The sequence below is a fragment of the Impatiens glandulifera genome, chromosome 1, assembly GCF_907164915.1.
Source record: "Impatiens glandulifera chromosome 1, dImpGla2.1, whole genome shotgun sequence".
Lineage (NCBI taxonomy): Eukaryota > Viridiplantae > Streptophyta > Magnoliopsida > Ericales > Balsaminaceae > Impatiens > Impatiens glandulifera.
In genome coordinates, this window is record NC_061862.1 from 61,591,960 (window position 1) to 61,664,048 (window position 72,089).

A 72,089-nucleotide genomic window follows, 5' to 3' on the forward strand; every position below is an offset into this window, starting at 1 on the left:
ATCTTATTCCATATTTTTATCCACCTTAATTGACCTCTAATCTTGTGACCTTACACTTTCACTTCGGTCAAATCAATAAAGAACAAACCATCTCCTTCCACATTGTGAATGTCATTTACCCAACCATCAATTTCATTGCATATTTTAATCATCTATCCCAATCGACCTCTAATTTTGTGAATGTTATTTACCCACCGACCAATTTCATCGTAAATTTTAACCAATATCATTGGCATCCAACCATCTCCTCATTTCGATAAATCAATGTTTCTATTTCACATATTAACCATCAATGTTTTTTAATAGTTTAAAAATTATGCCTACCAAAATTTGAACAATGATCTTCATTATCTAGCATTAACACTTCAACCACTAGACTTATTCTTTAACATTGTCATGTTCAAGAAGATTTATTCTCGAACATGGTCATCTTCTCCAAACATAATTCAGCTAAACTTTCAATTTCTGAATTCCCATTACTATAAGTATTTACTGTTGGAGAAATCGAATAATAGCACCTGTTTAGTAATTCAGAAATAAACAAGCCACAACAAGGCCTAACAATTCTTTTTCCCTTTTGTGTAATCAAATAGGCAGCCAAAACAATTGAGCATCAAACAATCAAAAACAGAGAGCAGGACACCAAAATTTTACGTGGAAAACCCAAATTAGGTAAAAACCACGGGATACTTCGGCCAATTAAATCATCCACTATATCAAATGGGTATACAATGTAGTTCAATACAAGCCTAGAGGTAATCTAACAAAAGTTATCAATTGACCTCATCCTAACTTGTCATTCACATACATTATCATCATCATTAAAGATGGCTAACCAAATGGAGAAGAGATAAAGGAAATCAGAAGAAGAACCCGCTGCTTTAATGGAGGAATTGCTGCTTCAATGGAGGAAGAACTGCTGGAAGAGAGAGAGAGAAAAACCAATCTAAAAACTGCTGTGTTTTTTTTTCCTTAATTAAATATGCCCTAATGGGCTTTATTAATTTCTTAGGCCCATATGCCAAATGAGCTGACCCAACAAATCTCCCCCGTCAGCGCAACTTCGCGGGCTCCAATAAACCCGCTCTCTCCCGACAATCTTCAAACTTGTCCTTAGGCAAGGATTTCGTAAACATATCGGCACCATTCTCACTTGTATGAATCTTCTCCAAGTTCAGCTCTTTTGCCTCAAGCACATCACGTATCCAATGATATCTCACGTCGATGTGTTTGGATCTCGAATGAAAAGCTGAATTCTTTGAGAGATGAATGGCACTTTGACTGTCGCAAAACAAAGTAAACTTCTCTTGCTTTTGGCCCAACTCTTGTAGGAACTTCTTCATCCATAACACCTCTTTACATGCCTCAGTAGCTGCAATATACTCAGCTTCTGTAGTAGACAAAGCAACACACTTTTGTAACCTTGACTGCCACGAAACAGCACCGCCTGCAAAGGTAACCAAAAAACCTGATACAAATTTTCTTGAATCAACATCACCCGCCATATCAGAATCTGTAAAGCCTTCCAAAATAGGAGTATCACTTTCGAAACATAAACGTGCTTTCGAAGAGCCTCGAAGATATCTGAGAATCCACTTAACAGCCAACCAATGTTCTTCTCCCGGGTTGGAGAGATACCGACTAACAACACCAACTGCGTGTGCTATGTCCGGTCTTGTACATACCATGGCATACATAAGACTACCAACTGCAGAGGCATAAGGTACATTCTTCATTTCATCTTTCTCTTTCTCACTTGTAGGACATTGTTTAGAACTCAACCTTAAATGACCTGCAAGTGGAACTGAAACCGGTTTTGCATTTTTCATTGCAAACCTCTCAAGTACCTTCTCAATGTACTTCTCCTGTGATAGCCAACGTGTTCTGTTCTTTGTCTCTTGTGATTTCCATGCCTAGGATCTGCTTCACTGAACCCAAATCCTTCATCGCAAAAGACTTGTTCAACTCCCTTTTGAGCTTCTCAATTTTCGCAATATCTTGCCCAACAATCAGCATATCATCAACATAGAGCAGAAGAATAACATAATCATCAACACCGTATCTTTTGATGAAAACACAATGATCAGAAGTAGTCTTACTGTACCCATTTGCTTCCATGAAGGAGTCAAATTTCCTGTACCATTGTCTAGGCGCTTGCTTGAGCCCATACAAGCTTTTCCTCAACCTGCAGACAAGATATTCTTTACCTTTAACTTTGAACCCCTCGGGTTGTTCCATATAGATCTCTTCCTCCAAGTCACCATGGAGAAATGCAGTCTTTACATCCAGTTGTTCAATTTCCAAATCTTGACTAGCAGCCAATGCTAACACAACTCTGATGGATGACCTCTTCACAACCGGTGAGAAGATCTCTTCAAAATCAATTCCCTTTTTCTGTCCAAAGCCCTTCACAACCAGTCTTGCTTTGTATCGAGGTTGTGAGCTATTCTCTTGGTGCTTCAACTTGAATACCCACTTGTTCTTCAAAGTCTTCTTTCCTTTTGGAAGTTTCACCAAGTCATAAGTTTCGTTCTCTTGCAAGTAATTTATCTCTTCTTGCATTGCCACCAACCACTTGTTCTTGTTTTCATGAGACAATGTTTCTTGATAGGTTTCTGGTTCTCCCCCGTCAGTCAACATCACATACTCATTGGGAGGATACCTACTAGAAGGTTGTCTCTGCCTACTAGATCTTCTAATATGCTGATCATCAGGTGGCTCTAGAGAATTATCATCATCTTGTTCAGCTTCCTCTGTTGGCTCAACATCAACTAAAGGAGTCTCATCAACCTCAACTTGGGCATTCTCCACATCATTGGGCTGTGATTGTGGTGTACGAATCCTACCATTGTCAGACAATTCATTCTCCGTAGACTTCGGCTTTTCCTTTTTCTCAAAGTCTTCAATGGTCTGATCTTCAAAGAATACCACATCTCTACTTCTAATGAGTTTCTTGTTAACCGAATCCCAACATCGGTACCCAAATTCTCCGTGGCCATACCCAATAAAGATACACTGTCTCGTCTTACTATCAAGCTTAGCTTTCTCATCTCGAGGAACATGAACAAACACTTTACAACTAAAAACTCTCAAGTGATCATAAGAGACGTCTTTACCTCTCTAAACTCTTTCTGGAATGTCGCCATCTAAAGGAGTTGAGGGTGAAAGGTTTATCAGATCAACCGCTGTCTTCATTACCTCTCCCCAAAAGGAATTTGGCAACTTAGAATGAGACAACATACACAAAGTTCTCTCATTGATAGACCTGTTCATCCTCTCTGCAACTCCATTCTGTTGAGGTGTTTTTGGCACAATCTTCAAAAGCTTGATCCCATGACTTTTACAGTATTCCACAAATGGCCCTCTATATTCGCCACCATTATCCGAACGAACACATTTCAACTTCTTCCCAGTTTCTCTCTCCACTTCAGCATGAAACAACTTGAAGTAATTCAATGCTTGATCTTTAGACTTCAAGCAATATGCCCACACCTTCCTTGAGCAATCATCGATAAAAGTAATGTAATAATGAGCACCACCTAAAGTCAAGGAATCCATAAAACATATGTCTGTGTGAACCATATCTAGGATATTGGGCTTCCTAGATGGAGAGAAACTTTTGAAGGAAACTCTATGTTGCTTACCAACTAAGCAATCTGTGCATGTCTTCAAATCTGTGGACTTTAAGCCCTGGAGATCGATTGTCTTGGAGAGAACTTGCATGCCATTATGACTTAAGTGACCAAGTCTCTTATGCCAAAACTGTGCTGAACAATCATTAACTGCATTTGCTTCTCCCCCATAAGACTTAGTCTCTGTCACATAAAGAGAACCGACCTTCTTTCCTTTAGCTATCACCAAAGACCCCATAGTGAGTTTCCATTTTCCTTCACCAAAGTAACTATGATAGCCCTCATCATCAAGAATACCAGTAGAGATTAAATTCATCCGAATATCAGGAACATGTCGAACATTCTTCAGAAGTAGCTTGCACGAAGTGTTAGTATCCAAACAGACATCTCCTTTTCCAACAATCTTACACGTAACATGGTTTCCCAACGTCACTGAACCAAACTGTCCACTAGTGTAAGAAGAAAATATATCACAACGATTGGTGACATGATAAGAAGCACCTGAGTCTACCACCCATTGTGTATCTTGAGAAACAAGGTTGATACTATCATTGTCGTAAACAATATCGATGTCGTTACCACCCACATCTGCAACCTTACTACTTCCATCTTGTTTATTCTCCTTTTGTTCCCGCTTCAAAGATCTGCACTGATACTTCTTGTGTCCTGGCTTGCCACAATGATAACATGTAATCTCTTTTCTCGAGCTGGATGTTCCCCGTGACCTATCTGAACTGCCACTGCGATTCTTTGGAGTTTTACTTTTACTTCTACCCCTTTTCTCAGTCACGAACACCTGACTTGGAGTCGAGAAGCCCTGTTCTTTTCTTCTAGCCGCTTCATTCAGCACGCTCTCTTTCATCATTTTCAAAGTGAGCTTACCTTGTGGAACAGAATTGGTAATTGAAACCACAAGTGTTTCCCAACTATCAGGCAGAGAATTAATCAAACACATAGCATGAAGCTCATCATCAAATTTCATTCCTATCGCAGCCAACTCATTTAGAATCCCCTGAAAAGCATTTAGATGCTCAGACATAGAAGACCCATCTTGATATTTCAACGAGCAAAGCTTCCTAAATAGAAATGCTCTGTTTTGAGTGTTGTTCTTCTCATACAGTTCACTCAAAATAGTCCACACCTTATAAGCATTAACTTCAGTAGCCACATGCTGATACACACTGTTGTCAACCCATTGCCTGATTTTACCAACTGCCTTTCTGTTCAGCTTCTTCCAATCTCCATCTGCCATAGCCTCTGGTTTGCCTTTATCACCCAAAATAGTGTCTTCATAATCATAATTACACAATAAGTCCTTCATCCGTGACTTCCAGATTGTGTAATTGGTAGCTGTGAGTTTGATCATCGTTCCATTACTGCTCAACGATTCTTCCATTTGAATTATACAAGAATCACCACCAAATGAACTCAGCTCTGATACCACTTGTTGGAGAAATCGAATAATAGCACCTGTTTAGCAATTCAAAAATAAACAAGCTACAACAAGGCCTAACAATTCTTTTTCCCTTTTGTGTAATCAAATAGGCAGCCAAAACAATTGAGCATCAAACAATCAAAAACAGAGAGCAGGACACCAAAATTTTACGTGGAAAACCCAAATTAGGTAAAAAACCACGGGACACTTCGGCCACTTAAATCATCCACTATATCAAATGGGTATACAATGTAGTTCAATACAAGCCTAGAGGTAATCTAACAAAAGTTATCAATTGACCTCATCCTAACTTGTCATTCACATACATTATCATCATCATTAAAGATGGCTAACCAAATGGAGAAGAGATAAAGGAAATCAGAAGAAGAACCTGCTGCTTCAATGGAGGAATTGCTGCTTCAATGGAGGAAGAACTGCTGGAAGAGAGAGAGAGAAAAACCAATCTAAAAACTGCTGTGTTTTTTTTTCCTTAATTAAATATGCCCTAATGGGCTTTATTAATTTGTTAGGCCCAGCTGTCAAATGAGCTGACCCAACATTTACTATATCATTTCCTCAAATCCCATAACTTAGATACATAAACCAAAAACAGAAATAAAAACAGTTTCCAAATATTAAATCAAGTTCCCGAACATGGAATTGTTCGGGAAAACCCTGACGAATTTACCTTCTGTTAGTGTTGGAATTGGATGTAGTTGAAGGAAACTGATTCTCCTGAAAAGTATAAGTAAAATAATTTTAGGGTTTGAGTTGTTCGCTAACATTGTTGTTCGGCATTAATTTTAGGATTTACCATTATCGAAGCTCGGAAGTAAGAAGAAATTACTGAAGTCCGAAGTCGCGTAAAAAAGAAGTAAGAAGAAAGTCGAAGTCGCGAAAGAATGAAGACGAACGGTTCGAAACCCAATAATCAAAAATGGAGCGAGTGAGAAAGAGAGAGAATTGAGAGGGATTAAAAAAAAATTAAGGAATTAAAAATAATTAAAAATAATTTTTAGTCCATCGTGACTTTTTTCTACGGTGGCTGCCAAGTGGGGCGTTGCTGTTCTAGCGTCGCTCTCCTATCATTTTTCTTATCTATATATATAATGATGCTTAATTTTTAAAGTGTCCGAATTACCGGGTCGAGAGTTGTGGTTAATTTGGATATACATGTGAGAGTAAATGAATACTTGGGTCGAATTGTGGGTTGACCTGCCCATAAACTTAAAACGGTTAAAAATAAAATTAAAAATGCTATAGGTATGGTTCGAAATTGCAACATAACAAAACAAATATAACATTTGAACAAACTAGACTAATAATACTTTATATTTTAAATTCAACACTAAATTTGATGAACGCAGTGACTCATCAATAGTTTTTAATCAGTCATAATTTACTTTTGACTCTGCGATATATATTTCACTATTATTAGTGAGCAATAATTGAAGAATTCCGTCATATTTATAGAGATAGAAGACATAATTCATATGGATATAGTAAGTCTCGTATGAGTTACTTTAATGGTAGTCTTTACATTTTCCCTTTCACTCGTAGTATGGAAAAGAAGTGGACACTAAAGGTTAAACTAATTGAGTTGAGGAATCAAAATGTATCAATTGTTTTAAAAATCGTTCTGCAATGTGAGAGTAAATGGATACTTGGATCGAATTGTGGGTTGACCCGCTCATAAACTTAAAACAGTTAAAAATAAAATTAAAAATGCTATCACATTTTTATCGTAATATTTTTTTCACGATTTTTTATATTATTACTCGTGCATTTTGCTAGTTTCATATAAGAGTATGAGATAATTAGTAAAAACATTATAATCCATATAGACCCGGATTTATGTAATCACATCTTAACTTGAAAAAATGATTTAAATATTGGTGTAAGATTGAAATTTGGAATATTAATTTAGATAAGAAAATATTAAGTAACATAACTTAATTATAAATATATTTTTATTATAATCATGTTGTTGTTGTGAATATTAGATAAATGTTATACATTACCAATGAAATAAAAATGTGACGTCTCTATACTTTTTCTTGTTCTTTTCCATTCTACTACTCATAAAGAAGAACATGCCAACAGTCACGCTTATTCCTGAACTAATAATTCCAACAACAAATCCATTAATGAAGTGATCATCATCTAAAATCTTCAACTTCTTTGAAGGAGCCCGACAGCGTGGTAAAGAATCACCACAAAGCCCTGGATTATTCTTGTAACTCTCTGAGGTTGCGTAGCTCATATTTGGGACCCGACCGGTCAATAAATTATTAGCTACGCTAAATCTCTTGATTCGACCCAAAGAGCCAAGTTGTAGAGGAATCTGTCCAGAGAATCTGTTGTTAGCGAGGTTTAGATTGTTGAGGTAGGTACAATTCGAAAGATTCACTGGAATAGAACCGTTGAATTTGTTGTAGGAGAGGTCCAGGCTAGTGACAGACTGAAGTATCGTCGAAATATCAGAAGGGATATGACCGTAAAGATTATTGCTGGAGAGATCTAGGCCGGTTAATGCTGAGCAATTTGCAAGAGCACGAGGAAACTCGCCCTGAAGTTCCATATCAGAAAGGCGGATGTTTAAGACCTTGTTCTCGTTTTCATGCCAACATTCGATCCCAGTAAACTTGCATATGAATCCTTCAGTTTTGTTTTGGAAATTCCACGTGGCTAAGATTTTTAAGGGATCTTTCAATGAATCTTTCAGATTTCTCAAACAATCTATATCACTCTGAATTCCATATCCAAGCTGGTTATTGAGCAGCAAGAAGGTGGAATTGATCAAGAGAACTGAAATAATCACATTACCAGGCCTGCCGGTCTTCAATAGTACCATTGCTCGAATCTGCCAATAAAATTGCTCAAATTGTCAGTTTGGGATTGATAGGAAGCAATTAGACAAACCAGACATTGAAAAGAAGTAAAGTTTTTTAAATTTTCATGGTTTAATTTTGTAAAAAACATGTATAATTTAGTTAGATATAAGAATAGTTGAAACACATAATTAAATCAGTGGTAAAATCTAGCAACTTATATCTTTACAATTATGAATTCGAGCAAGCCAATCCTAAAGATAGGGCTGCCATAGTTAATTTTTTTTTTTTTTTTAGTCATGAAAAACAAGGTAGAAAGTGAAGAAAGAAAAGGAAAGTGAAAAAAAAAAATACATTTTTTTTTTAAAATATGATCATTAGGCCCTAGCCTAAGAGAAATCCAAAATATCGAGTATTCACATTTGAAACAACCTAAATCCAAAATATTGAAATTAAAAAAATAGTATGAAAACAAGTATAATGAATTAAGATAGTCAAGACCTTAATTTGATATTACTAAGCCACAATGTATTAGATCGGGCTCCTGAATTCCCCAGAGAAGATGGAGAACTTTTAGCTGTGGAAAGATGAGGATGGACCAGAGAAATGAATTTAATTAAGTAGGAAGGAAGGAAGGAAGAATAGAGAACATTTAATTTTTGGGGTTTAGTTCGTGGAAAACTGAAAAAAAAAGATAGACTAAAATGATGTGAAATTATGAAGTGAGAAAGAATCCACGACTTTATGCCGTTTACTTATTGACTACAATTTTATTTATAAACATATGAAATGGAAAAAGAATAGAACCTAAACATGGTGACAAATATGTGTTTTAGGTTAATATATAAATTGTAAAAACCCTATTCAATTTTAAAAACAAATATTCGATTTTTCAGATATAAAATTGAATATAAGGTTTTGATATAATTAAAATCTATATACGTTAGAGTGAGATATCATTTTTAATCAATTAATACATCAAATATATATGTCTCTTATAGTTTGATGTAAAATCTTCATAGAACTTGTACACACATTGGTAATGAAGATCATAAAATAAATTCCTAAGAAACAAACATGGCCCAAGTTATAAGAGCATTTGCCATCACAAACCCTATTTCTATCAATGACATTATAACTCAAAAATTTTAGTAATTTTTTCTCAAAGTTTCTCTCCCCTTGGTTCTCTTAATCTATTAGAGCTTCTCATTGCTTCGAACTTCATTTTTTTTTAATTAAATTTGTGTCAAAATACGGAACAAGATTTGGTTGGTTTTAGATAAATTTAAATTCAATTATAATACATATAGCCAATCTTTTAAGGAATATAAGTTCTTTAGCAAAAACAAATGTGCTCAAAATACTATATATTAACTAATAAATAAGTTTGCCATCCAATTGAGTGATTCATGTTTTTGTTAGTTTAAAAAAAATGTGATATTCAAATAAAATAATTCAATTATACTAATTTCAATATCCATAATCAACCGTACATCAAAATAATCGGTTGATTGGGTAATAAGTTCGGTTAATAGGTTAATTTGAATCCTTGTATATTATTCTAAAAAGACAATACTAAATTTATTAACATTTTTCAGCTTCATATACTATTTAGTTATCCATTATAAAAATATATGTATTATTATTTTTATTCTTAAAAGTAGATAAAATATATTCAAGGTGTTTAGCTTTTTATATTAACTAGCATAAAAATCACATTTATATAGTTGAAATAAATGATACTAACTTTTATGGTCGTCATCGTTTTCATCGCCTTCATTATCCTCTTCATCGTCAACATCTATGGTCTGAACATGATGATGCTTCAATGGTTGAGACTAGGTTAATGATTGTCTTCCTCTTCTCTCATTCATCGTTGTTTCGTTATTAATAAAAAAAGAATAACAAATTTGATAAGAAGACATTCATTTAACTTTTTTTTTTATCATCGTCGATCTCTTCCACTTCGATTTTTTACTCTCATTTCTCGGTTAACCAACAATATATTTTCTTACATAATAAACCTCTCATATTACCAATCTCGTGACCTCACTTCTGCACTCAATCATATCAACAATACCAACATCTTTTACCATCATTTTTGGAAAACCAACCATCTCATCATATCATTAACCTTTTAACCCTCTCTTTTTCGGTAAACCAATAAATTCATTCATATATTTAACTATCAATATTTTTTGTTCTCCAATGATCATCTCAATACTAATCTTGTGACCTTACTTCGAGTATTTTGTACCTCAACCATTTCATATCATTATCGCAACCTCTTTACCCTCAATTCAGCAAACCAACCACCAATCCAATTGACTTCTCATCTCGTGAACTCATTTTTACACTTCAGTCAACCAACCATGTTAGTCACACATTTAACCACCAATATTATTTTTCTCAATGGACAACTCTCATTACTAATATTGAGACTTCACACACTTTCACACGTCTCTTATCTCTCGCCAAATCAGTTATTAAAATCACAATTGACCTTTTCATCTCGTGACCTCACACTTTCAGACGTCTCTTATCCTTCGGCAAATCAACCACCAAATTCTAATTAATCTCTAATATCGTGACCTCACACTTTGGTCATTCAACATCTCATTCACATATATTTTTAATTACAAAATCACAATCGACCTTTAATCTCGTGATCAAACGATCCATTTTTACCGATATTTTACCCTTCATCAAACCAACCACCAATCTCAATCTTACCGGTTTCTTATCCCTTGACAAACCAACAACTAATCCCACCAACCTCTCATCTTGTGACCTCATACTTCACCTGATTTTAATCCCTCGACAAACCAACTACCAATCACCATTGATCTCGAATATCTTGACCTCACACTTCGGTCAATCAACATCTCATTCACATATATTTTTAACTACAAATCACAATCGACCTTCAATCTCGTGACCTTACGATCCTTTGTTATCGACCTCTTATCCTTTAGTAAACCAACCACCAATCTCAATCTTACTATCCTCTTATCCCTTGTCAAACCAGCAAACCAACCACTAATTTCATCGACCTCTCATCTCGTGACCTTGTACTTTCACATTCTTCTAATCACTCGACAAACCAACTACCAATCACAAATTGACTTCTAATCTCATGACATTACCTTTGTTACCGGCCTCTTATACTATGGAAAATCAACTACCAATTCCAATTGACCTTTTATCTCATGATCTCATTATTTTTACACACTTATTATCTCTCGCCAAACTAACCATCAATCCTAATGAACCTCTCCATCTTGTGACATCACACATTTTCACTTTCCTCTTATCTCTCGATAAATCAACCACCAATCTCAAGCACATTTTGACACGCCTCTCATATCTCTCAACAAACCAACCACCGACCTGAATTGACCTCTTGTCTTTTGGCAAACTAACTACCAATTCCAATATTACTGGACTCTTATTTATCGATAAACTAATTACCAAGAACAATCGACCTCTCATCTCGTAACATTACAATTTCACACTTACATGTCTTTGATCCCTCGACAAACCAACCACCAATCCCAATCGATCTCTAATATCGTGACTTTACGATACTTTATTACTGAACCTTTTTATCCATTGGAAACCATCCACCAATCTAATCTTACTGACATCTTATTCCTCTACAAACCAATGACCAATCTAAATCAAACTTTAACACACTTCTTATTCCTTGGCAACCCAACCACCAATCTCAATCTCACTTTTACACACCTCTTATCCCTCGGTAAACTAACCACCAATCTCAATTGACATTTAATCTCGTCACCTCATGATCCTTTATTGTCTGTCTCTTATCCAATGATAAACCACATCTCAATCATATTTTCACAAATCTCTTATCCATCAACAAACCAACCATCAATCTAAATCACACTTTCACACACCTCTTATCTCTTGGTAAACCAATCACCAATTCCAATCATATTTTCACACGCCTCTTATCCCTCGGCAAACCAACCACCAATATTAATCACATTTTCAAACGCTTCTTATTCCACGGAAAACCAACCACCAATCTCAATCATAGTTTCACACAACTCTTATCCTTCAAAAAACTAATTGCCAATATCAATCGATCCTTTGTTAGCGACCTCTTATCCCTCAACAAACCACATCCTAATCACACTCTCACATGTCTCATATCTCTATGAAAATAAACCACCAATCTCAATCAACATTTTCACTTTGGTCAATCAAATATTTGATTCAAATTTTTTAACCACTCTCATTTGTTACCGGCCTATTATCTCTCGGCAAACCACATCCCAATTACACTTGGTTAAAGGGTTGTACTTGTTTTGTTAAGTTGTAAGTTTGAAACATACATATAAAATTTTTAATTTTATTTTTAACTGTTTTAAATTTATGGGTGGTTCAACCCACGATCTGACCCAAGTATCAATTTACTCTCACATATATATCCAAATTAATCACAGCTTTGACCCGACAAACAAAAAAAAATCAAATTAAACATTATTATATATATATATATATATATATTAGTTAGTTAAAAAGTTGAACTTATATTGTTAGGAATGTCGCGCGTTCATCAAATTTGGTGTTGAATTTAAAATATAAAATTTTACAAGCTTAATTGGTTAAAAAGTTGTACTTGTTTTGTTAGGTTGTAAGTTCGAAACATACATATAACATTTTTAATTTTATTTTTATCCGTTTCAAGTTTATGGGTGGGTCAACCCACGATCCGACTCAAGTATTAATTTACTCTTATATATATATTCAAATTAACTACATCTCTCGATCCGACAAACCAAGTAAATTCAAGTTAAACATTATTTATATATATATATATATATATATTAACTCTCTCAATAGATTAATTAGTGAAAATAAAGAAAATAAAGGTAAACTAATTGATTTGGTTGGTTTCATAATTCATCTTATTTACTCTCGATTTTGAGATTAAATTAGTTAATTTATATTCGGTTTAAACAGATTAAGAGTTATTCAATTACAATTCAGTTCAGTTTTGATTGGTTAATCGGTTATTCGAATAATTTGTTTATTGAAAATAAAACTAATCTTATCTCTTTTTTTTCAATGTCCAAATATACTCTCTTATTAATCATTTTAAAATTATAAATTAATACAATTATATTTTTAATATTTATATATAAACCAACTCAAGTGATAAGAGTAATTTTTAATAGACCAAATATCACTAGTTCGATTTTCACTTAGATAGACATAAATTGAAATGAATGTCATGGCTGTGGGAAAAGTCGATCCTGAGTCTTGGGTGTCCCAGCCTAAAAAAACATGAATTTTGACATTTTAAAAAAATAGTTTTTAGTAAGATTAGTTAATGAACAAATAATAGTTTTAAGTTTTCATCCGGATCTACTAAGTTAGATCTTTTTATGCTTACAAGAACTAATAATATACTAAATTTATTAAATGGCCCGTCCAGAGGAATGGACTGTCTTAACTAGTGAGCATGCTCTGTTATTATTGTGTAGTCCATTCTAACATCTTTTATTTAAAAATAATAATATTTAAAATTTTAAAATTATTTTTTTTTGAAATATTAAATAAAATAAATTCAAATAAACAAAAGAATAAAAAATACCAAGTTTTAAATATTTCTGAAACATAATTAAAATAAAATAAAAAAAGAACTTGATTAATTAAGATGATTTAGGATTGACAATTTCTTACCAAATAAAAAAACACCACTCAAACCAGCTCTTTCATACTATACTGCAGTGCCATGATTTGGTCTTTTTTATTTTAGGACTCAAACCAGATTTGGAAGAATAGGTTCGTCTAAAATTATGTCGACATATTTAACTTAATAAATAAAAATGTCAAAATCAAATCAACATAAAAAAAAAAATAGACACATCAATATATTTACAATTTTATTTTGTAGGTTTTGTGTTCAAGGGCCTGACTCTTTAACCGGTTAGATTCCCGGCTTGTGCCCCTAGTTAGATAATAGGTGAAAGCACTGCCTTTTCATATTGACTCGCTTATTTTCAATCACAAATTTGAAGTCTTTAATATGTTTTAACTTACTCTTCCTTCTTTCAGTCCCCTGTTTCAAAAATTCAAAGTCTATTACTTCCCCATTTGGAATTGGTCTGCCGTCCATGACTTTATCTCCCTCTCAGATCTTATAGCGTCACTATTTACTGTGCAGGTGTCGACCCCTCCTTTTGTATTTGTTGTTGTCATTGTGTTTAGTCACATTTATTTTTTTCTAACTTGTTAGCGAATTTGTAATTTAATTTTATTATTATTTTGTGTTCATGATATTAGTTACCCCGGGTTAAATCAGTTTAAATTTGAGTTGAATCAGATGAATCGAGTCGAATTTGAGTCAATTACAAATAAACATATCAAATTCAAGTTTAAGATTTTAATATTAATTAATAAACCGGTTAGATTCAAGTTAATATCGTTTAACCCGACGACCTGAACCCGACAACTCGAACCAACCTGAATTGCCGACCCTAGGCTTGCGTAATTCATTTTGTTTTTGGTAATTTCTATTTTCTACCATGGGTCTATCCCAGCTGAGGCCCGACTCAGTTCGGCCCGAAGAACCTAATCCAAAGTACACAGACCAAACACACTTGGACAAAATGGGGCCTCCAAAGTTTCAAGGAAAATAAAATAAAATATGAGGATGAATTTGCATAATATATAGTCTTTTATTATATTAAACATTATGAGGGAAATTTGACGAAATGACCTTAAAGATTGGGTTATTTGATCTGTTGGCAAATTATAATTTTTATTGCGTTCGTGGTCTTTTTATTTTTATTTTGACGAAATTGCCCTTGTAGCGAAACGCTAAGGGACTTAGCGTTTCGCTAAGTGGTAATGTGTGAAATGTCCAGATTACCCTTACTATTTAATATATCCCAGCCTATTTTTTTCATTTCTTTTTTTCTCCTTCTCTCTCTTCCCGCTCTTCTCCTCCTTCTCTCTAAACTGGGCGGCGGCAATCGGCGACGACAGCGAAATCCACGACGATGAGCTCCACGACGAGCACAAGCACGGTTCCACTTGGTACGTTTATCCTATGATACTTTAAGTTTATTATTGATGTTTGATTTATGCATCTTCGAATCTGTTGTTTAAGGTTACTTTCTGTTTCGCTAAATGCATAGCGTTTCGCTAAGTGTTTAGCGTTTCGCTAAGTGCTTAGCGTTTCGCTAAGTGCTTAGCGTTTCGCTAAGTGCTTAGCGTTTCGCTAAGTGCTTAGCGTTTCGCTAAGTGCTTAGCGTTTCTTTCTTTCTCTTGTTTGGTGTATTGAAGAATATTAGCTTAGTTAAATTTGTCATGAGGAAGAAGATAGAGATGGATTAGTGTCGTAATGCAGGGATTAGTTGCAGAAGAAGAAGTAGGAACAATTATTGCTTCTCTTGGTCTTTAGAATCAAAGGTAGTATCTTTTTCTAGCTAGGCCAATGTTTGTTTTTTATTCCATGATTGGATGAATCATTCATGAATATATACCAAGCTCCTTCTGCGGGCAAGTTACCGTTGCAAGAAGCATCATTTCTCCTGCAATTTTACAACTTTTTGTGGCTATTATTCATGGACATTGTTTATATTATTGGGTTTGATTCCTAACTTTTGATGAGAAAAAGGGGTTAAAATATGTTCTGTTTTTGACAGGCAGGCCAAAGAACCTCCTTTTGTGAAGGAACTAGGGACTGATTGCTCTTTTGTCCTGAGGATTGGAGCTTTCAGTCCGTATCATATCAATGGCAACCAAAATCAAAGGGATCCGTAAAGGATTTAAATATATATCACAAATCTTTGGTAATTCCTGCATGCAAATTGCAAACCCTCTTTTCTTTTTCTTTTCTCCCTTTTATCATAAGTCACAATAATGATCAAGAATTCTTCTTGCAGTTGTGAAGGATCGTGAGTTGGATATTGGGTATCCAACAGACGTGAAACATGTGTCACATATTGGCTGGGATTGATCCACTGGTAATGCTCCCGGTTGGGTATGTTCTAATTCTTTCTCAATTTGTGTAAATTCAACTTCAATTATTGTCCTTTAATTTGATGATGATATGATGATGATGATGATGATGATGATATTGATGAACGAATTCAAGACATCGTCTGATTTCTCGACAACCTCCATAGGCAACATTCATGAGCTAAGAGGCGGTTCCAGTTCCATAATCTCGTCAACATGGGCGTCTCAAGGTTTGAAAAAACAAATAATTCTAGTTTGATTGATGACTTGATTTAAGGAACATATTTGATTTTGAATCCATATTTGTTTTCTTTCTCTTTTCTGGTGGGATATATAGATTTTGAATCCATGGACAGCCAACCAGTAGCTGATATATTCAAAGACACGCCACCAATGGATATGCCAGATATTCCTAAGAAGCAAAAACGGAAGAAATCGAAGTCAAGTTCCTCATCGTCGACGTCTACATCCGCATCTTCGTCAAGATCGTCTCGAGCAACTGCAAAATTGAAGGCTAAATTCGTCGATGAAACTGGCAGACAAGAAAACAGAGATGTTGTGTTATAAAAGAAGATGCATCCCTTTTAACTAAACCTTAATATTTTGACCAACAGATGAAGTGTTTGTAAGAACAAGGATTGAGGAAAATTGTCAATGTTTTATATATTGTTGTAAATGCTCTAATGTTTTCGGTTGCACAGAGAGCCAGAGCTTTGATCATCATTTGTCTCCACTAAAATTGAAAATAAACATTTAAGCCTTCCTCCATTAAAATTTCAGCACGCGTTTCGCTAAGTGCTTAGCATTTCGAAATGGATATATTGAACCCTATTTATTATTATTATTATTATTATTATTATTATTATTATTATTATGCATTGTTAAGCTATCTAGAGATTTTCTCATCTCTTTTGAAGGTTATACATAATACAAAGGATATGTTAAGCATTTTCAACTAATAAGTATTTCACTAATAAACTAATAAAGATTATTTGTTTATTTGTATCAATTACTGTAAATAAGTACTTCACTAATAGAGATTATTTGTTTATTTGTATCAATTACTGTAAATAAGTACTTCACTAATAAACTATAAATACCTTTATAGGGTACCTCTTGAGCTTGATTATACTAGTCTCGAGGTACTTTTAGTATATTTCTTCACGGGTAATGATACTTGTATCAAAACCGACCCGATAGTAGGAATAAGGTGTCACGAAGAGTACCTCTTGAATCTTAAAGAGATCGCGACGACTAAATCCCCATCATAAAATCACAGTTAATATAGTGATATATTTGTGGTTTGTTTTGGATATTTATAGTCTATTTTCTCACGTCTTACAATAACTAATATACTTTTTAAGAGTAAACTCTAGAATTTATTTTTAATCATATATAAAAACAATCAAAATAAAAAGATGATGAATGTCAAAAGTACTGAAAAAAGAAACATTATATATTAATGTCACAAGAAGCACACAAGTTAAAACAATTCTATCTACATTGTCAAGTTTAGTTTAGTTGTCTCTAGCAACCTTATAAAAAGAAAGAACATGAACTGTATTTGCTGCAACAAACAGAAAAACATCGTCATCATCTTAATCTTAAGTAGCATTCACACACACATAACTAATAATAATAATACATCATTTCATCCATCCCGATCTAAACAAAGAGTCTTCATCATAAAGGTAACAATAAGTCGCAAAGCTTAGTATCTGTACTCATGGGAGTGATGATCTTCAAAAAATGGATTATAATTATCGCTCATCATCTTTGACTCCTTATCAGTTTGCATCATATGCAAGAGATTTCAGTGAAATTTTCAATTAGTTGCATAAAACATTTTTTTCATACCCTTATCCGAACAAGGTCTAAAAAAGAAACGTCGTTACGGGGATAACATATAATAACAAAAACAATTCTTTACAACTAAAGAAACAAAAAGGTAAGCACTTAGCGAAACGGTAAACACTTAGCGAAACGATAAGCACTTAGCGAAACGATAAGCACTTAGCGAAACGATAAGCACTTAGCGAAACGATAAGAATTTAGCGAAACGATAAGTACTTAACGAATCTTCCCTGAAACGGAACCAATATGAACCAAATAAGAACATGTTAAATCGAAGGGTTTGAAATGAAGATAAGATAATGGAAACATTAACATAAATCGAATTAGGTTAAGGTTTGAAATAAAGATCTTCTTCTCCTTTTTTCTTCGACCTTCAAATCCTTAGAATCCTTCACCTGCATGCAAAATAAGTTTCGGGTTAGAGTTTGAAATGAAGATTATGTAAATAAAAACATAAATCGATTTAGGTTAGAGTTTGAAATCAAGATCATGTAAACCCCACCGCCTCCGTCGCTGTAGCCGCCGCCTCCGTCGCCGCCATCAAAGAAAGAACAAGAGAAAAGAGGGAAGAGAGAGAAAGAAAATGAAGGAAATGGAAAAATTAGAGTATTTATACTAAACCTAATCCACTTAGCGAAACGCTAACGAATGCAATTAAATTTATAATTTACCACCAACTCAAATAACCCAATCTTTAAGGTTATTTCGTCAAATTTCCCCATTATGATGAGACTAATAACATATTTTTGGGTTGAAAATTAAACTTTAAAATGTTCACATTTATTTAAATATAACACTTACAATATAGTAAAAGTTTTTTTTCTAATAATACTAAACTAAATTCCAACTTTTACACTTTTCGAAGGAGTCAGACGACAACGTTGTAAAGGAACACCACAAAGCCCACTATTATTCTCATAACTCTTGCGGGTTGCGCTTGTTATATTTGGGACACGACCACTCAAGAAATTATTCGCCAAACAAAAATTTCTCATTCTACTCAAAGAGCCAAGTTGTGAAGGAATTTGTCCAGACAATCCGTTGTTACTAAGGTTTAGATTGTTGAGGAATAAACAATTCCCAAGACTCTCTGGAATAGAACCGCTGAAATTGTTGAAAGAGAGGTCAAGGCTTGTGACAAAGCTAAGTATTGTCGAAATATCATAAGGGATATGACCATAAATCTTATTACTCGAGAGATCAAGGCCGGTTAGTGCTGTGCAATTTGCAAGACCTCGAGGAAACTCGCCCTTAAGTTCCATTTCGGAAAGGCGAATGTTTAAGACCCTGTTCTCGTTTGCATGCCAACAATCAATCCCAATAAACTTGCATATGAATCCTTCATCAGTCATGTTTTGGAAATCCCATGAGGCTAAGATACTTAAGGGATCTTCCAATGAAGCTTTTATACTTCTCAAACAGTCTATATCACTCTGAGTTCCATATCCAAGCTGGTTATTGAGAAGCAAGAAGGTGCAAGCCTGCTGTTCTTGAATAGTATCATTGTTGTATGAAAATGGAGATCTTTTAGCTGTGAAAAGATGAGGATGGGCAATTGAGTTAAGTAGGAAGGAAGGAAGGATAGGATACATAATATTTTACTGACTTTCCTGAACGAACCTCAGAAAGCGTTATAATAATAGTATTATGAATAATACGAATCAGACGACTACGATCATTGAAAATTCGATGATTTCTCTCAAACTATAGATAGTACATTCAAAAATAATTGGAATGTTAACCCAAATATGTAGGTCTACCATATCAATCGCATCAATCTAAAATTTTCAACAACAACCCAAAGACTCGGGTATCACTACTGAATCATAATAATATTTCACAAAAGTTTCCAAATACTAGTCACCCCTTGAAAATTCAAAAGTGAATGAATTGTCAATTCAACATATTCGTGACGCATACGACTAGCCATAATACACATTTTTTTCATGCATATATCATCCGTTAAAAATCTACCACTAATAACGCTCCATCCAAAAATGAGATTTTGAATGGAATTTTTGAGTCTCAAATTTTTTCCAACAAATGTTTAATGTTTTGGCCCAAATATTATTTGGGCTTGAACTTGAAGATTTTTATTAAATAGGACTCAAAACTCTGAGTTGAACCATTTAGAATTCAAAATGACAATGTTTGAATTTGAGACTATTCCTCATTTAATCCTATTTTAATTGAGGTTACATTATTTTATTTTTATTTAATTGACACCTACAAATCTTCCAACCTCGTGTCTTATACTTTTCTTGCTTTCCATCGTTTCTAATGCTCTGATCTAGCCTAGTAGCTCTAATACAAGTGGTTAGGATTTTGGATCCCCCAAATTTGACATATTTGAAACGATCTGTAAAAATGCAAGAAAAAAAAGAACACAAGAAAACACAGATTTATAATGGTTCACTTAAATGAGCTACGTCCACTTCAACCGGCACCCGATTTTACTAATAAAAAAAAGTAGGAATACAATATTTTTTCTTCACACTTTATCTCTCTAAAATTCTTTCTAATTAATGTAAACTTTTAATAATAACATATTTATAGAATAAACATTTAGGTAATAAAACCTAAATAAATCTTGGTAAGACTCAAGCTCAAACCAAATACAAATCCAATAAACTCTAAGTAATTATTATAGAGTTTATTATAAGTGTAGACTTCATAACTTAACAAAAATTAGTAAAAATAATATAGTCTAGGATTTACACTAGGGATGACAATGAGTATCCATATATAGGGACGGATCTAGGATTTAAAGTTATGGTGCGCTAGAATTGAATATAATAAATTATATATATATATTAAAAATATTATAATGTTTAAATAAGTTGGGTAAAAAAATCATCATTTTGATTGCGAAGTTCCGTTTCACCTCCTTCATTGTTGAAAATGCTTGCTCAACTGTAGTGGTTAAAACATGCAATGTTAAAATATGCAATGTTAAAACAAGATTAATCAATTTAGTCAACGTATATAAACTTTTGATCACCCACTCTCGATCAATTATTGACACAACTCAACAAGTGTAGAAACATTAAAACTCAGCATCACATCAAGTTTATAATGTACCAAATCATATTTCAAAGTTAATAATGTTTTGATCGGTAAAATCTTCAGGGTAAAATTTCGTTGCAAGTTTGCAAATATAATTACTTTTAAATGAGTCGACGATTTTTTAGATCTAAAGATTTACTAAATGATGAATTTTGGATTGGAGAGACCGTAGGTATATGTGGAGAACCTTTACTAGTTCGGCATCTATCTTCTTAAAGAATGAAGATATCAATGTCTTTTTTTTTGCAAAGAATATTGATGTTCTATTTTTTATATACATAATTTTTAAGATTGAGTATTTTATCGAACAATTGAATATAAGGTTGAAAAAACATTAAAAAAAACTCAATAAATATTTAATCGAAAAGTTGGAGTATAATGATGAAAAAATGAAAGAAAAAATTAAGTAATTCTAGCATGATAAATTCTTAAAATTCTACATTATTAAACATACATAAAATCAGTTATAAATGTCATATACATAATTAAATTAACGATTATAGCAATTAAGAACATGAAAACTATGAAGAGAATTAAAAGAATACAATTAAAGAGAGAAATTTAGACTATTCTGAAATTAGAAAAATAAATATGAGAATTTTGAAAAAAATAAATAAAAAATAAAGAATTAGTAGAATAAAATCTAAGATAGGATAAAATAGGAAAGATTTAGGATCTATAAAAATATTATTTATATACTTGAAATGTTATATTTTATTTTATTATATATATATATATATATATATATATATATATATATATATATATATATATATATATATATATATATATATATATTGAGTCCTAGGCTAAATTTGTCTCTGTCCTGTCTGTATACCCGATATCAGTGGATACCCAATGGTTAATTTCGGGTATTTTTACCCGATCAAGTTCAGGAATAAAAAGTGTGAAACCCAAATCCAAACTCGATACTCGAAATATTAATATTAATATATATATATATATATATATATATTTGTTATAATTTAAAATGACTTTTCAAATTTTACATTAATACAATCTTTATAAATTTACAATAAATATAATATTTAATTACTCATATAGACACTTAATCATTCATTTTTTTAATAACAAAATGTTTATATGTCTATTCACTTTCATTTTTTATTTTCAAAATTAATAATTCTTAATCTTTATTCAACTTTCTTGTTGAAATTCATTGATGTAATAAAAACAAAATTGTTATATTTTATAACTTTTACAACATAACTATTTAAGTAAATAATATTTTTATTTGTGTTTTTATTATTTAGTATATTTAGAAAATAATACATAAAAATTCATATTTTAATAGGGTAATGGGATATTCGTCGGGGATCGAGTATCCAACGAATCAAAGATGAGAATACAAATAGAGATACCCGTTGGATTCGAGTTCGGGGTATCAGATAATAAAATAAAATTCGGGTTCGGGGTCGAGTCAGGTAATAAAATAAAATTTAAGTTCAAGAATAGGTACTTCACTACCCGTCGGATAGAGTACCTGTTGTCATCTCTAATTTACGCAATAACATCTCCACTTAGAAAAATTACTTAAATATTGGTGTAAGATTGAAATTTGGAATAATAATTTAGATAAAAAAATATTAAATAACATAACCTAGTTATAAATATATTTTGATTATAATCATGTTATTGTGAATATTAGATAAATGTTATACATTACTAATGAAATAAAAATGTGACGTCTCTATACTTTTTCTTATTCTTGTTCTTTTCCATTCTACTACTCATAAAGAAGAACATGCCAACAGTCTGTTGTGAATCTAATATTCACAACAATGATGATTCTATTTCCAAAGATGAGGATGCTATTTCCAAACAGGAGGATTCTATTTCCAAAATTACTGAGGGTTGAAATAGACGTAGTTATATCTTTTAAGGGTTATTTTATAATTTGTTAGTCTATAAATAAGGATAGAATTGTAAAGAGAGGGATATGTTTTTGATATTCTAAATTGTTATACTTTCTCTTTCTAATTACCAGAGCCGTCCTCCTGGTAACCCTAACCCTAATAAACTCCCAATTTCTATTCAGTCTGTTCTTTTATTCATTATGTTTCTTTTATCAATATATATTCTTCTATTCAATCTGTTCTTCTACCTATTCTGTTCTCATTCTGTTCTTTTACTCGTTCTGTTCTTCTTTATCTATTCTACGAAACTATTATTGTGAGATTTATAACGTGATTGATAGTAAAGTCACGACACAGTCACGCTTATTCCTGAACTAATCATTCCGACAACAAAGCCAGTAATGAAGTGATCATCTTCTAAAATCTTCAACTTCGCCCGACAGTGTGGTAAAGGAACACCACAAAGCCCACTATTATTCTTGTAACTCTCTGAGGTTGCGTTGCTCATATTTGGGATCCGACCGGTCAAGAAATTGTTAGCTACACTAAATTTCTTGATTCGATACAAAGAGCCAAGTTGTAGAGGAATCTGTCCAGAGAATTTGTTGTTAGCGAGGTTTAGAGTGTTGAGGTAGGTACAATTCGAAAGATCCTCCGGAATAGAACCGTTGAAATTGTTGAAGGAGAGGTCAAGACTCGTGACAAACTGAAGAATTGTCGAAATATCAGAAGGGATATGACCGTAAAGATTATTATTGTTGGAGAGATCTAGGCCGATTAATGCTGAGCAATTTGCAAGAGCACGAGGAAACTCGCCCTGAAGTTCCATATCAGAAAGGCGGATGTTTAAGACCTTGTTCTCGTTTTCATGCCAACATTCGATCCCAGGTCGTGAATCTAATATTCACAACAATGATGATTCTATTTCCAAAGATGAGGATGCTATTTCCAAACAGGAGGATTCTATTTTCAAAATTACTGAGGGTTGAAATAGACGTAGTTATATCTTTTAAGGGTTATTTTATAATTTGTTAGTCTATAAATAAGGATAGAATTGTAAGGAGAGGGGATATATTTTGGTATTCTAAATTGTTATACTTTCTCTTTCTAATTACCAGAGCCGTCGCTCCTAGTAACCCTAACCCTAATAAACTCCCAATTTCTATTCAGTCTGTTCTTCTATTCATTCTGTTTCTTTTATCAATCTATTCTTCTATTCAATCTGTTTTTCTACCTATTCTGTTCTCATTCTGTTCTTTTACTCGTTCTGTTCTTCTTTTTCTATTCTACGAAACTATTATTGTGAGATTTATATCGTGATTGACAGTAAGGTCACGACAAGTGGTATCAGAGCTTACGATCCTCGGACTTCCGCTGAGAATGGTGAATTCACGTAACAAAAGTAATGAAGAGATGATCCAGAATCTGACTGAACGCATCGAGACGATGGAATCACAGATTAATGATAAGTTCCAGTTACTGCAGTTAGAGAATCTCAAAATTAATCAGAATATTGAAGCGAATCAGATAGAAACTGCTCGTAACTTCAAGATTATGCAGAAAGCTAACGCTGAAAAATTTGAATCTATAATAAGGCTGTTGGAATCCAAGAATTCGAACACAAATAATAAATCAACCGAAGACAAAGGAGGAGGTTCAAATACACCTCCACTACAGTCGAGATTTAGTTTTGGAGCAACCCTTTACGAGAGAGATGGTATTTACAGAAGGCCAGACAAACAGCCGGTCGAACAAAGTTTTGGAACAACTGAGACTCCTATCAGTAATCGGAAACACACTACAAGTCCTAATTCGATACGGACCGCGGGAGATCATCCATTGCCAAATTGGGAAGAATTCTCTGAAGAGGTGTTATTAGCATTTCAAGAAGAGAGACACCAAGATGTGATAATAGAATTTAATCAGTTGAGACAGACAGAGACTTTGAAAGACTATATCTATCAATGGCGAGAGCTAAGAGCATTGGTTGCAGCTAAATGTTTTCCACAGAACGACGAATACTATGTGAAGAGTTTCATGGGAGGCTTACGACCTGAATTGAGAGAGGTTTTAAAGATGGCAGAACCAGTGACATTAGATCAGGCAATAAAACTAGTTACGGTGAAGGACGAATTCCTCGAACCTCTTGGTAAGGAAAAGAAAATGTTCACCAAATTGTCAACTCAGACCTCAAATGAAACACAACCAAAACCTTCATGGAGTAATAACCAACAAGGTACGTTTAAACCAACTATTAACGAAAATACTACTGAAATATCAGTTAGAGATCTCACGTTTGCAGAAATGAGAGAAAAACGTGCTAAAGGTAATTGTTTCAAGTGTGACGGAAAATATTCCAAAGATCACGTTTGCCCCAACCGTCATCAGTTATTCAATATTGAAGTAATGGAAGACGAGATAACTAACTGGTTTAAAGCTAAAGAGGAGTCCAAAGCCGAATATATCTATGATGACTGTCTTAAGGCTAAAGAGGGGGCTAGAGTCGAAGGAGTTAACGACGGGGGTTCGATTTCAATGCACGCTCTTAATGGGAGTGCTAATAATGCTACGCTCAAGATTCTTGGACAACTCAAAAAAAGGAAAATCACTATATTAATTGATAGTGGCAGTACGCATTCGTTTATTGATGAGGGTACTGCATCTCAGTTGGGTTGTGTTCTAAAGGAAACAATGCCTATGGGGGATACTATTGCAGGCGGAGGCAGAATATTTAGTCGATTCTTATGCACAAATTTGGCTTGGAAAATGCAGAGTCATGATTTTCTACTAGACTTCCGAACGATCAAATTGGGAGGTTATGATATAGTTTTGGGAGTTGATTGGATGACTAAATATGGACCAGTGAGCCTTGATTTCGAGGCGAGAGTTATGAAAGCTAGGTTATCGGGTGAGAAGATTCGATTGTCGGGTGATAAAGAGGGCAGTTCTTTTTATTTAATGACAAGGGACGACGTAGCTCGTAATGTGAAGAAGGATGACGATTGTTTTGGGGGTCAACTATTTTTTATGAATGCTGAGTCTACAACTCTGTTATCAGCCCAAATTCCTAAATTCTGCAAACAGTTTCCGATGCAGAAGCCACGTTCGAAAAGGGCAAGGAAGTTCTTAAGGGGAAGGGGATGTCGTGAATCTAATATTCACAACAATGATGATTCTATTTCCAAAGATGAGGATGCTATTTCCAAAGAGGAGGATTCTATTTCCAAAATTATTGAGGGTTGAAATAGACGTAGTTATATCTTTTAAGGGTTATTTTATAATTTGTTAGTCTATAAATAAGGATAGAATTGTAAGGAGAGGGGATATATTTTGGTATTCTAAATTGTTATACTTTCTCTTTCTAATTACTAAAGCCGTTGCTCCTGGTAACCCTAACCCTAATAAACTCCCAATTTCTATTCAGTCTGTTCTTCTATTCATTCTGTTTCTTTTATCAATCTATTCTTCTATTCAATCTGTTTTTCTACCTATTCTGTTCTCATTCTGTTCTTTTACTCGTTCTGTTCTTCTTTTTCTATTCTACGAAACTATTATTGTGAGATTTATATCGTGATTGACAGTAAGGTCACGACATAAACTTGCATATGAATCCTTCAGTCATGTTTTGGAAATTCCATGTGGCTAAGATATTTAAGGGATCTTTCAATGAATCTTTCAGATTTCTCAAACAATCTACATCACTCTGAATTCCATATCCAAGTTGGTTATTGAGCAGCAAGAAGGTGAAATTGATTAAGAGAACTGAAATAATCACATTAGCAGGACTCCTGTTCTTCTTATATAGCATTGTTGTATGATTGCTCGAATCTACCAATAAAATTGCTCAAATTTGTCAGTTTGGGATTGATAAGAAGCAATTAGACCACAAATGAGATATGCTGATTCAAATAATATGTTCCACTTTGTATCACCTCCACAAAATATATTAGGTGGGTTTTTCCTTCTTTCTTTATTATTTTTTACTTATTCTTTAAAATAATTACCCGACATAACTGAATCGAAGTAACTGTAAAATCAAATCTAACTGTTCAGTTTTTTCGACTTTTTAAATATGGTCAGGGGCTCAGGGCTACTAAGGATTAGTACGCCCTAGTCCATGAATTCGCCTGGGTTGGCCGTGAATTTGAGTATTTACAATGGAAACAACCTAAATCCAAATTGCTTATAACCCACTTAATGAAGTTCTACAAGAAATATTTGAAATTAAAGAATAGTATGAAAAACAAGAAAATGATAAATACAAATATAATCAATCAAGATAATCAAATGAACCCTCACCTTTGATATTACTAAGCAACGATGTTATTAGATTGGGATCCTAAATTCCCCAGAGAAAATGGAGAACTTTTAGCTGTAGAAAGATGAGGATGGACATGGAAATTAATTTTATTAAGTAAGAAGGAATGATAGGGGATAAAGAACATTTAATTTTGGGGGGTCTATTTTGTGGAAAATTCAAAGGATTGACTAAAATGGTTTGAAAAAAAATGAAGAGAAAAATCATCTACTTTTATCTTAAATGACATTATAATTTTATTTATAAATATATAAAATTGAATAAGAATAGTATTGGGTTTTGTCCGAACAATTTAGTATGGGTTATATTTAAACCCACGTAATATAATAATATGATATGAAATGATATTATATTTTTCATTTAAGTTTTATTTGTGTTTTTGTGGAAACAAGAAAATAGAGAGATGAGAGTATTGAAAAAACATATTTAAGAGTTTGGGGTAGCAACTAAAAAGGAATTCCGTTTGTATAGGTTTACACCGTTTGATCGATTTCAAACTTTGACAACTTGTTCAATATTTCTGAAACTACGTTCTGAACGGTGAATATATATTTTCTGAGACTTCTAAGTCTGTCCGACGAACAACCAAAATTGTAGAATTTGTATGGTTGATTGTTTTTTTCTCTTTTTTGTTCTTTAGTGTTATTTGCTAAGATTGTTGTGTGATCTTGATACAAATGATTAAACTCTAGTTTGGTTATATCTAGAGTGAACACTTACTTGTAACATTGTTGATGATAGTGGGTTGTTAATTGATCTATATAAGTATCGTGGTTTGTACTCTCGATTTGAAAAAGATTTTCACGCTAAAACTTGTCTTGCATTGTCGTTTAAATTTCATTCTATTTTGCTCTTCTCTTTTACTTAATTAATTGAGAAAATATTCTATTTTGAAAAATATGTTTTTCCCATTAAAATGGTATCACAACCTTGTTTTTTATATAATTATAATGATGGAGACTAACACATTCATAACGAGGAACTTGAATGACTATAATATATAAGAAGCAAAATAATTAGAGTCGTTTTTAGTTGTTGTTGTCACTATATGGAGTCATATTTATTTATTTTTGTCAGCGGAGTTGTGATTATGTTGAGTCACATTTGATTTTTTTCAGTGGATTTGTGATTTATTTTCATTATTCTTTTATGTTCATATCATTTTAATCTAAAATAGAGATATGATATTAGTTACATCGAGTTAAATCTGTTTGAGTTCGAGTTAAATCTGATTCATTCGGTCATATTCAGGTCAATTACAAATAAACATATCAAGTTCAGGTTAAAGATTTTAACACGAATTACTAAACTATTAGTTTCAAATTAGTATTATTCAACCCACCGACTTGAACCCGCTAACTCGAATCATACAAGTCCCGTAATTTTTACTCTCGATTTAGAGAAGTTTTCTACACTAAAATTTATCTTATCGTTATAATTTTATTTTGTTCATCTCTTATACTTAATTAATTGGAAATATGGTTTTATTTTAAAAAATATATTTTTTCATTAAAGTGATATTAGAGTTTAATTTTTTTATTTGAGTATAAGGATGGAGACTAACAAATTCATAAAATGGTGACATTAAATGACTCTAATAAATCCATAATTATATATTTAATTTTATTAATACTCTTCAATTAAAAATATTTATTTAAACAATAAATTATTTTATTGATTCAAAAGTTTTATAAAAATAACCATAAAAATACAATTATGACTTATGATATAAATTATGTCAACTAAGTACAAGTTAATTATAAATGATCTCAATTAAAAACAATTCAAGAAGTAAGTTGAATGACTCTAATATATAAGATATAAAAGATTTATAGTTGGCATTTATTTTTTTCTCAACGTGTCAGCAAATTTGTAATTTATTTTCATTATTGTTTTGTGTGATTTCATTTTAATCTAAAATAAAGATATATTAGTTATATCGGGTTAAATCGGTTCATGTCATAATCTTAACGTTAGTTTCAAGTTAATATCATTCAACCCGATAATCCGAACTCGCCAACTCCTGGTGCAACATCAAGGCGATATAATCCATCAGCAACAAGTGTGCTGCGAAGAAGACAACCGCAACCAAAAGGCCTCCTCTCTTTATTTTCCGAGGAACTGATCTGAATTACCAACCCTAGGCTTAGCTAATTCATTTTGTTTTTGGTAATTTCTAGCATGGGCCTATCCAAGCTGAGGCCCGACCCAGCCCAGCCCAGCCCGAAGAACCTAGTCCAAAGTAGACCGACCATACCCACCTGAGTAAAACGGGCTTCCAAAGTTTCAAGGAAAAGAAAATGAAATCTGAGGATCAATTTGCATAATATATTAAACATTATGATGACATGAGACTAATATATAGATATTTTTGGGTTGAAAATTAAACTGTAAAATGTTCACATTTATTTAAATATAACACTTACAATATGCAAAAGATATTTCCAATAATACTAGTTTCTAAATTCCAACTTTTACACTCTTTAAGGAGTCAGACGACAATGTGGTAAAGGAACACCACAAAGCCCACTATTATTCTCATAACTCTTGCGGGTTGCGCTTGTTATATTTGGGACACGACCACTCAAGAAATTATTCGCCACACTAAAATTTTTCATCCGACTCAAAGAGCCAAGTTGTGGAGGAATCTGTCCAGACAATCTGTTGTTACTACTTACTAAGGTTTAGATTGTTGAGGAATAAACAGTTCCCAAGACTCTCTGGAATAGAACCGCTGAAATTGTTGAAAGAGAGGTCAAGGCTTGTGACAAAGCTAAGTATTGTCGAAATATCATAATTAAGGGATATGACCATAAATCTTATTACTCGAGAGATCAAGGCCGGTTAGTGCTGTGCAATTTGCAAGACCTCAAGGAAACTCGCCCTTGAGTTCCATTACGGAAAGGCGAATGTTTAAGACCCTATTCTGGTTTACATGCCAACAATCAATCCCAATGAGGCTAAGATATTTAAGGGATCTTCCAATTACTTCTCAAACATTCTATATCACTCTGAGTTCCATATCCAAGCTGGTTATTGAGAAGCAAGAAGGTGAAATTGATTAAGAGAACTGAAATAATCACATTAGCAGGCCTGCTGTTGTTGAATAGTATCATTGTTGTATGAAAATGAAGATTTTTTAGCTGTGAAAAGATGAAGATGGGCAATTGAGTTAAGTAGGAAGAAAGAAAGAAAGGACAGGATACAGAATATTTAATTTTTGGGGTCTATTTTGTGGAAAGATTCAAAAGGGTTGACTAAAATTGACGACTTTGACGGCAATTATTTGTTGCTAGGGAAAATATATTTAAATCATTAAATCTATACAGACTCATTCTTAATTAAAAACATTTGTCCAAATATAGCACAATTTTTTTACAGTAAAAAAATAATATAATAAGATTGAATTATAATTAATTCATCTAACCGAATTAATTTTATCGATACAAAATTTTTTAATTAAAATATAATATATAAATTTTATATTTTGTCATTATTTAATTAGATAATTTGTTTGAAATTGTTATTGCAATTTTTTACTTTATTAATAATTTTAAAACTAGTTTAATAGATTTTTTTTTGTTTTAAGAAAGATACATGAATATTTAAAAAAAATTCTTTAAGAAAATGACAGAAACATGACATAGAAAGAAAAAAACGGAACTAAATAAATTATTGATCTCGTAATTACTCAAGAAAATAATTAACTTCACGATATATTTTACTGATTTTCCTGAATGAATATTCGAAAGCGTTGTAATAATAGTAGTATGAATGTTACGAATTGAACGACTACAATTATTGAAAATTTGACGATTTCTTTAAAATTAGAGATAGTCCACCAAAAAATAATTGGGATGGTAACTCAAATGTGTAATTCTGTCATATCAGCCAAATCAATCAAAATTTTTTAACAAGTACTAAAAGACTCGGGCATCAGTCACTAAATCCTAGTAATACTCTACAAAAGATTTCAAATACTAGTTACCCTTACAATGCAAAAGTGAGTGAGTTACCGATTCAATATATTCGTGACATATACGACTAACTATAATACAACTTTTCTCATGCAAATATCATCCGTTAAAATTACAGCATGAATAACAATTCATTCAAAGAACAAAATTTCGGATGAAATTTTTTACTTTCAAAATATTTCCGACAAAATTATATGGATATTTTTTTATTAAATGTATATGGATGAATATTTAAATAATTATCAATCTGATTCAATAATTAATATTTTGGCCCAATTATTATTTGGGCTAGAACTTGAAGTATTTTTGTTAAATAAATTATTAAACATTTTACCACCATTTGAGACTTTTTCTCGAAACCAACATTTAATTTTTAATTGAAGTTACATTATTTTATTTTTATTTTATTGACACTTTGAAAATAATAATTTTTTATATTAAACACAATTATTTCCCTCTTTTTCTCCACCGTCTGCTTCATCTCCATTAGACTAATTTTCTTCTTCCATCTTCTTCTTCAAAGAACAGAACAGGAGGAGGAGCAGCAGCAGCACTACCGATATCGGATAAAATAATCTGAATAATTCATTCAATTAATTAGTTTATTTATTTTAAGCTAATAATTAATTAATTATTTAATTAAACTTGCCCTGTGCTATACGGTCAGAAAGTGATTATATGCCTTTAGGGCCTGCCTGAGTAATCTCGGCAAGCCCTCAAACTAGGGCAGCAACTTCCTAAGGTAGTCTATTTGTTAAAAATATCAAACTATTTAGTTAATTTTATTGTAATTTTAAATATAAATGGTTGTAGCTCAATAATTCCAGATATAAATTTAGAGTTTTAATATGAGTTTTTAAAATAAATTAAGGAGAACCAGGCCTTAGTATCATGTACTATTATTTCATAATAATTAAAATTTCATGTACTATTATTTTATAATAATTAAAATTAAAATAATTAAATATAGAACGAAGAAAGAAAATTGGGAAGAGGGGAAATAGGATGTGAAGGAAGTTAATATATTTCAAGGTAGAATTAAAAAAAATAGAGAAATGATATTCTCAAAGAAGCTTCAGCGTAAGCAAAACCACAAATTCTACGTGGCAAGGCCACATGGCTAGGAGAGAGTAACAAAATAAATAAATAAACGTTTCAGTTTCTCCCTCTTTCTTCTTCCCCATCTTTTTTCTTTTTATTTCTCATTTTCGGTGATCCCTGACTTCTTCTTTGGCAATTTGACTCTCCGGCATCCCCGACTTCTTCTCCTTTCTCTATCGTCTTCCGATCGAAAATGGTAGGTCTTCCTTCGTATATATTCACTTCATTTAGGTTTATGGTGGTCCAGGGTTCATACTACTATTCTTTTTAGACTGGTGGTCCAAGTACATCGCCATGCAAGACTCTAAGATCTCCAAGGACTCTAAGGTAAATATGACATCTTATCAATTAGAAACGTAGATGATTTTGATATAGCGATTAAGGTTTAGTTGATTAGGGTTTAGTTCCATTTAGGGTTTAGTTCCATTTAGGGTTTAACGATAAAAAAGTATATAAAAACATTTTTTTGATATATTATGTCCCGGAATATTGTCTACATATTGTCTCCCGAAAGGGTTGTTTGTTTTGGGACCCAAAAGAGTGTTTTCTTATCCCGAAATGGTGTTTTCTTGACAAGAATGGTTGGTTTCGGGCGAAAGAGTGGTTTCAGGACAAGAATGGTTGCTTTTAGGACCCAAAAGAGTGGTTTCGGGACCTGAAAGGGTGGTTTCTTAACAAGAATGGTTGGTTTCGGACGAAAGAGAGGTTTTAGGACAAGAATGGTTGCTTTTCAGGACCCGAAAGAGTGATTTCGGGATTTGAAAGAGTGGTTTCGGGACTTAAAAGGGTGGTTTCTTAACAAAAATGTTTGGTTTCAGGACCCTAAAAGGTTGGTTTCGGGGCCCGAAACGAGTGGTTTCAGGACCTGAAAGAGTGCTTTCTTGTTCTGAAAGGGTGGTTTCGGGAAAAGAATGGTTGGTTTCGGGACACAAAATAGTAGTTTCTTATCCCGAAACCTTAGTTTCGGGTCCCGAAATAGTGATTTTGGGACCCGAAAGTTGTGGTTTTAGGACAATAAATGGTTCATTTATTTGCTTATCTGCTTCATGGTTTTTAAATGCTTTTATTTTTATTTTTGTAGAGCAAATAAACGTAAAAGGGATGTGGCCCAAGAAACCAAAGCAGACCCCACAACTTATTTTTAACGAGGACCTCGTCTTTTGGCTTTTTTAATCTTCTTCAACTACCGTCTAATGAACAAAAAGAGGATGTGAAGTCAATAGATTTTGGCTCTCTTCTATCATTATCACTTTTAAAATTCCCCAGGGAGATCTCTCGTTATCTAGTTAGAAAGTTTGACTGTACTAAATGTGCATTCAGCTTAGAGAATGGCGAGGAAGTGAAAATCGAAGAAGATGATATCAAATCATACTGGATCTCCCCATAGGGGAGCTGGACATTGTAGAATATGAGCATAACGAGACCGATGACAAGTTGAAGGCATTTAGGACTCGATGGGGTAACCTTGTTAATGGCACCCCTTTAGGGACTGCTATGCCAATGAAAATCATGGAGAACAAAGCAGTTGACAACAATTTCAAGATAGACTTCGCATTGTTTGTTGTCACTTGTTTTCTCTGGTGTGATAACCTGGGTCAACTAACCAGGTATATCTCATTCTGTTTTTTTCACTTGCATGACAACATATATGTATGGTATATGCATTGTTAAATAATCTTCAAATCTGTTTTTTTCATTTACAGGTATAGAATTCTGAAATCTATTTCAGATGTTGATAATAACAAAAAGTTTAATTGGTGCAAATTTGTACTTGAAGGATTAGTTAAATCATGTGAAAATGGAAGGAGAATGAAAAACGACATTTCCAAGGACCACAAACGTTCCTTATTGTAAGTTATCACTAATTTATTTACCTGGTTGCAAAAATAAATGGTTTTAACATATGTATGTTTTCAGCTGTGCTACGTGTATAGGTTGAGCAACCCTAAACTGGGAGGAGTTAATGAACGTCGATTTCCTATACTGTCATATTGGAATGACACGATGTTGAAGTTTAGGCTGGATACGGAGTGAGAAAATGGAGGATTCGGACGTGAAAGAGATGTTGAACGCATTTCACTACCACCTCTTCAAAATGAGGAGATAGATGTGGATGAGGGGGAGTACGAAGAGACATATCAGGATAGGGGCGAACGAGGATGCATATGAGGGGGTGTCTGAGCCTCAACCTCAAAAGGTAGCACCTAAGGTTCCTCAAAAGGCAGCACCTATGAATTTTCCACATATGAATTCACCACCTCTAAACACAACACCACCTTTGAACACACTAGAACCTCGGTGTTCTAATTTTACAGAGAGTTTGGTTTTCATTGTTAAAGCCACCGTGATGATTGACAAAGCCACTAGAAATTTGGAAAATTTAAGTTCCGGCTGGGATACAACGTCATTGTATGACAACGGCATTCACATCTTATACAAAGTCATGGACGATAATAAATGTTTTAGGGATGTCATGCACAAATACTTCAAAGATCGAACACCCACTGCAGAAAATGAAGAGGGTTTACACGAAGATGAGGTACACGAAGAGGATGTGCTCGAAAAGGATGTACACGAAGAGAATGTACACGAAGAGGATGTACACGAATAGAATGTACACGAAGAGGGGGTACCAAAAGAGGGAGTACCCGAAGTGGGAGTACACAAAGAGGATGTACACGAAGTGGTGGTTAGTTAGAAAAGAACAGAATTGGTGGCTAAAAAAACTCAAAAAAAATCCCCTACGGAATGCGAAAATTCTGGCACGCCTTCAATCTCCATATATGACAAAGAACAGGGAAAGAAATCAACCTTACTTTGAGTCTGCCCAAATAAATTACCGAGATAAAATCATTTTGGGGTTCATTTTTGCAAATGAAGATGATGAGAATGCGAGGTTATTAACAATATTTATATTTCTTAGTTTAATGGTGTCTTTGGGTCCCGAAACTATCCTTATTGTGTCCCGAAACCACACTTTCAAGTCCCGAAAGGGTGGTTTCAGGACCTAAAAGGCTAGTTTTGAGACCTGAAAAGCTGGTTTCGGGACCCAAAAGGGTGGTTTCAAGACCTGAAATGGGTGTTCATCGTCCATAAATGGTGGTTTTAATTTGATTTTCTTCATTATGTGGTTTCAGGAAGGAATTTTTGTATGTAACCGAGCATACCAAGATCAACATAGGGCATCCTTATTATGTCCCGAAACCACACTTTCAGGTCCCGAAAGGGTGGTTTCAAGACCTGAAAGGCTAGTTTCTGGACCCGAAAAGCTGGTTTTGGGACCTAAAAGGGTGGTTTCAGGACCTGAAATGGGTGTTCATCGTCCCTAAATGGTGGTTTTAATTTGATTTTCTTCATTATGTGGTTTCAGGAAGGAATTGTTGTATGTAACCGAGCATACCAAGATCAACATAGGGCATTTTCAATCAATGAAAAATCAATGTCATGTTGAAAGTGGTATTATTGATGCGTGGGCACACATTACGTGTCAAAATAGTCAATCATGTTTCGAGGGGAAAATAATTTTTTCGACAATCGTTTTTATAAGTCACTATATCTTTCATTGTTGTTTAAACCAATGGTATTATTGTGATATTGATTTCATTTGCAGGACTTTTGAAGAGATTCACAAGCTTGTGTTGATCAAATAATTGAAGAAATGAAACAATTCCTAATAACACCCGAAGACATGAAAAATGTTAATCTTGTAAGTCCAATATTTTTATATCATCTGATTCTTGCTCATATATATCATCTGAATCTTGGTCATATTTTTGCAGATATTTTTCCCAATTTTATACGAAAGTCATTATTATGTTGTATGCATCAATATGCGATAGAGAGTAATCGAAATCATCGACAACCTCCCACTGCCCCTAAAAATTTCATGGGAAGATAAATATGTCACAACTCGGACACTGGTAATGTTGAAGTGTTTGTATGAACGTGTTTGTATGTTAAAGTGTTAATAACTTCTTTGGTAAAACAGGTAGAAAACTTTGTAAGGTTCTTCAAAACTATCGACCTGAACATCGCAACCAAAATTGCTAAATTCCCGTTCAAAGTTTTGAAATTAGCTTGACAAGACAGTTCAAATACAACAGATTGCGTAATATACTGTATGAGACATATTCAAACTTATTTGGGCAATACAAAGTGAGATTGTGGTATAACCAAAATAAATGTAAGTTACATATTTCACATTTTAATTATTTTACAAATCTTTAATAACTGTTGAATTATCATTTTTGTAGGCAACGAGAATGCTTGAAACTTTACTAGTCAAATTCTATGCATTCATCGTTAGTTCACATTTAAACAAAAATTTGAACAATATCTTTCAGAAATTTTTAGACATTTTAAAAGAAAATTCTCCTTAAAGGTATAAGTTGTATTTAAATAAGTAGTACATTGTAGTATTTTCTAGTCTTCAATTATATTTAATTATGTTCGATTATATTCAATTATAATTATATTCAATCACAAACTAACATTTCTTGTCCCGAAATCATGATTTTGGGACAAGAAACCAACATTTTTTGTCCCAAAACCACACTTTCAGGTCCAGAAACCACCCTTTTAGGATCCGAAACCAACATTTCTTGTCCCGAACCTTGATTTCGGGAGAAGAAACCAACATTTCTTGTCCCGAAACTACACTTTTAGGTTCTGAAACCAACATTTCAGGTCCTGAAACTATGATTTCGGGAGACGAAACCAACAATTCTTGACCTGAAACTATGATTTCGGGACAAGAAACCAACATTCCGGGTCCTAAAATCTAGGTTTCAGGACAAGAAACCAACCTTTCGGATCCCAAAACTATGATTTTGGGACAAGAAACTAACATTTTCTTGTCCCGAAATCATTCTTTCAGGTCTCGATAAATCAACATTTCTTGTCTCGAAACCACACTTTCGAGATCCGAAACCACCAACATAAATATGACAAAAACGTAAAAATATTCAAAGTGACAACATGATCATATAAGTACTATCTTCGTTAAAAATATGACAAAACATAAAAATATTCCAAGTTACTATCTTTGTTGAATGTTATCCCCACACACATTATCTTCGACATATATTTGAGAAGACAAAAGTGATGTGAAGGATAATTGAGTCGAAAATGGATCATTCCATTGTTGTTGTTGTTGTGTTAAATCCAAAACTATAGTGGTGCCCGTATTTCCATTTTTTTAATCTCGACGTCTTGAGGATTTTTTCAATTAAAGATTGTTTCGTCTTTATTGGTGGTCGTCCTCGACTTCTAACTTTGTTAGGAGAGTGTATCAAAATAGATGTGGCGGGAGATGAAGATGAAGATGCTTCTGTGCTTTTGTCTTTAGATGCTTCTGTGCTTCCATGATTAAGTGACATAAACTGTTTCATCAAGCATTTTATTCCGTTCATCCAAAAAGAACAATTGACTTCATATTTTACTCCAACTTGTTGAACCTCTTGCATCAATCGAGTTAGACTATTGTGACGTTTTTTTCTTCCACAGACATATCTGAATCATAAATGTTGGTGATATTTTGATACCCACGCTTAATATCTTTACGCCACCGGTCCATTATATAATACATTGATACCTCATTCAACCTCATTTTTTTCAACACAGCCATAATATGCCTACACAAAATACCTCTGAACTCAAACAATCGACATTAATATTTCACATTGCAATCCATTTCGGTATAATGCACTTTGTGAGAAACATCTCTTACATGTTCTCCATTAACCCCTAAAATGATTTCCTCAACTCTAAATATACAAGTTGTTCATTCCTCTTCAATAACTAAGATGTCGCACAACATCAACTCTCTAACTTCTTCTTGAACCAATCTTAATATATCTGGAGTGTAGAAGATTTGGTATTGCCTTTCAAAGAAAATCCACTGACAGTTGGTATCAAAGAATTAAACGATTGAAAATCTAATTTCTTTTCTCTCTCGATATTTCTCAACAGAGCCCTATCATATCGCTCGACGAATTGTTTGAGGGATGTTTTGGACTGCACGTAGTCATCAAAGAAGGCGTTCATACTTTTACTTCATTGAGATGTTGACATCCCAACCCAAAATTGTCCTTTCACATAAACAGGTATTCATTTAGATCTTTCCAAATACAAAGATTTCAACCAAACATTATCTTCCAGCTGATAATCTTCGATTAGTCTATTCCAATCTTCTTCGCATTGTTGAATATTTATGGAGTTGTATACGATGTTTTTCAGCCTCTTCTTTATTAAATGGTATTCATTATGCCTTCCAAGTTTTATAGGAAGTTTCTTCATTATATGACACAAACAAAATCGATGATGAGTTTTAGGAAATATCTTCTCAATTGCAATCGCCATGGATCGACATTGGTCTGTGATTATGGCATTTGGAGGTCTATCATCCATACATTCCAACCAAGTGAAAGAATTTGAATCTTCACTTGACAATAAGCGACATCAAAGTAAAATGGATTGACCATGATGATTAATCTTAACAAATTGAGCGAACGACATGTCATAGCGATTTGTTAAATAGGTTGTATCAAAAAAAATAACATCGTGAAAATCTTCAAAGGCAACCAGCCATGCACCTACCATCTGCCCAAAACATGTTTTTAATTCGGGATTCCTCATCCAAATCAATAAGGTAGAAGAATTTTGAGTTCATGGTTTGCATTTTTAAGAAATAATTAGTGAGTGCTTCAGCATCCCCACTCCCTAACATCAACATTCGTGCTTCTGTAACATAATTTCTACATGTTCTCTCATCGAAAAACATGTTTTCAAACCTTCCAGCTTCCACTACAAGGGATTGAAATGTTTTGGCCACAGTTATTCTAGCTTCATCGTTTGTATCTAATATTCTTTTTACATTTACGTCTATTACTTTGTAAGATCCAACATGACGTATCCTCTTAGGGCTTAACGTATGGTAGTGCTCAAGACAAATACTTGTTATCACATATTCCCCTTCATTTTGAACAATAACATTAATCTTTGCTTTACAATTTGTCTTCGTTATTGGTCTAGGCTGATGAAACTTATTTTTGGCCTTCGATTCTTTTATAAAACTCTTGGCACAACCAATGTTGAAGTATTTCATCTTACCATCTACATTTTTGCTACCTAACTTGGTAATGCCAAATCTAGTTAAGTGAACATATGATGTGTAGAATTCAAGAAGTTTTTCTTCAGAGGAAAATGTCATTCCAACAATGGGAATGTGACTGCAAAAATTAAGTGTAACCATAAGAAATATGTCCCGAAACAACCCTTTTGGCCCCCGAAACAACACTTTTAGGTCCTGAAACCATAATTTCTTATCCTGAAATGGTGGTTTCAGGACCTAAAAGGGTGGTTTCAGGACAATAAACCACAGTTTCAAGACAAGAAACCACGGTCCCGAAACCACACTTTTGGGACCCGAAACAACACTTTCGGGTCCCGAAACCATAATTTCTTATCCTGAAAGGGTGGTTTCAGGACCTAAAAGGGTGGTTTTAGGACAATAAACCACGGTTTCAAGACAAGAAACCACGATTTCAAGACAAGAAACCACGGTTTCAGGAAAAGAGACCACGGTTTTGGGATAAGAAACATTCATATTGTGTCCCGAAAACACCCTTTTAGGTCCTAAAACCACCATTTCGAGTCCTGAAACCACCCTTTCGGGTTCTTAAAAGGTGATTTTGGGACAATAAACCAAGTTTCAAGACAAGAAACCACGGTTTCAGGACAAGAGACCACGGTTTCGGGACAAGAAACATTCATATTGTGTCCTGAAAACACCCTTTTAGGACAAGAAAGCACGGTTTCGGGACAAGAAACATTCATAATGTGTCCCGAAAACACTCTTTCGGGTCCCAAAACGACCCTCATGGGTTCCGATATCAGCTTTTTTAACCATAAACAATCAGGTCCCGAAACCATAATTTCGGGACAAAAAACCACCCTTTTGGGTCCCGAAATTATGTTTTTAGGATAAGAAACCATCTTTTCGGGTACCTTTCGGGTTCAATAGGAGTGGATTTGTTCAGGTTCAGTTCTTCATCTACTGTGTTGTTCAAGTTCGGTGCTTCGATAGTGCTGATTTCTTGAAAGTTCAAACAGTTCTAAAATAAATCATACAAAAACGAACTGAATTAAATCCTTAAACCCTAAATAACTAGATCTGTAAATAAATAAATTTGTAAAATCTAAACCTTAGATATATAAAAATTAAAAACAAATAATCTAGATCCTTAAAACGATACCATGGAGAAAGTTTTAGGGAGAGAAATAAAGTAATCGGAGAAGAGAAATAAATGCAGCTAGAGAAAAGAAATAAATGACGTCGAAGAAGTTTCAGAAAGAGAAAGAAATACAGTCGGAGAAGAGAAATAAATGTAGCCAAAACTAAATGAAGCCCTATTGGTGAATTTTTTATTTTTTTCTCTCTCCTACCCACGTGGATTCGTGGTCTTACTTTCGCTGAACCTTTGTTTGATTTATCATTTCTCAAAAAATAATAAACAGATTAAACATACGTTTAGGTAAGAAAAACCTCAAATGGTTAAATGTATAATAGTTAACTCAACTCAAAACTCGCTCTATTTAATAAAATCGCTCCAAATTCAAACTCTAATAATAATAATAATAATAATAAGGACAAATTACCTAGACGACCCTCGAACTATCTCGATCGCTCACTTTTGACCCTCAAATTAAATTTTTAAGCAAATCGCGCCTTCAACTTTTATAAAGGGTCACCAGTAGCCCTTCCGTCAACTTTTTAATTAAACTTAACGGTTTAAGTTTAAAATATATTTTTTTTTATATATTATATTTAAACTTATATTTTATATTTATATATATAATTATTAAATCGCTTATATATAATATTATATATATTATTATTAAATTTTATATAATTATTAAATCTTTTATATAATAAATAAATAATATATTATTTATTTTTATCTATATATAAATATATAATTTATATATATTATCTTTAACTAATTTATATATAATATTTATATAATATATATTTTAAAAAATAATTTAAATGTTAAAATAATACTACTCAAATACTTTTAACACTTAAATTATTTTTTAAAATATATATTATATAAATATTATATATAAATTAATTAAAGATAATATATATAAATTTTATATATATTGATAAAGATAAATAATATATATATTATTTATTTATTATATAAAAGATTTAATAATTATATAAAATTTAATAATATATATATAATATTATATATAAACGATTTAATAATTATATATATAAATATAAAATATAAGATTAAAGATAATATATAAAAAATAATATTTTAAACTTAAAACGTTAGATTTATCTAAAAAGTTGATGGAAGGGCCACATGTGACCTTTATAAAAGTTGAAGGGACGATTTATTTCAAAAATTAATTTGAGGGTCAAAAGTGAGCGATCAAAATAGTTTGAGAATCGCCCAAATAATAGTAATGTTTAAACTAACATTTTTAAGATTTAAAGCACAATCAATTCAAAATTATCCATATTCTCTCATAAATAATACATATTCTTTTCAAATAATTATTCATTTCTCTTTCTTACAAACTATATATATATATATATATATATATATATATATATATATATATATATATATATATATATATATATATATATATAATAATAATAATAATAATATATTACTTTTTATATTTTTTTTCATTATTTATATATATATATATATTTATTTTTCTTAAATATATTTTATCTCTTAATAATAATAATAATAAATAGTTATTATTTTTATTTTATAAATTAAGTATATTTATAATTTTTTTATCTATATTCTCTTAAAATAATTATTCATTTCTCTTTTTTAATTATTTTTTTATTTTTTTTTATTTTCTCAATCCTACAAAAATAAATATATATATATATATATTAATAATATATTACTTTTATATTTTATCTCTTATTATTTATATATATATATATATATATAAACTTTTATTTCTCTTAAATAAATTTATCTTTTAATAATAAAAAAGAATATATAATAAAATAAAATAAAAATTAATTAAGAGATATAAAAAATTAAATATAATATATATATATATATATATAATAAGAGAAAATATTTACATAAATTAAGAAAAATTAGTTATTGTTATTGATTTTATAATGTTAAGTGTATTTATTAAAACTATATATATATATATATAAATAATATAAAAAAAAGTTCTTATAAATTCAATTATATATAATATTATATTATTTTTCATCAAATACATTCTACCTTTTATTATATATATATATATATATATATATATAATTATATATATATATATATATAATTATCTAGTAGTTAAAGTATTCACAATTCATGTTTAAGAATAGGGTTCGAATCCCAACAAATGTGAATTTAAAAGCGAGTATTATAAATATTTGAGAGATGGTGGCACATTTTTTAACTGTGGATAAGAGGTGAGTCACAAGATAAGGATTGATGGTTGGTTTGACGAGGTCTTTAAGATTAAGAGATGAGATTTAATCGGGTAGTTTGTCGGTAGAGGGAGACATATGAAAAAGTGCGAGTCACAATAAATCGACTAAGATTGGTAGGTGGTTTGTCGAATGATAAAAAATGCATATGAAAACGTGTGAGTCACAAGATGAGGATTGATGGTTGGATTGAGGAGGGATAAGAGGTGTGTGAGGTAATAAGATGAGATTCAATTGGGATTTAGTGTGGGTGGTTTGCCTCATGAGATTCGATTGTGATTTAGTGAGTGGTTTGCCAAAATGAGGATAAATTTAGTGTAGGATCGAAGGTAAGATTTGTTAGAGATCTAATTTTTAAATTAAAATAAATCAAATCAAATACAAAATTCAATTTTAAAATGAAAAACAAATAAACAAATTAAATATTGTATGTTTCGAAGCCTTTTGATGATCATAATTTTGTTGGGAATAAATAAAAATATTAACATTTATGATAATAAATAAATTCTTCAACTTTTTTTTTTTTGAAAAAACAGTTTAACACTATTTCAATAAAAACTCAAAAAGTGGGAGGGTCAACAATCAAAACTAGACAAATCCTAATTTTGATTGTAAAATGAAAATAAATGACCCAAAAGTTTCTAAATGCTAGTAGTCAAATCACATTACACGATTACAATAAACAAATAAATCTATCTATCACAATATGTATTGTCTTCATGTCCGTCTTTTTGACCATATTGTCTTATTTCACGTCCCATTTCTCTCTCATTCTTCATTAAGAGAGATTGAATTGATGATGCATGTATGCTCCCATTGTTTAATCTTTCTCTGTATGAATCCGTACAAATATGATAAAATGTATTCTTCTTCAAGATTTTAGGACTTTTGTCACTGATTTTCTCTGTTTCAATTTTACTTGTTTGAGAATTAACCGCCTCAGTTTCCTCTTTGTTTTTCTCCTCTTCTAAATATTTGCTTTCATCTTCTACATCTTCATCCTTATTGTCTTTAGGTTTATCTTCTACAACATCCCATTTTTCATAAATTTTATTATTTTTCTCTACTATAAATTATCCATTTTCATTTGAACCAAATCAACCTTAGAACTCGTTTGATATGAATTTTTAGGATTGTACTAAATTTGTTTTTATAAATTATATCTTTCTCATGTCATTGTAATTATAACCATCAAATCACTCATTTTATAAACTAAAATATTAAAATACTTAATTTTTTTTATAAAATTTAAATTTTAACTATAAAAATACATTAAGGTGTATTTTGTAACCATGTAATTAGAATTAAAATTGTGATATAATTTTAATTTTTAGGTTTGATAGATCATTTAAAATTAAGAAATAAAATTAAAATTAAAATTTTAATAATAATTTAAAATAATGTAATTTTATAATTCTAAATTTTATTATTATTAGATTGAAAGTGTAATTTCAATATTTAGTTTTTATATTTTTTTTTATAAACAAATATTTTATTATTTACCACATGATTCACCTATTCAATCAATCATTATTACTTTTAATTTAAAAGGTTAAACGATAGGCGATTTTTTTTTCTTTTTTAATCTAATAAGTTAATATTTTTAACAAATATATATTTATTTTTAATTTAAAATGTTCGATAGAACCAATATTTTGTTTGGTGAATCGAATCTTAAACAAAAACTATTAATATTTGAGTTATTTTAATAAGTTGTGTTAAATTAATATTTTAATAATATAAAAGATATATATTAAAAAAAATTATCATATATTTTTTTAAACATAGAAATTAGAATTTAATTGCAATTATATATTTCTCCAAATATATGAATAAAATTGAAATTCAATTCTAATTATTTTAGAATTAAAATTATAATTTTATTGTGAATTCCAATTACCATTTTAATTATAAAATGAACTAATAGAAATTTAATAAATTAAAAACTTAAACAATTTATCTTTACATTCCAACATATTTTATTTATTATTTCTTTTTAAATAAAACCAACAAAATAAATCCTCAAATAACCAACATGAAGCAAACTCTTAAATTAGAAAACAGATAAAGAAAATATAAATGTGAAATGCATTCAATTACTCACTGCTATAAAGTTTACAAGAAAAGTATAGAATTACCATCCTCAAGTAAAGTTAAAATTTATTGCAGTAAGAAATTATGTAACCTCTTATGAAATAAATCAAAATTTTCCAATTGGTTTTTAATTTAAAAACAATTTGATTGAATTTTAATTTTATGAAATTACCTTTAAAATTATGTGAAGTCTTTTCTAATAAATAAAGGTTTAAGTTTACATAGGTAATAAATATGCTACAATGAAACAAAACGATGAAAATATATTAAACAACAAAAATCTACATGAAAGTAAACACAAATAATTTCTAGGATATTTTGGTCTCTTTTTTTAAACAATATATATCAATCAAAATAATCTTATGATAAAAAATAACAGAGATTTGTGAAAATTCATTTTGATTATTATAATTTATAAATAAATTTAATATTTAATTCAAAAATTTATGTATATAAATATAATATCTTAATATTAATTAATAATATATTATTAAATAAATCATATATATTAATTATAACATTTTTTATTTTATTAAAATAATAATAATAATACTATTTTTATTATTTAATATTACATCAAAAAATAAAAATGTTAATAAAATATAATAAAATATATTTTTAATATCTTATAAAAATTAAAAAATAGAAATAAAATTATAAAAAATAGAAATAAAATTATAAAAAATTAATATATTATTAAAAACTATTACATTAAACTATATTATTGTAAATTATTAAGAATAATATTTGATAATATATTATTATATTAAATACATTAGACATTATATATTAATACTTAATATTAACTAGTATTATATTAAAAAATACTTGTTTAATTAAATATTATATAAAACAATTTGTATACAAAATTAAATAATCATTTATAATAATCTTAAAAAATATATATATTTTTAAAGTATAAAAAATAAATAATAAATTACCCAGTTTAACATTATTTTAATTTTAGAAAAGATTAAACCAAAATTTAATTATAGTAAAATAAAATATTTTCATCAATTTTATTTAATACTTACATAATTAAACTTTTGTATTATTTATTATTTATTCAAACTAGTACTTTAATTTGTTTTGTTCATTAACTTTCTTTTATCTCACTCAAATAAATTGCTGTAAATGACTTGATCGATAATCTAAAAACTTTATTTAATAACTATGTTAACTTGAATTGAAAGTAACTTATTTATTAAAACTCTGTAAATCTTTTATTAAAAAAACTTAAAATTTAACATCGATTTGCGTGTAAATTTCTTTTTAATAAAATTTATAAAAATATATCACAATATTTTAAAATTAGCTATAATAATAATTATTTTTTATCAAATCATAAATAATTTTTTTAATTTAAGATGATCAAATAGTTGATCAAGGTAAATATGTATTTAAATTAAGAGATTCATTTGAATTCGACGTTTAGTGATACTTGAGAAAGAGTTTTCGCACTATATCCTCTGTACCCGTTAAAAATAGTCTCTACTCTTTTAGAAGTTTTTTAATGCCCGAACCTGAGCTTTACAACCTTACACAAAATTTCCAAATATGAAAAAAAATTAAAAATTTTAATGGCAGATTTCTCTTAGGAGTGATTGAGAGATTTAGATTGAATTCTTTGCCTTCAGTTTGCCTAGAGGAAGCTATAGTCTCACAAGGTCGGTTGATCGACCAAGTAGATCGAAATTCAGTCAAAAATCATCAATGGCGTTTTGTTTGTTCTTCAATCAACTTAATCGATCTGGCCATGATGAGGCCTATGATAGTAGGTGAAATGATCACCGTTATAATCCCGGAAAAATCCTTTCGGATCTATGAAAGCTCGAGGTTCGAGAATTTCAAAATCAGTTTACGTATCAGGAATCTTTTTAAAAGAATCATTTTTTTAAAAGAATTTAAATAAACTCTAAATTAATTAAAAATAATTAATTTGGATTCAATTTAATAATCCGGGAATTTGAGGTAATCAGATTACAATTCAATTTGAATATTTAGAAATCAATTGTTTAAATTAATTAAAAAAATTATTTATTTGAAACAGAGTCGCTAGTTGATTTATAAAATTAATAAAAGTGGCATACGTGTATAAACGTATTGGCCATAGTTTCTTTTAGTTCGTAGTTTGGTGATACTCGAAAAATGGCTTTCGTGCTTCATTTTACGTACGCATTTAAAAAACGGTATCTACATTATAAATTTGACCTTTGAAAATCGGTTGTTTAACGTTTAATTTTAAACGATTATTGTTTCGGCCTTAGGGCATGCATATATTTTAACGTTATTTAAAAAATTGTAACAATAATTATTTAAATGTCGGTAATTGTTGCGAATAACGTTTACTAAAGAGGAAAATATCTGAAGAACATCAGTTTTTAAAGGCGTTAGAGTTTAAACATAAATCCTAAACATGCCTTTGTTAAAATGTTTTTTTGTGGAAATATCCTAAAAATATTTTGAAAGTATTTTTTAATTTTTCGGTATTTTTAGAAAATGGTTTGAGGTTCCAAAAATACAAAAATAATTTTGAATTTGAAAATGGAAAACAAACCAGTCTTAAGATCGGTGTCTTAGGTCCTGGGTTCATTTTATCGATCGAGGGCTAAGGGCCCTCGATCATAGGTTAAGAGCCACTCGATTGAGTCTCATGATCCTCGGTCGGACCTCTCGGTCCTAGCTAAAAAGTCTTGGTCTGGTACTAAGGACTCATGGTCCTGGACTAGAATTCTCGGTCCTAGGTGGAAGTCATCGGCTTTGGGTTCAAGAGTTCTTGGTCGCGTTCGAGACTACTCGATCGAATTTAAAAATTCTAAGTCAGACATCTCGGTCTTAGCTGAAGAACATCGGTCGGACCTCTCAATCCTAGCTAAAAAACCTCGGTCGGACCTATCGGTCCAATGTTAGGTTTCTTGATCGGACCTCTCGGTCCGTTAAAAACATCAAAATTGTAGGTTTTTATAATTTTGATGGATGTTTGGATTCCTCGATCCAAGGGCATGTGTAGCTTCACAAAGCTCATAGGAACATTTAGAACATGATGATCAATTTTCAAAATAGTTTGTAAAAAATTGTGTTTTGGTTTTAAAGTTATTTTGAAGTGTAAGGGGACGAGCCAAATAGCTTCCTTATACTTCATATATTTGATTGATATCAAAACAAGAATACTGACGGTTCGTTTGGAACAATTCAAGAACTCAAAATTTTCAATTATTTTAACAAATTTGATATTGATCAAACATGATCGGGATGGATCAAACATGATCCAAACTGTTTCTCAACATTAGTATAAACATGTTGAGATACTTTATAGGCAGGTGTTCTTAAGGATTAGCCCAAGAACATCAAACCCGATTTTTGGATTTTTAAATTCAAATTTGGGTTTTTATGTTTAAGGTTGATTGATTGATTCTAACCTAAACAGAAAGCTTGGAAATGATCTTAGGATTAATTTTCAATCCTAAAATCTAACAACTAGACAATATACAAACTTATGAAAACTGAAATATACAAATTTAAATTTCATATTGGAAGTATGAGTTAAATAATGATTAGAAGCATACCAAGGATTTAAGAACACTCTTTAGACCTTAGGGAAGCTTTTGGTATGCCTAGATCCAAGCTTTAAAGCCTTTTACGAAAATTTCAAAAAATCAGAAGCTTTAAGCTTTATTGACGGATTTTCGAAATTCTTTGATTCGAGGCTTGAGATGTTATCTTTTAGCTTTGGAATTATTGAGGAAGGCTATTTATAGCCTCCTAGAGTCGGCTAATCCATCCAAGTGGATTGAATCAGCCAAAATTCATTAATGGTGTTTTGAGTATTATTAGATCAATTACCGGAATAAGTAGTGATTGTAATTAGGATTATAAGGGAAATGATCACCGTGGTAGGGTGACCATTTCACCTTTCAAGTTAGTCAAAATAGTTGAATGTGGAGAAAGTTTCATCTTTGAAAAATCAAAGTTGGATCTATTCTTATCCTTCTGACGATCGTGTTGGAGAAGACGACCGCGGGTTGAAACAATGTCGTTTCGAGGCCATTTAGTGAACGCAGCGATAACGTTCCATTAGTGATCTGGGCATTTTGAACAATAACATTAATCTTTGCTTTACAATTTGTCTTCGTTATTGGTCTAGGCTGATGAAACTTATTTTTGGCCTTCGATTCTTTTATAAAACTCTTGGCACAACCAATGTTGAAGTATTTCATCTTACCATCTACATTTTTGCTACCTAACTTGGTAATGCCGAATCCAGTTAAGTGAACATATGATGTGTAGAATTCAAGAAGTTTTTCTTCAGAGGAAAATGTCATTCCAACACTGGGAATGTGACTGCAAAAATTAAGTGTAACCATAAGAGATATGTCCCGAAACAACCCTTTTGGCCCCCGAAACAACACTTTTGGGTCCCGAAACCACACTTTTAGGACCCAAAATAACACTTTTGGGTCCAGAAACCATAATTTCGTATCCTGAAATGGTGGTTTCAGGACCTAAAAGGGTGGTTTCAGGACAATAAACCACGTTTCAAGATAAGAAACCACGGTTTCAAGACAAGAAACCACGGTCCCGAAACCACACTTTCGGGACCCGAAACAACACTTTCGGGTCCCGAAACCATAATTTCTTATTCTGAAAGGGTGGTTTCAGGACCTAAAAGGGTGGTTTCAGGACAATAAACCACGGTTTCAAGACAAGAAACCACGATTTCAAGACAAGAAACCACGGTTTTAGGAAAAGAGACCACGGTTTCGGGATAAGAAACATTCATATTGTGTCCCGAAAACACCCTTTTAGGTCCTGAAACCACCATTTCGAGTCCTGAAACCACCCTTTCGGGTTCTTAAAAGGTGGTTTTGGGACAATAAACCACGTTTCGGGACAAGAAACCACGGTTTCAAGACAAGAGACCACGGTTTCGAGACAAGAAACATTCATATTGTGTCCTGAAAACACCCTTTCAGGACAAGAAAGCACGGTTTCGAGACAAGAAACATTCATAATGTGTCCCGAAAACACTCTTTCGGGTCACAAAACGACCCTCATGGGTTCCGATATCAACTTTTTTTAACCATAAACAATCAGGTCCTGAAACCATAATTTCGGGACAAAAAACCACCCTTTTAGGTCCCGAAATTATGTTTTTAGGATAAGAAACCATCTTTTCGGGTTCAATAGGAGTGGATTTGTTCAGGTTCAGTTCTTCATCTACTGTGTTGTTCAAGTTCGGTGCTTCGATAGTGCTGATTTCTTGAAAGTTCAAACAGTTCTAAAATAAATCATACAAAAACGAACTGAATTAAATCCATAAACCCTAAATAACTAGATCTGTAAATGAATAAATTTGTAAAATATAAACCCTAGATCTATAAAAATTAAAAACAAATAATCTAGATCCTTAAAACGATACCATGGAGAAAGTTTTAGGGAGAGAAATAAAGTAATCGGATAAGAGAAATAAATGCAGCTAGAGAAAAAAAATAAATGACGTCGGAGAAGTTTCAGAAAGAGAAAGAAATACAGTCGGAGAAGAGAAATAAATGTAGCCAAAACTAAATGAAGCCCTATTGGTGATTTTTTTATTTTTTTTTCTCTCTCCTACCCACGTGGATTCGTGGTTTTACTTTCGCTGAACCTTTGTTAAATTTATCATTTCTCAAAAAAATAATAAACAGATTAAACTTACATGTAAAAAAACCTCAAATGGTTAAATGTATAATAGTTAACTCAACTCAAAATTCGCTCTATTTAATAAAATCGCTCCAAATTCAAACTCTAATAATAATAATAATAATAATAATAATAATAATAATAATAATAATAATAATAATAATAATAATAATAATAATAATAGTAATAGTAAGGTTTAAACTAACATTTTTAAGATTTACTACACAATCAATTCAAAATTATCCATATTCTCTCATAAATAATACATATTCTTTTCAAATAATTATTCATTTCTCTTTCTTACAAACTATATATATATATATAATAATAATATATTACTTTTTATATTTTTTTCTCATTATTTATATATATATATATATATATAAATTTTTATTTTTCTTAAATATATTTTATCTCTTAATAATAATAATAATAAATAGTTATTATTTTTTATTTTATAAATTAAGTATATTTATAAAAAAATTTTATCTATACTCTCTTAAAATAATTATTCATTTCTCTCTTTTAATTATTTTTTTATTTTTTTATTTTCTCAATCCTACAAAAATATATATATATATATATATATATATATATATATTAATAATATATTACTTTTTATATTTTATCTCTTATTATTTATATATATATATATATAAACTTTTATTTCTCTTAAATAAATTTATCTTTTAATAATAAAAAAGAATATATAATAAAATAAAATAAAAATTAATTAAGAGATATAAAAAATTAAATATAATATATATATATATATATATATATATATATAATAAGAGAAAATATTTACATAAATTAAGAAAAATTAGTTATTGTTATTGATTTTATAATGTTAAGTGTATTTATTAAAACTATATATATATATATATATATATATAAATAATATAAAAAAAAGTTCTTATAAATTCAATTATATATAATATTATATTATTTTTCATCAAATACATTTTACCTTTTATTATATATATATATATATAATTAGTTAATCCATATAAAAATTAATTAATTAATAATAAATAAATATATATATATATATAATTATCTAGTAATTAAAGTATTCACAATTCATGTTTAAGACTAGGGTTCGAATCCCAGCAAATGTGAATTTAAAAGCGAGTATTATAAATATTTGAGAGATGGTGACACATTTTTTAACCGTGGATAAGAGGTGAGTCACAAGATAAGGATTGATGGTTGGTTTGACGAGGTCTTTAAGATTAAGATTAAGAGATGAGATTCAATCGGGTAGTTTGTCGGTAGAGGGAGACATATGAAAAAGTGCGAGTCACAATAAATCGACTAAGATTGGTAGGTGGTTTGTCTAATGATAAAAAAATGCATATGAAAACGTGTGAGTCACAAGATGAGGATTGATGGTTGGGTTGAGGAGGGATAAGAGGTGTGTGAGGTAATAAGATGAGATTCAATTGAGATTTAGTGTGGGTGGTTTGCCTCATGAGATTCGATTGTGATTTAGTGAGTGGTTTGCCAAAATGAGGATAAATTTAGTGTAGGATCGAAGGTAAGATTTGTTAGAGATCTAATTTTTAAATTAAAATAAATCAACTCAAATACAAAATTCAATATTATAATGAAAAACAAATAAACAAATTAAATATTGTATGCTTCGAAGCCTTTTGATGATCATAATTTTGTTGGGAATAAATAAAAATATTAACATTTATGATAATAAATAAATTCTTCAATTTTTTTTTTTGGAAAAACAGTTTAACACTATTTCAATAAAAACCCAAAAAGTGGGAGGGTCAACAATCAAAACTAAACAAACCCTAATTTTGATTGTAAAATGAAAATAAATGACCCAAAAGTTTCTAAATGGTAGTAGTCAAATCACATTACACGATTACACTAAACAAATACATATATCTATCACAATATGTATTGTCTTCATGTCCGTCTTTTTGACCATATTGTCTTCTTTCACGTCCCATTTCTCTCTCATTCTTCATTAAGAGAGATTGAATTGATGATGCATGTATGCTCCCATTGTTTAATCTTTCTCTGTATGAATCCGTACAAATATGATAAAATGTATTCTTCTTCAAGATTTTAGGGCTTTTGTCACTGATTTTCTCTATTTCAATTTTACTTGTTTGAGAATTAACAGTCTCAGTTTCCTCTTTGTTTTTCTCCTCTTCTAAATATTTGCTTTCATCTTCTACATCTTCATCCTTATTGTCTTTAGGTTTATCTTCTACAACATCCCATTTTTCATAAATTTTATTAATTTTCTCTACTATAAATTATCCATTTTCATTTGAACCAAATCAACCTTAGAACTCGTTTGATCAGATCAGATCTTCTGCTACCGAATGGGGTGTTCCTCTGTTGCGGACCAATCAAAACTCAACATTATTATTATATTAATAAATTAAAACTGGGTTAAAAGGAAGAAAGAGAACCCGGAACCCGTATTTTATTCCGGGTTCAGCAGAAACGGAAATGAGTGAAGCTTCATTCGCTTCACTCTGTTTTACATGACCATTGAAGAGACAGTCTACACTGTTTTACATAAAGTTGTCCATGTAAAACTGATTGATATATATTCACTGTTGAGTGAAGCAAACTTCAACTGACTTTGATTTATAAATCATGTTAAAAATTTATTTATGATGTATTTAAATAATTAAATAATAATTCATATAATTTTATTTATGATATATATAAAATAATAATTATGAATTAATATAATTTTATTTAAAGATCAGTTTAAAATAATAATCATAAATTATGTGATTTAAGATATTTAAATTAATTTTTATGAATGATTATAATTATATGTTATAATTGTGATATATTCAAATGAATTTGTACAAATTATTTCATAATATATATATTTATATATTTAATATGCACAAATTTCTTTATAATGTATTGAAATATATTTTGACAAATTATTTAAAATTTTATATAATTATATATTAAATATATACATATAAAAACATATTTTTAATTATTTTTGAAAGATATTTAAATTATTTTGTAAATATATTTAAATGAATTTGTAAAAAAAAAATATTTAATTTTTTTTTTGTAATATATTTAAAAAATTAAAATATTTTAAAATTTATTTTTAAGATGTTTAAAAAATATATTTAAATTATTTTATATTGTATATAATTATATATTAAATATATATAAATGTTCATGTAAAACCAATGTTATGTAAAAACATTTGTACTTTCATGTAAAAGCATTTATGCCTTCATGTAAATCTGCAAAAGAATAAAAAAAAAAACAAGCGCTATCAGGTGAAGTTTGCTTTACCTAGTAGCGCTTGTTTTTATTTTTTAAATACCTAGTGAAATTTACTTCACTTCTATCAGTGCTGTAAATATTGAGTGAAGCAAGCTTCACCTGTTAATGCTTGTTTCACTCATTTGAGCGCTGTAATACCCAGGTGAAGCTAGCTTCACCTGGTAGCGCTAATTTTTTTTTATTATTTTGCAGAGTTACATGAAGGTATAAATGCTTTTACATGAACATATAAATGTTTTTTTACATAAATGTGTTAATAGTTTTACATGAACATTTATATATATTTAATATATAATTATATAAAATATAAAATAATTTAAATAATTTTTTTAAATATCTTATAAATAAATTTAAAAATATTTTGTTTTACAAATTTATTTAAATATATTTAAAAATAATTTGAACATATTGTTATATATATATATATTTAATATATAATCATATAAAATAATTTAAATAAAATAATTTAAATATCTTACAAATGTTAATATCAAGTGAAGTTTGTTTCACTTCTATCAGCGCTGTAAATATTGAGTGAAGCAAGCTTCACCTGGTAGTGCTTGTTTCACTCATATGAGCGCTGTAAATACCCAGGTGAAGCTAGCTTCACATGGTAGCGCTTGTTTTTTTTTTTCAGACTTACATGAAGAAATAAATGCTTTTACATTAACGTATAAATGTTTTTACATAAATGTGTTATTGGTTTTACATGAACATTTACATATATTTAATATATAATTATATAAAATATAAAATAATTTAAATATTTTTTTAAAAAATATCTTACAAATAAATTTTAAAATATTTTCTTTACAAATTTATTTAAATATATTAAAAAAAAAACTTTGAACATGTTATATATATATATATATATATATTTAATATATAATCATATAAAATAATTAAAGTAAATTCATTTAAATATCTTACAAATTTAATATCAAGTGAAGTTTGATTCACTTCTATCCGCGCTGTAAATATTGAGTGAAGCAATCTTCACCTGGTAGTGCTTGTTTCACTCATTTGAGAGCTGTAAATCCCCAAGCTTCACCTGGTAGTGCTTGTTTTTTTTTATTCGTTTGCAGACTTGCATTAAGGCATAAATGCTTTTACATTAACGTATAAATATTTTTACATAAATGTGTTAGTGGTTTTACATAAACATTTATATATATTTAATATATAATTATATAAAATAATTTAAATATTTTTTTTAAAAGTATCTTAAAAATAAATTTTAAAATATTTTGTTTTACAAATCTATTTAAATATATTACAAAAAAAATTTGAAAATTTTGTTTTATATATATATATATATTTAATATATAATCATATAAAATAATTAAAGCAAATTCATTTAAATATTTTACAAATTTAATATCTAGTGAAGTTTATCACTGCTGTAAATATAAAGTGAAACAAGCTTCACCTGGTAATGTTTGTTTCACTCATTTGAACGTTGTAAATATCCAGGTGAAGCAAACTTCACCTGATAGCGCTTGTTTTTCTTATTCTTTTGCAGACTTACATGAAGGCATAAATGCTTTTACATGAACATATAAATGTTTTTACATAAATGTGTTAATGGTTTTACAAGAACATTTATATATATTTAATATATAATTATATAAAATAATTTAAATAATTTTTTTTAAATATCTTAAAAATAAATTTAAAAATATTTTGTTTTACAAATTTATTTAAGTATATTAAATTTTTTTTGAACATATTGTTATATATATATTTAATATATAATCATATAAAATAATTATAAAAAATTAATTTAAATATCTTACAAATGTAAATATCAAGTGAAGTATGCTTCACTTCTATCAGCGTTGTAAATATTGAGTGAAGCAAGCTTCACCTGGTAGTGCCATTTTCACTCATTTGAGCGCTGTAAATACCCAGGTGAAGTTAGCTTCACCTGGTAGCGGTTGTTTTTTTTTTATATTTTTTGCAGACTTACATGAAGGCATAAATGCTTTTACATTAACGTATAAATGTTTTTACATAAATGTGTTAGTGGTTTTACATGAACATTTACATATATTTAATATATAATTTTATAAAATATAAAATAATTTAAATATTTTTTTAAAAAATATCTTATAAATAAATTTTATAATATTTTGTTTTACAAATTTATTTAAATATATTACAAAAAAAATTTGAACATGTTGTTATATATATATATATATATATATATATATATATATATATATATATATATATATATATTTAATATATAATCATATAAAATAATTAAAGTAATTTCATTTAAGTATCTTACAAATTTAATATCAAGTGAAGTTTGCTTCACTTCTATCAGCGCTGTAAATATTGAGTGAAGCAATCTTCACCTGGTAGTGTTTGTTTCACTCATTTGAGTGCTGTAAATCCTTAGGTGAAGCTTGTTTCACCTGGTAGTGTTTGTTTTTTTTGTTTTTTTGCAGACTTATATGAAGGTATAAATGCTCTTACATGAACATATAAATATTTTTACATAAATGTGTAAATGATTTTACATGAACATTTATATATATTTAATATATAATTATATAAAATATAAAATAATTTAAATATATTTTTTAAATATTTTACAAATAAATTTAAAAATATTTTGTTTTACAAATTTATTTAAATATATTACAAAAAAATTTTAACATGTTGTTATATATATATATATATAAAATATATAATCATATAAAATAATTAAAATAAATTAATTTAAATATCTTACACATGTAAATATTAAGTGAAGTTTGCTTCACTTCTTTCAGCGCTGTAAATATTGAGTGAAGCAAGCTTCACTTAGTAGTGCTAGTTTCACTCATTTGAGTGTTGTAAATACTCAGGTGAAACAAGCTTCACCTGATAGCGCTTATTTTTTTATTATTTTTTTTTGCAGATTTACATGAACGTATAAATGTTTTTACATAAATGTGTTAATGGTTTTACATGAACATTTATATATATTTAATATATAATATATAAAATATAAAATAATTTAAATATATTTTTTTTAAATATCTTACAAATAAATTTTAAAATATTTTGTTTTACAAATTTATTTAAATATATTACAAAAAGTTGAATATTTTGTTTTACAAATTCATTTAAATATATTTACAAAATAATTTAAATATCTAACAAATGTAAATACCTAGTGAAGTTTGCTTCACTTCTATCAGCGCTGTAAATATTGAGTGATGCAAGTTTTACTTGGTAGTGCTTGTTTCACACATTTGAACGTTGTAAATACCCAGGTGAATCAAGTAGCGCTTATTTTTTTTAATTCTTTTTCAGATTTACATGAAGGCATAAATGCTTTTAAATTAACGTATAAATGTTTTTACATAAATGTGTTAGTGTTTTTACATGAACATTTATTTATATTTAATATATAATTATATACAATATAAAATCATTTAAATATATTTTTTAAATATCTTAAAAATAAATTTTAAAATATTTTAATTTATTTAAATATATTACAAAAAAAATATATTTTTGTTTTACAAATTTATTTAAATATATTTACAAAATTATTTAAATATCTTTCAAAAATAATTAAAAATATGTTTTTATATGTATATATTTAATATATAATTATATAATTATATAAAATTTTAAATAATTTGTCAAAATATATTTCAATACATTATAAAAAATTTGTGCATATTAAATATTTAAATATATACATTATGAAATAATTTGTACAAATTCATTTGAATATATCATAATTATAACATATAATTATAATCATTCATAAAAATTAATTTAAATATCTTAAATCACATAATTTATGATTATTATTTTAAACTAATTTTAAAATAAAATTATATTAATTCATAATTATTATTTTATATATATCAGAAATAAAATTATATGAATTATTATTTAATTATTTAAATACATCACAAATAAATTTATAAACATAATTTATAAATCATAGTCAATTTAAGTTCGCTTCACTCAACAGTAAATATATATCAATCAGTTTTACATGGACAACCTCATGTAAAACAGTGTAGACTGTCTTTTCAATGGTCATGTAAAACGGAGTGAAGCAAAGGAAGCTTCACTCATTTCTATTTCTGCTGAACCCGGAATAAAATATGGATTCCAGGTTCTCTCTTCCTTTCAACCCAATTTTAATTTATTAATATAATAATAATGCTGAGTTTTGATTGGTCCGCAACAGGGGAACACCCCATTCGGTAGCAGAAGATCTGATCTGCTCGTTTGATATGAATTTTTAGGATTGTACTAAATTTGTTTTTATAAATTATATCTTTCTCATGTCATTGTCATTATAACCATCAAATCACTCATTTTATAAACTAAAATATTAAAATACTTGATTTTTTTTTATAAAATTTAAATTTTAACTATAAAAATACATTAAGGTGTATTTTGTAACCATGTAATTAGAATTAAAATTCTGATATAATTTTAATTTTTAGGTTTGATAGATCATTTAAAATTAAGAAATAAAATTAAAATTAGAATTTTAATAATAATTTAAAATAATTTAATTTTATAATTCTAAATTTTATTATTATTAGATTGAAAGTGTAATTTCAATATTTACTTTTTATATATTTTTTTATAAACAAATATTTTATTATTTACCACATGATTTACCTATTCAATAGGAGATTTTTTTTTCTTTTTTAATCTAATAAGTTAATATTTTTAACAAATATATATTTATTTTTAATTTAAAATGTTCATCTATCGAACCAATATTTTGTTTGGTGAATCGAATCTTAAACAAAAACTATTAATATTTGAGTTATTTTAATAAGTTGTGTTAAATCAATATTTTAATAATATAAAAAATATATATTAAAAAAAATTATCATATATTTTTTTAAACATAGAAATTAGAATTGAATTGCAATTATATATTTCTCCAAATATATGAATAAAATTGAAATTCAATTCTAATTATTTTAGAATTAAAATTATAATTTTATTGTGAATTCCAATTACCATTCTAATTATAAAATGAACTAATAGAAATTCAATAAATTAAAAACTTAAACAATTTATCTTTACATTCCAACATATTTTATTTATTATTTCTTTTTAAATAAAACCAACAAAATATATCCTCAAATAACCAACATGAAGCAAACTCTTAAATTAGAAAACAGATAAAGAAAATATAAATGTGAAATGCATTCAATTACTCACTGCTATAAAGTTTACAAGAAAAGTATAGAATTACCATCCTCAAGTAAAGTTAAAATTTATTGCAGTAAGAAATTATGTAACCTCTTATGAAATAAATCAAAATTTTCCAATTGGTTTTTAATTTAAAAACAATTTGATTGAATTTTTATTTTATGAAATTACCTTTAAAATTATGTTAAGTCTTTTCTAATAAATAAAGGCTTAAGTTTACATAGGTAATAAATATGCTACAATGAAACAAAACGATGAAAATATATTAAACAACAAAAATCTACATGTAAGTAAACACAAATAATTTCTAGGATATTTTGGTCTCTTTTTTTAAACAATGTATATCAATCAAAATAATCTTATGATAAAATATAACAGAGATTTGTGAAAATTAATTTTGATTATTATAAATTTATAAATAAATTTAATATTTAATTCAAAAATTTATGTAAATAAATATAATATCTTAATATTAATTAATAATATATTATAAAATAAATCATATATATTAATTATAACATTTTTTATTTTATTAAAATAATAATAATAATAATACTATTTTTATTATTTAATATTACATCAAAAAATAAAAATGTTAATAAAATAAAATAAAATATATTTTTAATATCTGATAAAAATTAAAAAATATAAATAAAATTATAAAAAATAGAAATAAAATTATAAAAAATTAATATATTATTAAAAACTATTACATCAAACTATATTATTGTAAATTATTAAGAATAATATTTGATAATATATTATTATATTAAATACATTAGACATTATATATTAATACTTAATATTAACTAGTATTATATTAAAAAATATTTGTTTAATTAAATATTATATAAAATAATTTGCATACAAAATTAAATAATCATTTATAATAATTTTAAAAAATATATATATTTTTAAAGTATAAAAAATAAATAATAAATTACCCAGTTTAACATTATTTTAATTTTAGAAAAGATTAAACCAAAATTTAATTAGAGAAATGATTAGGTGAGGGAATTTGGTGAGGGAATAACGTGTCATAATGTGTCATAATTTTATTCGCTGAAAAAATCAAATAATTTCTCTCTTTTCTCTCTTTCCTCCCACTTTTACATTTTTCAATGAAGGTGATGCCAAATCATTTCCTCACCAAATTCCCTCACCAAATTCCCTCTCTCTATCACTCCTCATTTAATTATAGTAAAATAAAATATTTTCATCAATTTTATTTAATACTTACATAATTAAACTTTTGTATTATTTATTATTTATTCAAACTAGTACTTTAATTTGTTTTGTTCATTAACTTTCTTTTATCTCACTCAAATAAATTGCTGTAAATGACTTGATCGATAATCTAAAAACTTTATTTAATAATTATGTTAACTTGAATTGAAAGTAACTTATTTATTAAAACTGTAAATCTTTTATTAAAAAAACTTAAAATTTAACATTGATTTGCGTGTAAATTTCTTTTTAATAAAATTTATAAAAATATATCATAATATTTTAAAATTAGCTATAATAATTATTATTTTTTATCAAATCATAAATAATTTTTTAAATTTAAGATGATCAAATAGTTGATTAAGGTAAATATGTATTTAAATTAACTAGAGATTCATTTGAATTCGACGTTTAGTGATACTTGAGAAAGAGTTTTCGCACTATATCCTCTGTACCCGTTAAAAATAGTCTCTACTCTTTTAGAAGTTTTTTAATGCCCGAACCTGAGCTTTACAACCTTACACAAAATTTCCAAATATGAAAAAAAAATTGAAAATTTTAATGGCAGATTTCTCTTGGGAGTGATTGAGAGATTTAGATTGAATTCTTTGCCTTCAGTTTGCCTAGAGGAAGCTATAGTCTCACAAGGTCGGTTGATCGACCAAGTAGATCGAAATTCAGTCAAAAATCATCAATGGCGTTTTGTTTGTTCTTCAATCAACTTAATCGATCCGGTCATGATGAGGCCTATGATAGTAGATGAAATGATCACAGTTATAATCCCGGAAAAATCCTTTCGAATCTATGAAAGCTCGAGGTTCGAGAATTTCAAAATCAGTTTACGTATCAGGAATCTTTTTAAAATAATCATTTTTTTTAAAAGAATTTAAATAAACTCTAAATTAATTAAAAATAATTAATTTGAATTCAATTTAATAATCCGGGAATTTGAGGTAATCATATTACAATTCAATTTGAATATTTAGAAATCAATTGTTTAAATTAATTAAAAATAATTAATTGAAAAAATTTTTTATTTGAAACAGAGTCGCTAGTTGATTTATAAAACTAATAAAAGTGGCATACGTGTATAAACGTATTGGCCATAGTTTCTTTTAGTTCTTGTTTAGGGATACTCGAAAAATGGCTTTCGTACTTCATTTTACGTACGCATTTAAAAAACGGTCTCTACATTATAAATTTGACCTTTGAAAATCGGTTGTTTAACGTTTAATTTTAAACGATTATTGTTTCGGCCTTAGGGCATGCATATATTTTAACGTTATTTAAAAAATTGTAACAATAATTATTTAAATGTCGGTAATTGTTGCGAATAACGTTTACTAAAGAGGAAAATATCTGAAGAACATCAGTTTTTAAAGGCGTTAGAGTTTAAACATAAATCCTAAACATGCCTTTGTTAAAATGTTTTTTTGTGGAAATATCCTAAAAATATTTTGAAAGTATTTTCTAATTTTTCGGTATTTTTAGAAAATGGTTTGAGGTTCCAAAAATACAAAAATAATTTTGAATTTAAAAATGGAAAACAAACCGGTCTTAGGATCGGTGTCTTAGGTCCTGGGTTCATTTTATCGATCGAGGGCTAAGGGCCCTCGATCATAGGTTAAGAGCCACTCGATTGGGTCTCATGATCCTCGGTCGGACCTCTCGGTCATAGCTAAAAAGTCTCGGTCTGGTGCTAAGGACTCATGGTCCTGGACTAGAATTCTCGGTCCTAGGTGGAAGTCATCGGCCTTGGGTTCAAGAGTTCTTGGTCGCGTGCGAGACTACTCGGTCCAAGGTATGACTTCTCGATCGAATTTAAAAATTCTAAGTCAGACAACTCGGTCTTAGCTGAAGAACATCGGTCGGACCTCTCAATCCTAGCTAAAAAACCTCGGTCGGACCTATCGGTCCTATGTTAGGTTTCTTGATCGGACCTATCAGTCTTTAAAAACATCAAAATTGTAGGTTTTTACAATTTTGATGGATGCTTGGATTCCTCGATCCAAGGGCATGTGTAGCTTCACAAAGCTCATAGGAACATTTAGAACATGATGATCAATTTTCAAAATAGTTTGTAAAAAATTGTGTTTTGGTTTTAAAGTTGTTTTGAAGTGTAAGGGGGCGAGCCAAATAGCTTCCTTATACTTCATATATTTGATTGATATCAAAACAAGAATACTGACGGTTCGTTTGGAACAATTCAAGAACTCAAAAATTTCAATTATTTTAACAAATTTGATATTGATCAAACATAATCGGGATGGATCAAACATGATCCAAACTGTTTCTCAACATTAGTATAAACATGTTGAGATACTTTATAGGCAGGTGTTCTTAAGGATTAGCCTAAGAACATCAAACCCGATTTTTGGATTTTTAAATTCAAATTTGGGTTTTTATGTTTAAGGTTGATTGATTGATTCTAACCTAATCAGAAAGCTTGGAAATGATCTTAGGATTAATTTCCAATCCTAAAATCTAACAACTAGACAATATACAAACTTATGAAAACTGAAATATACAAATTTAAATTTCATATTGGAAGTATGAGTTAAATAATGATTAGAAGCATACCAAGGATTTAAGAACACTCTTTAGACCTTAGGGAAGCTTTTGGTATGCCTAGATCCAAGCTTTAAAGCCTTTTACGAAAATTTCAAAAAATCAGAAGCTTTAAGCTTTATTGACGGATTTTCAAAATTCTTTGATTCGAGGCTTGAGATGTTATCTTTTAGCTTTGGAATTATTGAGGAAGGCTATTTATAGCCTCCTAGAGTCGGCTAATCCATCCAAGTGGATTGAATCAGCCAAAATTCATTAATGGTGTTTTGAGTATTATTGGATCAATTACCGGAATAAGTAGTGATTGTGCGTAGGATTATAGGGGAAATGATCACCGTGGTAGGGTGACCATTTCACCTTTCAAGTTAGTCAAAATAGTTGAATGTGGAGAAAGTTTCATCTTTGAAAAATAAAAGTTGGATCTATTCTTATCCTTCCGACGATCGTGTTGGAGAAGACGACCGCGGGTTGAAACAATGTCGTTTCGAGGCCATTTAGTGAACGCAGCGATAATGTTCCATTAGTGATCTGGGCATTTCATTGCATTTCGGTTAACTACACTGAAGCGCGCGTTAGTCGATCCTGTGCAACACGAGTGTGTGCTCCTTCGGTTATAGTAGGCTACAAGGATGCTTCTTGTGCGTTGGAATGAAAATCCAGCGTCCATTCAAAGGACGCGGTTCCAACTGTATTGTTTTTTTTATTTCGGCTACACTCGATTATAAATTTGTTTTTATTTTAAAATTTAAAGGGTTTGTTTGAAATTGATTTTTCATTAACCCTTTTGGCTTTAATTTTAATCTTTTTAAATAAATAAAATATTAAAATAAATATAACAAATATTTTACCAATTTTTTATTTATTTATTTTTATATATTTTAGTGTTAAATAAATAATATTTGGGAATTCATCCTAAATTATTCATTTTAATCCCCTAATTTTTTCTAAAATAATTTTAAGATAAAATGAATACCACATTTATCCTAAATAAATTTTTTTTGGGCCATTTTCTTAATTAATTAGGTTTTAATTATCACAAAAATTAGTATAATTAATTGTTTTAATTAGATTTTGGTATTAAGAGTTAATTATTTTGATTTTATTTATTCAAAAATAAATCAAAATAATTATTTTAATTTTATAAATTGTGTGTAGATTTTTAACCCGAGGTCATCTTCTCCAATGCGATCGCGTTCTTATCATTTCAATTTTCGAATTAATAGATTTGGTGGACTAATGTTTGAGTTTCATCATTGAGAAATCAAAGATTTCGGTTGTTTATCATTTCGTTCGTCGCGAGAAAGAAGACAAACTAGAGCGGAAACGGCGTCGTTTCGGGCTGAAATGTGAATGCCCAGGCTTTCACACCGTGTTCCATAAGTGTCTAAGCGTTTTGTTGCGTCTGGCTAATAGTGTTGAGGCGCGCGTTGGATTTTCTATTGCTTCGCAAACACGCGTGTCTTCCGTTGCAGTGGGCGACGTGACTTATTCTCGTGCATTGGATGAGTTTTCAATAAGGTCTGATGCAATGAATTTTCCTAATTTCAGCGACATCAGATCACGTTCCATTTTCAGCCTTATAGTTCTTTTGAAATTGATTTTTCTTTCCTCTCTTTGGCTCTATTTTCAAACTATAAAATATATAAAATATTTACAATAAATATGACATTTATTTTGCCTATATATTTTTATATTTTTATTTTTGAATTTAATAAATAATTAATTTTGAATAAAATTGTTATAACATTTATTTTAAATAGTTTATTTTTAACTCTTTCAAATTAATCTGATAAACATTTATTTTATTTTAATTTTTTTCTATTATATTAATTAATTGAGAACTAATTAATACAATTAATTATTTTATCATGTTTTGACCTTGATTTTAATTATTTTAATTTTATTTATTTAAAATAATTATGTTAAAATTTATAAATTTAACATATAAAATTTTAGTGCATAATTTGTTTTAATAATATTAGAAGTTAATATGACCCATTTTCATTTCAATAATTATGTTAAAATTTAAAAATTTAATATATAAAATTTTAGTGCATAATTTGTTTTAATAATATTAGAAGTTAATATGACCCATTTTCATTTCATCCACCTTTCTGAATTAATATTTTATTTATATGATAATAATAATAATAATAGTACTTAATATTAAATATTGTTCTTAATAAAATAAAAATGTCACTAAAAATATAACATTTATAATATATTATAAAATTAATATTTTCTTAAACAATATTATATTAAATTAAATTATTATTATATTATTAAGAATAATATTTCGTAATATATTATTATATTAAATAAATTATTAAGAATAATATTTAATATTAAGTAATATTATATATATTATAAATAGTATATAAACAATTAAATAATCATTTATAATAATATTAAAAAATAATATTTTTGTTAAAGGAAAAAAATAATAATTAATTTTATAATAAAATAACCCAATTTGATATTTTTTGAATTTTAAAAGTTTTTAAAACCAATTTTAATTATAGTTTAAAAATATATTCTCTTTATTTATATTCAAATATATTTAATATTTATATAATTATAATATGTAAATTATTTATAAAATGACGAACTCCTTATTTATTAAAGTTAAATAAACTTTTACTTATAATAAATAAAAAATAATATTTATATTTTTGTAAAGAATTAGAAATTTAAAACACATAAATTACTTTATATTTATTAAAATATAAATTTAATAAACTTTTTAAATATTTTTAAAGATATAATAATTGTTTTATAATAAAAATATAACAATAAATTATTTAAAAAGTAATATAATAATTTTTTATTAAATTATTGAAAAACTATTTCATTAATTATTTAAATTTTATTTTATTATAAAAATAACACTTTTTAAATTAAAAAATATTTATTTATATTTATTTATCAAAATATCAAAATAAATGATTTAATTTAATTTATTTTTATTCATTAATTTAATATAAAAAGTTTATAAATTTATTTTATTATTAATTAATCTATATAATAAATTATTATTAAAAAACATTAATAGATGATTAAAGTTTTTACATAAATAATTAACTAATATTTAATAAATATATTTTTGATTTTTTATTAATAAATATTAAAATTTTAAATTACTTAAAGTTTTATATTTATAAATAATTTACTATTATAAAAAACTATTATTATTTATATACTTTTTTAATTGTTTTATGATTTTATTAATAATTAAAAATAAATAATAATTTTTATTATTTTAAATATAATAAAAAAAATTTAAAAATACTAAATTAATTACTTCACCATAAATTATAAAAGTATATTTTTTAAAAATTAATTATTATATTAATTATTTAATAACTTTTCAAGTGTTAAAGGTTAGTATATTTTATTTTTAAAAATTATTTAAAAAACGATAAAATTAAATAAATAATGATAAAATTAATTTCAATAATACTTTTTTTAATTTTTTTTATGATTTTATTTATAATTAAAAATAAATAATAATTTTTATTGTTTTAAATATTATAAAAAAAATTTAAAAAAAAATACTAAATTAATTACTGCACCATAAATTATAAAAGTATATCTTTTTAAAAATTAATTATTATATTAATTATTTAATAACTTTTTTTTCAAGTGTTAAAGGTTAGTATATTTTATTTTTTAAAATTATTTAAAAAATGATAAAATATTATAAACATATATATATATATATATAATTTTAAAAATATATTTATTTATTTTAAAAATATATTTATTTTATGTTATTTAAATGTAAATTTTTTATTATAATTTTAAAATAGTTAGAAAAAAAAACATTTTTTATAATATTTTTTTAATTTAAAGTAAGAGAATGACAAGTCATTTAATTCAGTACTTTTCATTTTAATTAATAAAAATTGTTTTTTTTTTATATTTTAAAATTTTAAAAGAATAAGATTTAATTAAAAATAATAATTTAAATAATATAACTTACAAAACATTTTTTAACATTAAATTAAAAAATAAAAATATTAATAAAAATATTTTTAAAAACAAAAAATTTGTAATATAATCTAAATAAAAAAATAAAATTTATTTAAAAAATTAATAAATGAATAAAAATATATATAAATATATATAATTTATTAACTAATTTAAATAGAAATAAATAATAATGATATGTTATGAATAGAAAAGACTTAAAATTATGTACCATATAATTTAATTAATTTTGAGATTTATTTTTATAAAATATGTTTAATAAATATCATACATCATTATTAATTTGTTAAAATAATTAATAAATTGATTGAAAATTTATATTATTAATTAAAAAAAATATATTATAAAATAACATTTTTAAATTAAAATATATTTAATTTTATTTGTTTATTAAATTATCAAAATAAATGTTGTTATTCTTTAATTTAATAATTAATGTTTATACTTTTATTTTACTTTATCGATTAATTAATTTAAGTAATAAATTATTATAAAACAATTAATATATGATTAATGTTTTTGAATTAATTTTTTTTGTTAATTATATTAAATTTAATAAATAATTATTTTATTAATAAAAATTAAAAAATTTAAAGTTTTATATTAATTATTTTTTACAATTTTATTAATAATTAAAAATATTTATATATATTAAAAATAAATAATATTTGTATTATTTTAAATATAATATTTATGTTAAAAAATTATACTAAATTATTTATATTAACATAAATTAGATTAATATATTTTGTTTTAAACAAATTATTTCATTAAATATTTGATAACTTTTAATGGTTAATATATTAAATTTAAATTTATATAAAAAATAGAAAAAAAAAATAATTTAAATTAATTGTTTTTATAAAACTAATATATATATATATATATATTACTAGTTTTATTAATAATAATAAATTATTTACTTTAATAAATACACAAATATTTAGTTATGAAAAAATATTTTTTATAGAATTTTTATATTAATAATAAGATTTTTATTAAAACTTATATATAAACTTTGTATATAATACAAAAATTATAAAAATAATTTTCATATCTTAATATTAGTTATAATATATTTAAAAAAAGAATAAATTTTTATTTAAAATAAATTTTATTTAATTAATTATTCATACAAAATTAAAATATTTTTATTTAAAATTATAATAAATATTTTCTATTTAAAAAACATTATAATATTTTTAACAAGAATATGTTTTAAAATCTTAAAAAATATATTATAAATTACAATAAACTATATAAAGTTTAAATATATTAGATATTTTATTAAATTATATACAACATAATATTGTGGTTGTCTGTTAGTTTCATTAATTCAAAAAAGAACTTATAACATAATATTATCATTATTATTCAAATTATATTTAATAAAGTTATTAAACATATTTAAAGTTTATAATGAATGTTATATTATAAATTAACTAAATAAATAACATTTCTAATGTTTAATTTACTATATAAATGTATTTTATATAAAAAAATTATAATAATTTAATAAGTATGTTATATTAAATTAACAAAAAATAATGTATATAAACTTTATTTTTTTTAAATGTTCATAAAATAAACTAATAGTTTAATATATATTAGACCATCTCCAACCGAGCTCCATAATCATACTCAAAATGAGATTTCACCTCCAATGCATACATGTATCTAAAATGATATTGCTCATTTTCTTATAATATTGTAGTGTAATTTATAAGTTTATAAAATATATAGGGTAATAGTAAAAAGTTATAAAAGTTGATGGAAAGAAGAATATTATAAGAATATTTTTTTAGTTTGAAAATGAATTTTTCATTGGAGAAGAATTACTATTTAATGTGACATTTACCCTAATTCATGTCTCCTGAAAAAAATAGGGTTGTTGATTTGTTTTTAAAATATAGAGAAGTTATTTAAAACTTAATAAAAAATATCATTTAACTTATGTCTTTTATTTTAATTTTTTTTAATTAATCACAAAATCTTTTTCTAAATCTATTTTAAAAATTAATAAAAAGAATTCAAATTAACTTACAAAACATTTGTTTTAGTATTTAATTAAAAAAGAAAAATATTAATAAAAAACATTTTTAAAAATTAAAATTTTAAACATTCAAACATCATTTTTAGACAATGTAAATAAAAGAATTAAAATTAATTAATAAATTAAAAATAAATTATATATATATATATATATATAATTTATTAACTAACCTAAAAAAAATGGTGATCATAGGACTTACTTAGCAAAGAATGATTTAGAAGGATTATATATATAAAAAAAAAATCTTCTAATATCATTACTATTTTTCTTTCTCTAATATTTTGGAAAATCAAAATCCAAACAAAACCGTCTATATACACTAATGTTGATTATAGACACTAATGTTTTACCAAATTGAAAAATAGGGGGATAATATATAAATAAATGATGATTTTAGAAGAGAAGACTCACCATTGACTATAGACATTAATGTTTTATCACCTAATAAATAATTAAGTTAGAAGAGAATATTTATTAACCGATTTTTACAATTATTAAATTTTATACTTAAATAAATATATAAATAATTTAACCAATTAAATAAACAAAACCAAATAAATAAATTAAATATATATTAATATTGACATAATGTGTGCCACCTAGATATGAAAAAGAGAATTAAAAATAAATAAATAAATAAATAATAACCACGTGAAAAGGGTGAAAATAACTTAGATCAACTAAGTAGGGAATGACTAATGACTAATGACAAAGACAAAAGAACGGGAGACAATTTCAAAATAAAAACATAACTTCAAACTTAAAAAATAAGTATTATACGTGAATTATTCGTCATTCTCGACCACATAACCTTAATAATGTGTATTTTGTCCGAGCACGTGATCCACCTCTTACACACACTTTACACATTTTTTCTTAACTAACTCGTCATTATCGATCATTTCCTTTCCAATCCTCTCACATATATATATATATATATATATATATATTAATCACATCTTTCGACTCAACAAATTAGAATTAAACATCCTTATCCTTATCCTTATCCTTATCCTTATCCTTATATATAATAAATGATAGGGAGCGAAAAAAATATTGACAGAAAAATTGACAAAAATAATGTGTCATATCTTGAGTGAATTAAAAATTTTATAAGAGAAGAAAATTTTAAGATTCTATTAAAATAATGATATAGAACATATATGACAAACAAATTTCTAACATTCCTTTTATTAAAATTTATAATTTTAAATTCGTCAAACATACGGAAAAATATTATATGTGCAAGTATATTGGAGTTTTTCTTTTTTTCACTTATTTTATTTTAAAGGCACAAATTAAATTTTATAAGAGACCAAATATCACGGGTTCGATTTCTATTTAGAACGCATTAAGTTGGAGTGAGTGTCATTAGTGTGGAAGGTCATGATAGTATACCTTACAAAAAAAAAAAATAAAATAAAATAAAATTAAAGTGAGTGACTTATACACCTTTCTAACTACCATGTTCCTTGCCGCCTCTACATTATGTTAGGCAACTTTTGAAACATATCTCCTATTTTTACTAAATGAATTTTTTTAATGACTTTACCATCACATATGGCAATTGAGTAGGAAAATAAAGGAAGTTATTTTCCATTTAATGTCCTCCTTACAAAATTGAGTTATTATGAGGCAACCTCTTTCAATGAATTTGACAGTCTAATAAATTGCAGAATGACTCTAAGAGATCATTGATGGAAAACCTCAAACACTTGCTCTATATTCATCAAAACCTCCTTTAATTTTAACAATCTTCCAGTATGGAGGCATTAAACTTAAAATAGAAGTAGATATCAGACATCATATATGTTAATATTTGTTAGTTGATTGTGTAATCACATTGAGTACTAACCATTGTGTATGTTAGATTAAATTCCTCTCAAATATGTTTGTCCCGAAAAGAAACAACATTTTCATCGAGAGTTCTTCTTTTCGTCAATTGTTTCTTGGAGAATCACAAAAATTCTTTTTTATGGAATCCAGGACTAACATTTCAAGAAGTCGGAATTTCTTCTAAATGGCAAACAATGTTTTTGATTTCAACTTTAAAATATTCAATCTCGGTTTTTGATTTCGACATGTTTTTGCCGTAACTTTCTTTCTCATCTTTTTCATTATCTTCATCTAAGCTGGTTCATCAGAATCGAGTAGCTCCATCAACTCCTCTTCCATTCACCGCCGTGGCCAAAATCTTATCGGCAACCTCTCGTACGATTTCTCCCTCAGCATGTCAACCATCTCATTCACATATTTTACCAACAATTCAATCGACTTCTCATCTCGTGAACTCAATGGATCTTACATCGAACATTTTGTATCGACCAACCAATCACCTTTCATTCATTTAACCACCAATCTAATCAACATCTCATCTTGAGACCTAACTTCGAACATTTTGTATCAACCTCTTCTTACCATCACTTCAATTAATAATTCATCTCATTCATATATTTAACCACCATCAATCGACCCCACATTGATGACCTCGCATCGAACACTTTGTATCGCTCAACCAACCATCTCATTCATTTACCACCAATCCTATCGACCTCTCATCTTGTGACATCACATCGAGTATTTTGTATTGACTAACAAACCTCTCATCTCGTAATTCACTTCATTTTTTACCGATGTCTTACTCTCACTTCGGCCAAACAGTCATCACATTCATATAATTTAACGTCATTAATTGAGCTCACAACGATGACCTCACAACGATGATCTCACATCCAACATTTTGTATCGCTCAACTAACCATCTAATTCATTTACCACCATTGCGATCAAAAACTTTATCGGTAGCCTCTCGTACGATTTCCCTCCCCACCACGTCAAACATTTCATTCACATGTTTAACCACCAATTCAAAAATTATATAATTCATTTATCATCAATCCAATCAACCACTCATCTCGTGACATCACATCAAATATTTTGTATTGACCAACCAACCTCTCATCTCGTGATTCACTTATTCATTTTATTTTGGCCAAACAACCATCCCATTCGTATAATTAATCACCATTAATCTGCCTCACATCGAACATTTTGTATCACTCAATCAACCATCTAATTCATTTATCATTATTCAATTGACCTCTCATCTCATGACATCACATCGATCTTTTTATATTGGCCAGCCAACCTCTCATTTCGTGATCTCACTTTAACCAATCAACAATCTCTCATTCACATATATATTTAATTATCATTACTTCTTCATATAAATTTTATAATAATTTCAAAGTTACATTTCACGGGATTTGAACATTGATCTTTATTGTGTATCATGAACACTTTAACCACTAGATCACTTAAGATTGTTGATTCATACTTATAATTTTGTGTATAAATATATAATTTATATGACTAAAAATTTAAAATAAATTAGTTCAATTC

At 28.5% G+C, this 72,089-nt stretch overlaps 3 protein-coding genes and 2 pseudogenes across 3 annotated transcripts; 1 reads left to right on the top strand and 4 right to left on the bottom strand.

Moving 5' to 3' along the window:
* Nucleotides 1-7,057: 7,057 nt before the first annotated feature.
* On the bottom strand, nt 7,058-7,930 carry LOC124917303 (probably inactive leucine-rich repeat receptor-like protein kinase At5g48380). Its single transcript, XM_047457764.1, has one exon. The coding sequence runs from the start codon at nt 7,919-7,921 to the stop codon at nt 7,085-7,087; it is 837 nt and encodes a 278-aa protein (XP_047313720.1). The 5' UTR covers nt 7,922-7,930; the 3' UTR covers nt 7,058-7,084.
* A 7,742-nt stretch (nt 7,931-15,672) lies between these two features.
* LOC124929661 lies at nt 15,673-16,466 on the top strand (annotated as a pseudogene).
* A 2,052-nt stretch (nt 16,467-18,518) lies between these two features.
* Nucleotides 18,519-19,345, bottom strand: LOC124929669 (probably inactive leucine-rich repeat receptor-like protein kinase At5g48380). The gene has a single exon (XM_047470072.1). The coding sequence runs from the start codon at nt 19,343-19,345 to the stop codon at nt 18,590-18,592; it is 756 nt and encodes a 251-aa protein (XP_047326028.1). The 3' UTR covers nt 18,519-18,589.
* A 3,697-nt stretch (nt 19,346-23,042) lies between these two features.
* Nucleotides 23,043-23,525, bottom strand: LOC124929676 (probably inactive leucine-rich repeat receptor-like protein kinase At5g48380). The gene has a single exon (XM_047470078.1). The coding sequence runs from the start codon at nt 23,523-23,525 to the stop codon at nt 23,043-23,045; it is 483 nt and encodes a 160-aa protein (XP_047326034.1).
* A 5,938-nt stretch (nt 23,526-29,463) lies between these two features.
* Nucleotides 29,464-30,130, bottom strand: LOC124929686 (annotated as a pseudogene).
* Nucleotides 30,131-72,089: the final 41,959 nt, after the last annotated feature.

Bases quoted from the DNA above. Each gene is read 5' to 3' on its own strand.
- LOC124929669 (XM_047470072.1), bottom strand. From the start codon at position 19,345: ATGTATCCTATCCTTCCTTCCTTCCTACTTAACTCAATTGCCCATCCT.
- LOC124917303 (XM_047457764.1), bottom strand. From the start codon at position 7,921: ATGGTACTATTGAAGACCGGCAGGCCTGGTAATGTGATTATTTCAGTT.
- LOC124929676 (XM_047470078.1), bottom strand. From the start codon at position 23,525: ATGGAACTTCAGGGCGAGTTTCCTCGTGCTCTTGCAAATTGCTCAGCA.